The sequence below is a fragment of the Urocitellus parryii genome, chromosome 5, assembly GCF_045843805.1.
Source record: "Urocitellus parryii isolate mUroPar1 chromosome 5, mUroPar1.hap1, whole genome shotgun sequence".
Taxonomy (NCBI): Eukaryota; Metazoa; Chordata; class Mammalia; order Rodentia; family Sciuridae; genus Urocitellus; species Urocitellus parryii.
This window is the reverse complement of record NC_135535.1, coordinates 120,371,767-120,443,855: the sequence shown is the minus strand read 5'-3', so window position 1 is coordinate 120,443,855 and position 72,089 is coordinate 120,371,767. Positions and strand designations below refer to the sequence as shown.

Here is a 72,089-nt window from a genome sequence, read left to right as displayed (position 1 = left end):
CAATTGCTTAGTTCTGCAGGTTCCATTTGCTCTAGACATGGTCCAGGTCTTGCTGACCATGTGACTTCCCTTGGAAGCACCAGGGATGTTTCCCTTCTCCAATAGCCCTCCTCTTCATGGCAAGTGCATTGATTAGCTTTCTGTTCTCCAGGGGTCTCATTAATCTCCCTGATCAGGAGGTTATGTGGCCCAGAGTTGCAAAGCTATTTAGAGAAGTCTCCTGTTCTCTGGGTTTACAATGAATTGGAGGGCAAGAGCCAAATATTGGTTCTTGGTCTCTTATAACTTAGCATTTGTTTTTAATACTTGATTTTAAACATCAAGAAAGTCAGTCTCACCAATCTCAAATTAAGAATTCTGGGCTTTAACTTTAATGTCTGTAACTTCATATCAATTGGGATCTGTGCTATCCTATCTGTCCTTTAAGTGATGGCTTATTATCTTAAATTAACTCAGGTTGTGAGTTCTTGAAGCAATACCTCTGTAAAACAAGAACAGGCAATATTTATACAGTTTATAAGAAAAATACAAGATAAAATTGACCAGAGTAAAAACATATTTAGTTTTTGTAATATCTACCTCTAATTTTGCCTGAGTTATATTTTAACCCCTATTTGAGATCCTAGTAACCTTAGCAACAAAAATCAATCTTTTTAATACAACTTTAAATGAACTGAAGTCTGGCCTGCTATGGAGTCATTCAGACATGTATTAGGATGGGAGGCAAAGCCTTTTCTCGGGTAAGGCAGGGCTCTTTATAAATCTTTATAGATCTTGAGAAAACTGTTGTAGTTTTGAAGCTGATTTTTGTTTCTTAAATATCATTTTGTAAAGTTTATGTATGTTGTTGCTTGAGGTCACGTGAATACTAGCTAACAAAATATGATATTACATTTAAAACATGAATAACAGAAAGGCTGAGAATTTTTAACCTTTGTGGAAAAGCTGCAAAATATTTGTGTTCTACAATATTAACCTTTACATACATTAGGCTCTCATTTAAGATGTATGCCAGTGTAATAAGTAACATAAAACTTTATATATCTCATGGATAACAGGTCCAGTTATAGAACATTAAATTATATAAATTAATCCCCAATATTTTTCTTTTAAGCCTAAAATTACCACACAACTTTAGAAGATCAGTTTGATATAATGCTATTTTAAAGCTTTTACTTTAAAGACTTGTATACCTGGAATATATGAACACATTTAATATACAAGGAAGAATAATAGCACTACTATTACATTGATATTTTTGTGTTGACAAAGTTTAGGTTTTAGAGAAATGACAGTTCAATTCTGTAAAATAAGAGTTCTTGTTTAACTAATTGTTTAATCCTTTAAAGTTACTTGCTCTAGAAAAAAGAAACAAAACTTAAACAATGGGTAAACTAATGTTTTAAGAAATCTTTGTCCTTTTAACATATGACTGATTGTAAAAACAAATGTACACAGACCTCCTTTATTACTCACTTAAACTCTTATTTACTTCAACACATAAAGACTTTTTTATTCAGAAACACTTTTTCCTTTCTATTAAATGTTTTCCATATGTAGAATCTTCTCATTTCTCCTTCCATCTGTTAACCTCCTTTTCTGTTCACGTTTTAAAACAATCCTTGAAAATTTTCAAATTTAGGCAAATTATTTTATTTTTTTTACTTTTTTTATTGTTTGTTCAAAACAATACAAAGCTCATGACATACCATCGTTCATACATTTGATTCAAGTGGGTTATGAACTCCCATTTTTACCCCAAATACAAGTTGCAGAATCACATCGGTTACACATCCACATTTTTACATAATACCATATTAGTGTCTGTTGTATTCTGCTACCTTTCCTATCCCCTACTATCCCCCCTCCCCTTCCCTCTCATCTTCCCTCTCTACCCCATCTGCTGTTATTCAATTCTCTCCCTTGTTTTTTCCCCTTTCCCCTCCAAACTCTTATATGAAATTTTGTGTAACAATGAGGGTCTCCTTCCATTTCCATACAGTTTCCCTTCTCTCTCCCTTTCTCTCCCCCCACTCGTCTCTGTTTAATGTTAATCCTCATGCTCTTCCTCCCTGTTCTGTTCTTAGTTGCTCTCTTTATATCAAAGAAGACATTTGGCATTTGTTTTTTAAGGATTGGCTAGCTTCACTTAGCATAATCTGCTCTAATGCCATCCATTTCCCTGCAAACTCCCTGATTTTGTCATTTATTAGTGTTGCATAATACTCCATGGTGTATAAATGCCACATTTTTTTATCCATTCATCTATTGAAGGGCATCTAGGTTGATTCCAGAGTCTAGCTATTGTGAATTGTGCTGCTATGATCATTGATGTGGCAGTATCCCTATAGTATGCTCTTTTAAGGCCCTCAGGGAATAGTCCAAGAAGGGCGATAGCTGGGTCAAATGGTGGTTCCATTCACAGCTTTCCCAGGAATCTCCATACTGCTTTCTATATTGGCCGCACCAATTTGCAGTCCCACCAGCAATGTACAAGTGTACCCTTTTCCCCATATCCTCGCCAGCACTTATTGTTTTTTTACTTCATAATGGCTGCCAATCTTACTGGAGTGAGATGGTATCTTAGGGTAGTTTTGATTTGCATTTCTCTGACTGCTAGAGATGGTGAGCATTTTTTCATGTACTTATTGATTGATTGCATGTCCTCCTCTGAGAAGTGTCTGTTCAGGTCCTTGGCCCATTTGTTGATAGGGTTATTTGTTATCTTATTGTTTAACTTTTTGAGTTCTTTGTGTATTCTGGATATTAGGGCTCTATCTGAACTGTGAGGCGTAAAAATTTGTTCCCAGGATGTAGGTTCCCTATTTACCTCTCTTATTGTTTCTCTTGCTGAGAAAAAACTTTTCAGTTTAAGTAAGTCCCATTTGTTTATTCTTGTATTTAACTCTTGTGCTATGGGTGCCCTATTAAGGAATTTGGAGCCTGACCCCACAATATGTAGATCGGAGCCAACTTTTTCTTCTATCAGACACAGAGTCTCTGATTTGATATCAAGCTCTTTGATCCATTTTGAATTAACTTTTGTGCATGGCGAGAGAAAGGGGTTCAGCTTCATTTTGGTGCATATGGATTTCCAGTTTTCCCAGCACCATTTGTTGAAGCTGCTATCCTTTCTCTATTGCATGCTTTAAGCCCCTTTATCAAATATAAGAAAGTTGTAATTTTGTGGATTGCTCTCTGTGTCCTCTATTCTGTACAATTGGTCCACCTGCCTGTTTTGGTACCAGTACCATGCTGTTTTTGTTACTATTGCTCTGTAGTACAGTTTGAAATCTGGTATCGCTATACCTCCAGATTCACACTTCCTGCTTAGAATTGCTTTTGCTATTCTGGGTCTTTTGTTTTTCCATATGAATTTCATGATAGCTTTATCTATTTCTACAAGAAATACCTTGGGATTTTGATTGGCATTGCGTTGAACCTGTAGAGAACTTTGAGTAATATCGCCATTTTGATGATGTTGATTCTGCCTATCCATGAACAGGGTATATTTTTCCATCTTCTAAGATCTTCTTCTATCTCTCTCTTTAGGGTTCTGTAGTTTTCATTGTATAAATCTTTCACCTCTTTTGTTAGGTTGATTCCCAAGTATTTTTTTTTTTTGAGGATATTGTGAATGGGGTGGTTTTCCTCATTTCCATTTCAGAAGTTTTGTCGCTGATATACAGGAATGCCTTTGATTTATGCATGTTGATTTTATTTCCTGCCACTTTGCTGAATTCATTTATTAGTTCTAGTGGTTTCTTTGTAGACCCTTTTGGGTCTTCTAGGTATATGATCATGTCATCCGCAAATAGTAATAATTTAAGGGACACCCCATCGAGGGAGGAGAACCCTCCAACTGGGTTTTCGGGGGGAGCTCCCACCACATCCCCTTTCGAGGTGACTCCTCCCTCGAGGGTGGAGAGCCCTCCAACTGAGGTGTCATGGGGGCAAACACAGCAACCCAGGTCAAGGAGACTCCCCCTTCAGGGGCGAGACCCCTCTAAATTCGGTGTCAGGGGAGCTGGCAGTGCACCCCAGGTCAAAGGGACTCCCCCTTCGAGGATTGAGACCTCTCCAACCAGGGTGTCAGGGGAAATTCCCAATGCACCCAGGGTCAAGAAGACTCCCCCTTCAAGGGGCAAGACTCCTCCAATCCGGGTATCAGAGGGAACACTCACTGCACCACAGGTCGAAGGAACTCCCCCTCCCAAGAGGTGAGACCCCTCCAACCAGGGTGTTGGGGGGGAGCTCCCAATGCACCGGGTCAAGGGTACTCCCCACGGGAGTGGCGAGGATCCTCCAACCGGGGTGTCAGGGGGAGCTCCCACCACACCCCAGGTTAAGGGACTTCCCCCCCCATGGGGCAACACCCCTCCAACTGGGGTGTCGGGGGGAGCTCTTATCACACCTTGGTAGAGAGGACAACCCCCCTAGGGGCGAGAGCTCACCAAACGAGATGTTGGTGGGAGCTACCACGGCACCCCGGATCAAGGTGACTCCTCCCCCGAGGGGTGAGACCCTCCAACCAGGGTATCGGGAGAGCTCCCACTGAATTCAGGTCGAGTGGTCTTCGCCCTCGAGGGGTGGGACCCCTCCAACCGGGGTGTAGGGGGGAGCTGCCACTGCACACCGGGTTGAGGGCACTCCCCCCTTGAGGGGAGAGACCCCGCCAATAGGGGTGTCAGGGGGAGCTACCATTCTACCTGGTTTAGTGCCTGGCAAAAAGAATTCACATTTCTCAGTTTCAGCTGCTTCATTGATAACTAGTCATTTTTTTTCTTGTAGATAAATATTTTACTTAATTCTATTGAAATTTTCCAATTTGTGTGTGGATATCTGTGTATAGCCAATATGGAAAGCAGTATTGAGATTCCTTGGGAGACTGGGAATGGAACCACCATTTGACCCAGCTATCCCACTGCCTGGTCTATACCCAAAGGACTTAAAAGCAGCATACTGCAGGGACATAGCCACATCCATGTTTATAGCAGCACAATTCACAATAGCTGAACTGTGGAACGAACCTAGATGCCCTTCAGTAGATGAATGGATAAAGAAAATGTGAGATACAAACACACACACAATGGAATATTACTCAGCAATAAAAGAGAATAACATCATGGCATTTGCAGGTGAATGGATGGAGTTGGAGAATATAATGTTAAGTTAGCCAATCCCCCCAAAAAAAATGCCAAATGTTTTCTCTGATATAAGGAGGTTGATTCATAGTGGGGTTGGGAGGGGGAGCATGAGAGGATTAGATAAACTCTAGATAGGGCAAAGCAGTGGGAGGGGAAGAGAGGGGGCATGGGATAAAAAAGATGTTGGAATGAGATGGAAATTATTACCTTAAGTACATGTATAAAGACATAAATGGTGTGAATTTACATTGTATACAATAAGAGATATGAAAAATTGTGCTCTATATGTGTAGTAAGAATTGTAATGCATTCTGCTATAATATATAACATATTGGAATAAAAACTAAAATCTGAAAGACAATCAAATTTTTAAAAATCCTCAGTTGATCCCAAGTTCATTCAGAGCAAGGTCAAGGGCATTATGGCAAGCAATTTCATGGTGGCCTCTTTCTACTCCTTGTTTATGTTTCCACCTCTAGTTTTGCTTTTCCTCTAACTTTAACATAGGTTATTAAATAGTATTTCCATCAAGTAAGAGAACATCTAGCCTGCCAATGGCATTGTAAAAAAGCCTTGGCCCAACTGACACGTTTTGTCTTTTAAAATTCTTTTTTTAAAAAAAGAGAGAATTTTTAGTATTTATTTTTTAGTTTTCGGTGGAAACAACATCTTTGTTTGTATGTGGTGCTGAGGGTCGAACCCAGCTGCATGCATGCCAGGCGAGTGTGCTACCGCTTGAGCCACATCCCCAGGCCCTCAAAATTAATTCTTAATGGTACATGTCATCCAACTTTGTGATGTGAAACTAACTCATGCATCAGTGCTTGATAGAACAAAATTCAGAACAAGGTTGTGTGGAAACCCAGTCTGGCTCTAGAATGTTCAGTCACCTTCTTGGTCATGGTAATGGAGGCTGTCCCAAGGTTTGGATCAGAATGAAAACTCCAAACCCACCCTAAATTCCCTGAGCAGGGATGGCTTTATTTATTGGACAAGAAGGAAACAGCCGAGATGCAGAGATTGCCTGGCCTTACTAACAGCAGTCTAGTAGATGACTAGCACCACCACGAGAGTAAAATGCAGCCATGTTGTGTCCACGTGTTCCCATTCACAGACCCACACAGGGTGGCACATATATCTGGCTTGATTAGTTCTTGATCTCAGATGGAGAGAGATTCTCTTTCACAGCAGTCAGCCACGGCAGGACTAGGGTGGTCTCCATATGGAATAACTCTCCACCTTGAATCCTTTGTTACTTTGGGGAAGTTTGAGTTCCCTGATGGGTCAGTCCAGGTGGTGAGTTCATTCCTGTGGCAAAGGAGGTGGGGCCTGCAAATGAGAAGGAGTAGAAAAATCAGACTAAGAAAGACACTTCCAGGGAAAAGAACATTGGTTCATACTATTCTCTATTGGGTGCTTCCATCTTGCCCTCTGTCATAGCTAGCTGCTCAGGTATATTTATTCATAGTTCAAAGCTAGTTGAGAGCAAGTATCAACAAATACTCAATAAGCCTCAGCCTCATTAAAAATGGTTAGCTGAGTCAAGATCCTTTAAGGAAATGATGAGGGGAACAGAAACCAAGGTCAGCATCTTATTAAACTCTCGTTTTTTTCCAGACCTTTTAAAAAATTGAATTTGATATTTTTCAGTAATTTAGGAGGAATTGAAGTTCACTGAACTTCCTTTCAATGAAGGACAGGGTGAGTGCTGAAGATGAAATCAGAAATGGAAGGCACAGGGTTAGTGTTTAAGAGGAAATCAGATATTTTGAAATATCTGACGCCTAAAGGAGCTATGATTTGAATAACATTCACAATAATAAAGTTAAATTTATCCTCAGAAAAGTCATAGGATTTGGAAAGAAAGTGTTGATATAGTTTTTTGCTAAGCACAAATAGGACTCAAATATTGCATTTTGAATATTATTACAATTTGTTAGTTCCTTTTAAAATGTACTTTTCATACTGATTTTAAATAATCTGTGAAAATATCTCTTCTTTGCATTTTTTGCTCTATATTTATTCCATGATTAATTTCAACAAGTTATTTCATTGTCAGGGTCCTACAAGATAGTTGGCACACATGGTTACCGAATGAATGGTAGCATATTTTGAATGCCTAATTAGTGAAGTTTCCTATAACAAACTCTTCATAAAGCAGTTTGTAAGCCTCTTTTCAGCAAGTCCATCTTGTAAAGTTTGTTGAGTATACAGGTTGATCATTTTGGATTTGGAATCAGATTTGACGACACCACTGCTCTTTCTTACCACTGTGTGTCTTTGGAAGAAAAGTAACGAAGCTTCCCTCCGTAACACTCATTTTATGAACCTGTAAAATGGGACTCATAATATCTAGTTCAGAGAATTGTGAAATTTACATAAAATGATGTGATGTTTTGCACAGAGTGTATGACACTATAAAGGCTCAATGTAATAGAAAAACTCTAAGCAAAATAGTTATTTTTATGCTACAATTGGTACGCATTGCTCTTGAGAGAACAAAGAACTGGACATTACCATTGGAAGAATAATCAATCCTACTTAAGTACTCTGATTGAAAATGAAAACTGTTGGAGACTGGATGTAAAAGAGCAGCGTCCTTATTCCCTTGGTGCTGCAGTGCTCTGCTTTCAACCTGTGATGGGCTGAGTTCTCTGCTGCTTGCTACTGACCCTGAATACGATCCTCTCCAAGGACAACTACTATATTTGATAACAAACACCCCACCTGAGGATCAGAAGGCCAAACCCAATGTGACTACTCATGTCCCACATGTTAGAAAGGTCTTCCTCCAATTGAAATTACATGGAATGTTTTTGAGAAATAGAAAGCTGCTCTACTCCAGGTTCTTCAATATAGAGAATGTGAAGCAAAGCAAAGCACAGTGTACAGAGTCATGGAAACAGGCACCTCAGGGTTCTCATTAGGGCATGCATCATGGAACAGTTTCATGGTCAAAGTCATGGTGCTATCAAACTCTTGATAACTTACATAACTTCATTGCTGCCCTGTTTCTGGACTGGTCACATTTCCTCCTGTAAAGCCCAATTCTACTTTCTTCATTCTTACATTAGTTCGAATCCACAGTTATTTATTCTTTATACTAATTTTAGATATTTTTTATTCTGCAGGATTTTTAAACTTTAGAAATGTCATAAGACTGTTAAGGGAATCCCTAAATGGCCTTTCTAATTGATCTAACAAATCTTGTTGACCAATCTTGTTGAGCAAACAGCTTTTAAAGATTTTAACACGTCATTAATGAGGGAGAGAAATCTATAATAGTTGAAATATTCATATACACATGTGAAATACTGAAGTCAGTGTATTTGCAAATGAATTCGAAACTTTTCTTCCTGGTGGGGGAGGGAAGACGACTGAAACTGCCTGGACAAACTTTATTTCCTGCCTCTCCATGAGAGTTATTTGAAATTTCTAGGAGGAGTCACAGACTTTTCACATTTTGCCACATGTACTTTACCTTGCTTCTTTCCCTAATTCAACCTTTCTGAACAGTTTGAGAAGAGTATTTGTGTCTCACACCCCTGGACACTTAATGCCTTTACTCTGCTGTGAATTGTCCAGGACAGCACACTCTCTCCCATAACCCTGAAAAATTCCTACACTCAGGAAACTAACATTGACACAATACTTTCCTCCAGTCTATAGCCCAATTTGTTAGTTGTCCTGTTGTCATCCTCCATGCTTGATTTAAATCCAGGCTCCCACAGTTCATACACTTCTCACATCTCTTTAGTTTCCTTTATAGTTTTAGAAAATTTTCAAGTTAGCCTGCTTTGGAAATTTAGAGTCAAAGACTGTGGCATTTCGGGGGTGTGTGTGTGTGTGTGTGTGCGCGCGCGCGCACGCGTGCACATGCGCGCGTGCATATACACACATATGCTGCTTCATTGGTAATTATGTCTTCAGCTATTATGTCAAAAGCCAACATTTGCAAAGCAAATTTAACTCAAAAGTAACATTGGGAAGAAATAACAAGCAGAAATCAAACCCCAAATATGGAGCACCAGGCCTACAATATAGAAATAGCTGTCAACGTGTCTGCCATGCTTACCAAATTGAGTCAGTCTAAGAACTTGGGAGGCAGGAGGTGACTAGAACACAACAGCCTTCGAAGGTGGGGTCGTACCCATGGGCTCTTCACTGGCAGCCTGGGAGGTTGGTGGTGCAGAGGCCTTCTGTGCCAGGGTGGAGGCCGGTGAGTGGTCCTTCATGGGCAGCATGGTAACCATGGGGGCATTGGGAAGAGAGGCTCTTTGCTGTCCAGGAGGGTTCCCAGATGCAGGCTGAGGGGTGGGTGGTGGGACAATGGAATGGGACAGATTGGGGTTGGGTTGGGAGAACTGAAGGGTTGGGGGGCCAGGGAAGACTGGTCCCTTTGCTGGCTGCCTGTGCTGCCTATGGCCATGGACACTGCGGTGTGGGCCAGAGCTGTCACTGGACGCAGAAGATGGGAAAATGACTGCCATGGAAGGGGGGGTAGTGTCCATGGCCGTGTCCTCAGGCAGCACAGCGGGATGCTGGGAAAGGTGAGCCGATGACATGGCTATGAGGGTTGGAGGGACGGAGTACTGGCCCTGGGTATTGGGGTTGTGGGTGGAAGGGACAGGAGTGGGTCTTGGGAAAGAATGAGGAGGAGGAGGAGGAAGAGGAGCAGCAGGAGGAGCAGCCAAAGGAGAGGGAATATTCAGAGGAGGAAGAAGAGGAGGAGCAGGAAAAGGAGTTGAAGGAGGAGGAGGAAGAGGAGGAGGAGGAAGAGGAAATGGAGAAGGGGGAGGAGGAGGAAAAGAAGGAGGGGGAGAAGGAGGAAAAGGAGAAGGAGGAGGAGGAGGGGAAGGAGGTGGAGGGGAGGGGGAGGAGGAGGAGGAGGGGGAGGAGGAGGGGTGGAGGAGGAGAAGGGGGAGGAAAAAGTGAAGGAAGAGTAGAAGGAAGAGGAGGAGGAAAAGAAGGAAGGGGAGGAGGTGGTGGAGGAGGAGGAGGATCAATACACATGGGGGTTGGGGAATTCTGTTCTGGAACAGGTAGGATTGGAGGGGAAAGGGACCCGGGTATGAGGTGTGGGGAGGTGGGAACTGGGAGGTATCACAGGTCTTGACAGTTGTGTGGTTGGGTGAAACACATTAGGGGTAACTCCGACATGGGGACTGGGGCTGAAGGGAGAAGGAGGTTTAGTGGGAAGAGGAAGAGGAATGGAGGTTGGGATTTCCCCCTCATCTTTATTAGCTGAGGGGGAAGGTGGAGGGATGGATAGGTTCAGGGGCCCAGCAGGCTGGAATTCCAACTGCCTGCTGGCAAGGATGGTTGCTATGGGGGAGGGGTCAGTGGGTGGGGGGAGGGGGCCTGCATTCCAGGTAGGGCCTGCAGGTGGGGAGGATGAATGGACAGTGGTGGTGCAGTCCTCCAGAGCCTCTCTTCTGCCCTGTGAGACCTCTGCCTCAGGCTTCACGTTGTTACTTTGGGCACTCTGAACTCTCCTCAGGGTGCCTTTTGTACATAAAAGTGGCTGCTTAGTAGGTGGGGGCAGCCCATCCTGATGCCAGGAAATCAGTCTTGGCAGGACCACTGGCATGAGCTGCTTTCTTTTATTCGTCCACCTGGAAGCAGCAGTTAGTGAGGGCCTACTCTGGGATAGAACACAGGTCGGCTTTAGGCCCTGCTCTCACATGGGTGGATGCGTGGGAGGCTGGAGAGATGGGCAGATCCAGTTCACCTACAGGCTCCTGGGTCCACTTGTGGAGCATTGAGCGGCCCTCAGCTTTAAGCAGGAAGAGCACTCCCTGAGCAGGGCTCCCACATGACAAGTTCTTGGGAGACACCTGGGCCTTCTCGGGAATGCTGTTTCCCTCTGGAGGCCAAGAACTGGGCTCCAGGGCACTGAGGTCTCCCCGAGTCTCCAGGGCACCCCTCTGCAGATCCTCCTGCCTCTGTTTCTGTCGCTGACTGCCCTCCTTCTCCTTGGCCTTCTCCTCCTTCTCTTCCTCTTTCTTCCCCTCCTCCTCTTCTTCCTCTTCTTGCTCCTCCACCTCTTCCTTCTCCTCCTCCTCCTCCTCCTCCTCCTCCACCTCTTCTTCCTCCCCCTCCTCCTCCTCCTCCCCCTTCTCCTCCTCCTGCTCCTCCTCCTCCTCCTCCTCCTTCTCCTCCTCCTCCTCCTCCTGGTGGATCTTGCCTTCTTCACGCTGTTCCTGGGCCCTGAGCTCAGCTTCCTTAGAATCACCAACAGGGCAGCGAGCAGGTGTCATGGGCCCGTCAGCTTGGTGGATGAGCTGAGGAACTGTAGGCAGGAGGAGTGGCCTGCGCCCAGGAGTGGGGATCCTTACTGATGTCGAGGGTCCAAACATCCACGAGTTCTTCCGAGATAGCACTGGTTTGTTGCGGAAGGACCACCAGGACACGGGCAGCAGGATCCCGGGACAGAGGAGAGGGCCTCTGTCCCTGCCAGCAGCAGGAGGCCCCCGAGGTCGGGGATCCTGGAGGAAATGCCTGCTGGCAGGGCTGAGGGGAGAGGCAGGTGCAGCGGGGTGGTCCCTGTGAGGAGAGGGAGCCTCGTGGGCCAGGCGGAGGGGAGTCTGATGGCCCAAGAGGGCCCTCTGGCCCGGCCTGTGACCGCACTTTGTCAAAAGACTGCCCATGGAGGGCACCTGGGGCTTGTCACTAGGCAGAAGTCCACACTAGTCCAACGCTAGCCAGCACGGAGCAGCTTGGCTGAGAAGCCAGCTCCTCCTTCCACCAAAGGCTGAACTCGAGTTTAGCCCTTGTGACGTGTCGCTGGAACGCGTGATGGAGAAAGGACTTGGGCCAAGACAGTTGGTCAAAGGAAGGCTCCAGGGTGAAGAGACCCCCACCCCCACTTGGTCTGAGCTCAGGCTTCTCCCACACCCACTGCACAGTTATTCTCACCCTCCAGAGGCTCATTCTGAGGCTGCTTTCCTTTGGGTTACTTAGGCAGTCATTCCACTTGGCTCCAAAAGTATCTCCACGGTTCTACTGGACATGACTGTAGCCTTCCAGAGTCAAACCACCATCCGTTGCCCCCAGATAGCTCTAGTCGATTTTTCCTCCATAGTTCCCACCCTACTATCAATTTAGAAAACCATTACAGTGGTCCCTAGAACTGTCCCACAGAATCCTTGAGCTAGTAATGGTGCCTGACTGTGATGTTACTTCAGGTAAAATATGTACCTTTTCTTTGGGAAGAGTTTCCTTTCATCCTGACCAAAGCATATACACATCCTTCTCTCTACACCATATTGAAGGTGTGCAGTGTTCCTCCTATTTCCTAGCCTTGCATTTTCCAGAGATCTCAGGCCATGTTTGGCTGACTGCATTGCTCTGGGGCTAAGGTGATGCAGAACATTTCATGTCTCAGAGGTGTCAGTCCATGGGCATCCAGCTCCATTGCCCTGGGCCTGATATGAAGCAGAACATTAGGGCACAAGGACATTTTGAAGAGCAGCTGCTCGGCTCATGGCAGCCACAAAGCAGAGAGTAAGAAGGAGCAAATGGCAAAATGTTATCTCCAAGGGCATGCTACTAGTGGCCTCCATCTTCCAGCCATGCCCCACCTTTCCACAGTTACAACCCAGTACAGTGGTCCTTTCTAATTATTAATCCACCCAAAGGATTTATTTATTGATTAAGTCACCATTCTCATAATCACATTATTCACCTATGAACATTCCTCCATTAACTCAAATGAGCTTTTCAGGCACACCTAATCTCCAAACTATCACATGCCATGCCTGATCCAAAAAGGTTATGTCCATCTCACTGTGAATAATACACTTAGTGCACCTTAAAGAGTCCTCCTAATCTTAATAGTTCGGGCAACAGGTTGCAGTCAGCCAGGGTCAGCTTGCTGCTATGCAGAAATGGCACCTAGGAGATGCCTTGATCTTCAGAACTGGTCTTCTGGAAGGAGAGATGCCAAGTCATTGTCTAAAACTTTCAGAACTTTTAGGAACCCCTTCTTGAGAGATGATCACTGAAGTGCTGAGTTTTAATTCTGAAGGAAACTTGGCAAATATGACCAGCCCAGCTGTGTTAAACTCAGAGTTCCAAGCTGCCAGTTTGGAGTACTTGGAAGGGCACGGCACAGCCTCCAGAAATTGCTCAGTGTCTTAGGTATGCATGTGCTCTCCTGTGCTATATAGCCCAAATGGAAGCAGCCCTTCTAGGCACAGCTATTGCACTTGGTTGGTTGGTGTTAGCAGTGGTGATGTTGAAGGTGAGACTCCCTTTAGCCAGAGCATTATTGTCTGGAAAAGGGAGAGGCTTGGCCCCATGGATGCCAGTTTTAAAAATTCAACATGGTTATTCTGCAGGTGTGGTTGTGTTAGGGACCAAATATTCACAATTGCTGAAGGAGACAGAAGGGGCTGTGGTGAGGGCCAGGGGAATTCTGTCCTCCAAAGCCAGAGCTGTCTGCCCCTTAAGGACCTCACAAGCCCAATTAGACCATCTCCCTGAAGACTAGACCTCTCCGCCTGATCAGAGCACCCCACACTCAGCTTCTTCAGCACTGTCTAAACTCAGACATTTTCTGGAAAAGGAAGTTATATTTAGAAACTTGTTATCTTTCCCACATACATAATACATTTAAAATTGTGGCATGTACAGGAAAGTAAATTGTCTCATCAATGTATCGTACAGGACAACAGACAAAAAGCACTAAAGTACTTGCACTATTTATTTTTGTGTAATTTTAAAGCAAGGCTGGAGTTGTGGCTCAGTGGTGGAGCACTTGCCTAGCACATGTGAGGCCCTGGGTCCAATCCTCAGCACCACATAAAAATAAATGAATAAAATAAAGGTATTGTGTCCAACTACAACTAAAAAATAAAAAATAATTTTTAAAGCAATCAATTGTTCAATTTTCTTTAAAAGAAGTCCATGATTTTATATATCTTAATTTTTCAAAAATCTGTGGCTCAGTATCTTTGGATGTTCCAAGTGGCTAGTGACTTTCTGGAATTCTGCATGAACACCAAGTTCAAATAACAGTTTTAGATAAATTCAGATATTTGCACATCCAAATCTATGCCAACATGTACATTTAATGACGCTCAGGTTGTGGCTCAGTGGTAGAGTACTCACCTAGCAAGTGCAAGGTCTTGGGTTCGATCCTCAGTACCACATAAAAATAAATGAAATAAAGGTATTGTGTCCAACTACAACTAAAAAATAATATTTTTTAATAAAGAGTACATTTAATGAATGTTCAAAACACAAAAATTGATAAACTGATTACATATATTGAAACATCTCACTATATGTAATAAATATGTAGAATTATTTTGTGTCGATTTTTAAATGTTTCCAAAAAAGAAAATAAAGGAATAAAATTTTAAAAGTACTTTCAGTACTCTCAAAAAGACACTGTAAAGGAAAGGGGGGAAAATGAGTTCTGTAGCTGGGGATGCAGCTCAGTAGTACAGTGCTTGCCTAGCATGCAAAAGCCCCTGGATTTAACACCCAGTACTACAAGGGGGTTGGCATGGCAAGGGGGCTCATGGTCTCAAATTCTCTCCTCCTCAAATACAATGTTTATGACTTATTCTATTAAGTGAATAGATATTCTCTTTAATATCCCATATTAAGCCAAAGTTATGATTGTATCCAATTTTAATTTCAGACTCAAACATCACTTGATTAAATTTTTTAGAAGCTCTTTTGCTGTCTTGCAGGATAGAACTGAGATTTCCCAATGAATGACTCAGGTATAAATACAAGACCACAGTAAAGAGAACAGCCCAAACTTTTTAGCCTAGTGCAATTTGGCCATTGTTATATCAACATGACCTTAAGAGTACAGGCCTTGAAGTAATTTGATTTAGTGTTTAGCTTGAGAGCTACCTTGATCCTGTCTTTTAGCTTCTTGAATTTAATACACCTCTTCACACAAAAAGAAAGGGTCACTCTTCCTGGATAGCTCATTGCCAATTGGACAGTATAAACACAGACTTTAACTTTCCCTTCCCCACTGTTCCTGTTCTTATCTCAGTTTTATTTTGCCTTTATCACTTCACTATTTACACATAAATATGTTCTCCATGTCTTGTATTTATGTAATAGATTACTCCCTCAGTCAAACACCCACAGCCATTGCCAAAGATAGAAACCATTAAGAAATATGACCATTGCCTTTAAGAGGTTACTTCCTCATTTGAGTCGTAGTTTGGAGTTTGACTCTCTAAGCCCTGATTAAGGTTTTTGAAGGTGATCACATAGTCACTTTTGCATGGCTATAATGGAATACCTGAGGCAGTCTAACTTCTTTTTTAAAAAGAGTTTTATTTAGTTCATAGTTTTGGAAGTTCAAAGGCATGGCTTTTTCAGGGCCCTCTTGGCTCTGCCAGGCTCTGCCACATCCTGTGATTTGATGTGAGATGGTGAAGAAAAAATCACATCATCAGGGCTGGGGATGTGGCTCAAGCAGTATTGTGCTTGCCTGGCATGCGTGTGGCCCGGGTTCGATCCTCAGCACCACATACAAAGATGTTGTGTCCGCCGAAAACTAAAAAATAAATATTTAAAAAAAATCACATCATCAGACAGAAACCAGGGTTTTTCTGTGCTCAGAGTGTCCTTCTGAGGTCACTCTCCCAATCACCTTAGGCCTCCCACTTGGCCTCACCTCTTACAGGATCCTCTCCTTCTCAATACTGCCCCCCTGAGGATCCCAACACATGGACCTAGGAGGACAATCACATCCAAACCTCAGAAGGGACTCCTGTGGTGGGCCTCAAACATTCACATCACCCAAATCAGCACGACAGTCTGTTCTCCTTGTTTGAGTCAGTTTGAGATTGTGAGTGTGACCTAGTTCTGAGGGTTAAGATGAAAGGGAAAGTCTGCTGGGGAAATCTCTGGTAAAGATACAGTCACAGGAGATGGACTAAAAGTTAAATATGGCAGACTGGGAAAATCTCCACATCCAACCAAAACTCCTTTAACATGCTAGGAAAAGGAATTTTTTTCTTTCTCTCTTTAAAAATTTTTTAATTTGTTCTTTTTAGCTATACATGGCAGTAGAATCTATTTTGATATATTTATACAAACACGGAATATATCATATTTTAACCCCAGTCTTGTGGATGTACATGATGTCGCGTATCACTGTGATGTATTCACACATGTACACAGGAAAGTTATGTCAGATTCATTCTACTGTCTTTCCAATTCCTATCCCATCTCCCTGCCTTTCATTCTCATTTGTCTAGTCCACTGAACTTTTGCCAACCAGCTCCACCTACCCATTGTGTTAGCATCCACATATTAGAGAGAACATTCAACCTCTGGTTTTTTTTGGGGGGGATGGGCTTATTTCACTTAGTATGATAGTCTCCAGATCCACTCATTTACCAGCATATGTCATAAATTGATTCTTCTTTGTGGCTGAGTAATATTGCATTGCATATTCATACCACATCTGTTGATGGGTACCTAGGTTGGTTCCATAGCTTAGCTATTGTGAAATGAGCTTCTGTGAACATTGGTGTGGCTGTGTCACTGAAGTATACTGATTTTATCCTGTATATATATAGTAAGGAGTTGGATAACTGGGTCAAAATGTGTTTCCATTCCTAGTTTTTTAAGGAATCTTCAATTGGTCCAGTGTAGTTGCACCAATTTGCAGTCCTATCAGCAGTGTATGAGTGTACCCTTTCCCCCATTTCCTTACCAACAATTATCGTCACTTTATTCTTTTTTAAAGCAATTTTTCTTCTCATAGTCTTTTTTTAAAAAATACCTTTATTTTATTTATTTATTTTTCATGTGTTGCTGAGGACCGAAGCCAGGGCATCGAACATGCTAGGCAAACACTCTACCACTGAGCCACAACCACAGCCCCTATATTCTTGATAATTGCCATTGTGACTGGAGTGAGGTGAAATCTCAGTGCAGTTTTAATTTGCATTAGGAAAAGAAATTTGAAGAAATAGAAATTCATGGGGGCATTGATAATAGAAAAGAAGAACACAATTTCGGAGGCCAGGAGAGATAGTTGATAACTGACTTGATGAACCCTCAAAAAACTGAAACCTAAGCTGGCAGTGGAGAAAGCCCCAAAAGAAGTCAATTGACATTGCACAATATTTTTTTCCTTTGCACAATATTTCTTTTTTTATCTGTGATCTTCCTTATGTGATCACTATACTTCTTTCTGAGGGTTTTTTTTTTTTTAGAAATTATCATAGCGAGGGTCTCTTAGTTGACTCCTGAGTTGTTTTGTCGTTAAAATGTCTTTATTTCATCCTTTCTTGTTTGTTTATTTTTTTGGTACTGGGGATTGAAAGGTGCAGGAATTGATGGGATGCAAGGATGGTTCAATATACGTAAATCAATAAATATTATTCACCACATCAATAGACTTAAAGATAAGAACCATATGATCATCTCGATAGACGCAGAGAAAGCATTCGACAAAGTACAGCACCCCTTTATGTTCAAAACATTAGAAAAACTAGGGATAACAGGAACTTACCTTGACATTGTAAAAGCTATCTATGCTAAGCCTCAGGCTAGCATCATTCTGAATGGACAAAAGTTAAAGGCATTCCCTCTAAAATCTGGAACAAGACAGGGATGCCCTCTATCACCACTTCTATTCAATATAGTTCTCGAAACACTGGCCAGAGCAATTAGACAGACAAAGGAAATTAAAGGCATAACAATAGGAAAAGAAGAACTTAAATTATCACTATTTGCAGATGACATGATTCTATACCTAGAAGACCCAAAAGGATCTACAAAGAAACTACTAGAACTAATAAATGAATTCAGCAAAGTGGCAGGATATAAAATCAACACGCACAAATCAAAGGCATTTCTGTATATCAGCGACAAAACTTCTGAAACGGAAATGAGGAAAAACACTCCATTCACAATATCCTCAAAAAAAATAAAATACTTGGGAATCAACCTAACAAAAGAGGTGAAAGATTTATACAATGAAAACTACAGAACCCTAAAGAGAGAAGTAGAAGAAGACCTTAGAAGATGGAAAAATATACCCTGTTCATGGATAGGCCGAACTAACATTATCTTTTTTTTTTTTTTTTTAAGGATATATTTATTTATTTTTTTTTTTAAAGAGAGAGTGAGAAAGGAGAGAGAGAGAGAGAGAGAGAGAGGATTTTTAATATTTATTTTTTAGTTCTCGGCGGACACAACATCTTTGTTGGTATGTGGTGCTGAGGATCGAACCCGGGCCGCACGCATGCCAGACGAGCGCGCTACCGCTGAGCCACATCTCCAGCCCCGAACTAACATTATCAAAATGGCGATATTACCAAAAGTTCTCTATAGGTTTAATGCAATGCCAATCAAAATCCCAACGGCATTTCTTGAAGAAATAGATAAAGCAATCATGAAATTCATATGGAAAAATAAAAGACCCAGAATAGCAAAAGCAATTCTAAGCAGGAAGTGTGACTCAGGCGGTATAGCGATACCAGATTTCAAACTATATTACAGAGCAATAGTGACCAAAACAGCATGGTACTGGTACCAAAACAGGCGGGTGGACCAATGGTATAGAATAGAGGACACAGAGACTAATCCACAAAGTTACAACTATCTTATATTTGATAAAGGGGCTAAAAGCATGCAATGGAGGAAGGATAGCATCTTCAACAAATGGTGTTGGGAAAACTGGAAATCCATATGCAACAAAATGAAACTGAATCCCTTTCTCTCGCCATGCACAAAAGTTAACTCAAAATGGATCAAGGAGCTTGATATCAAATCAGAGACTCTTTGCCTAATAGAAGAAAAAGTTGGCTATGATTTACATATTGTGGGGTCGGGCTCCAAATTCCTTAATAGGACACCCATAGCACAAGAGTTAATAACAAGAATCAACAAATGGGACTTACTTAAACTAAAAAGTTTTTTCTCAGCAAGAGAAACAATAAGAGAGGTAAATAGGGAGCCTACATCCTGGGAACAAATTTTTACTCCTCACACTTCAGATAGAGCCCTAATATCCAGAGTATACAAAGAACTCAAAAAATTAGACAATAAGATAGCAAATAACCCAATCAACAAATGGGCCAAGGACCTGAACAGACACTTCTCAGAGGAGGATATACAATCAATCAACAAGTACATGAAAAAATGCTCACCATCTCTAGCAGTCAGAGAAATGCAAATCAAAACCACCCTAAGATACCATCTCACTCCAGTAAGATTGGCAGCCACTATGAAGTCAAACAACAACAAGTGCTGGCGAGGATGTGGAGAAAAGGGTACTCTTGTACATTGCTGGTGGGACTGCAAATTGGTGCGGCCAATTTGGAAAGCAGTTTGGAGATTCCTGGGAAAGCTGGGAATGGAACCACCATTTGACCCTGCTATTGCCCTTCTCGGACTATTCCCTGAAGACCTTAAAAGAGCATGCTACAGGGATGCTGCCACATCGATGTTCATAGCAGCACAATTCACAATAGCTAGACTGTGGAACCAACCCAGATGCCCTTCAATAGATGAATGGATAAAAAAAATGTGGCATCTATACACAATGGAGTACTATGCAGCAATAAAAAATGACAAAATCATAGAATTTGCAGGGAAATGGATGGCACTAGAGCAGATTATGCTTAGTGAAGCTAGTCAATCCCTAAAAAACAAATACCAAATGTCTTCGTTGATATAATGAGAGCAACTATGAACAGAGCAGGGAGGAAGAGCAGGAAGAAAAGATTAACATTAAACAGAGACATGAGATGGGAGGGAAAGGGAGAGAAAAGGGAAATTGCATGGAAATGAAGGGAGACCCTCATTGCTATACAATATTACATATAAGAGGTTGTGAGGGGAATGGGAAAATTAACAAGGAGAGAAATGAATTACAATAGATGGGGTAGAGAGAGAAGATGGGAGGGGAGGGGAGGGGGGATAGTAGGGGATAGGAAATGTAGCAGAATACAACAATTACTAATTGGGCATTATGTAAAATTGTGGATGTGTAACCGACGTGATTCTGCAATCTGCATTTGGGGTAAAATTGGGAGTTCATAACCCACTTCAATCTAATGTATGAAATATGATATGTCATGAGCTTTGTAATGTTGTGAACAACCAATAAAGAAAATAATAAAAAAAAAGAAAGGTGCAGGAATTGAAAATACTTGAGTATTTATAAAATGCATCCCATGTAAGGACAAAAGCAGGAAATTTTCTGGGTGTCTGCATAACAACAATTGCTAGACTCAGATCTCCTTTCTTCCTCCAAGAAAAAGTCTAGAAGATAATTATCTCAAAATATTGACCCAAACTCTGGACAGCTAAGGATGGAGATAGGAGGTGAGGGGACCATATTGAATATAGGGTAATGTGAAATTATTCACATTGAATGGTGAGATACTTCCTCAAGTTATGGTAAAGTGAATGTGCCTTGGGCACAAAATTTAAGAAAGCACTAAAAAACCCCCTCAGTAATCAAGATAAATAATGTTTGTTTTCATCAGTCCATGTTTATGTCCTTTTTCCTTTGCACAATATTTCTTCTTTAATCTGTGATCTTATGTGATCACTATTCTTTCTGAGGTATATTTTTTATATAAGTTATCATAGTGAGAGTCACTTAGTTAACTCCTGGGCTCTGTTTTGTCTTTAAAATTTCTTTATTTCATATATTTGTTGTTGTTGTTGTTGTTATTGTTTTTTGGTACTGGGGATTGAACCCAGGGGCACTTAACTACTGAGCTATAACCCCACCCCTTTTTACTTTTGCTTTTGAGATGGTCTCACTAAGTTGTTTAGGGCCTCAATAAGTTGCTGAGGCTTGCTTTGAACTTGTGATCCTCCTGCCTCAGTCTCCAAAGTCTCTGGGTATGTATACCACCGTGCCTGGATTATAAAATTTATAACTTATAAAAACTGCCAAAAATGCAATTTTGGACTTGGTGTTAATATTGGCTCTTTTGGCTGAGGTTCTTTTCTGGGATGGGCTCTCCAGGGAGCTGCTCACTGCATGGAGGTCTATTGCTCCACTATGGCACTGCTACCTCCACCCAGCAACAAACACTGCAATACCCTGCTTTGTGGCCACCACCATCAATGAAAGGCCTCCCCTAGGAACCACTGCAAGATGACATCACTGTCTTCAAGGGTAAACATATTTCTCAGTTCCAGGGTGCCCTTGGCCATGCATTTATGAATATATGAATGGCAGTGGACATTTCTGCAAGAAAAAATCATATGACTTAAGAAATTTTTTGATGTCTTCATTATCTTCTATTTTATTGGAGTATAAGGTTTCAAAATAATTTCTCATTATCTTTTGTATTTCTGTAGTGTCTGTTTTGATACTGCCTTTTTCATCGAGTATGCTAGTAATTTGAGTTCTCTCTCTTCTTCTCTTCTTTAGCATGGCTAAGGGTCTGTCGTTCTTATTTATTTTTTCAAAGAACCAACTTTTAGTTTTGACAATTTTTTCAATTGTTTCTTTTGTTTCAATTTCATTGATTTCCACTCTGATTTTAATTATTTCTTGCCTTCTACTACATTTGCTGTTGTTTTGCTCTTTTTTAGGGTTTTGAGATGAAGTGTGAGATCATTTATTTGTTTGTTGTTTTTTTTTTTTTTTGAGGAATGAACTCCAAGCAATGAATTTTCCTCTTAGAACTGCTTTCATTGTGTCCCATAGATTCCGATATGTTGTGTCTGTATTTTCATTTATCTCTAAGAATTTTTTTATTTCCTCCTTTATGTCTTCTGTAACCCATTGATCATTCAGTAGCATGTTGTTCATTCTCCAAGTGATGCAGGATTTTTCCTTCCTTCTTTTATCGTTGATTTCCAGTTTTGTTCCATTATGATCAGATAAGATGCATGCTATTATCTCCACACCTTTATAATTTCTAAGAGTTGCCCTATGGCATAATATATGGTCTATTTTTGAGAAAGATCCATGTGCTGCTGAGAAAAAAAGTATATCCACTTGATGATGGTTGATATATTCTATATATGTCCGTTAAGTCTAGGGTATTAATTGTGTTATTGAGTTCTATAGTTTTTTTATTCAACTTTTGTTTGGAAGATCTGTCCAATGGTGAGAGAGGTGTGTTAAAGTCACCCATAATTATTGTGTTGTGGTCTATTTGACTCTTGAACTTGAGGAAAGTTTGTTTTATGAATGTAGCAGCACCATTGTTTGGTGCATAAATATTGATAATTGTTATGTCTTGTTGGTGAATGGTTCCCTTTAACAGTATATAAGGTCCTTCTTTATCCCTTTTGATTAACTTAGGCTTGAAGTCAATTTTATTCGATATGAGGATGGCCACCCCTGCTTGCTTCCGAGGACCATGTGAGTGGTATGATTTTTCCCAACCTTTCACCTTCAGCCTGTAAGATGAGTCTCCTGAAGGCAGCATATTGTTGGATCTGTTTTTTGAATCCAGGTTACCAGCCTATGTTGCTTTATTGGTGAGTTTAAACCATTAACGTTTAGGGTTATTACTGATATATGGTTTGTACTTCCAGTCATCGTTTCTTGTTTGTTTGTTTGTTTTTAATTTGGTTTGTTTTTCCCTCTTTGATTAGTTTCCACCCACACTTTATTGAGGTACTTCCCACTGTTGGTTTTGGTTGTTGTTTTTCATTTTCTCTTCGTGTATTGTTTTGCCCAAAATGCTTTGCAGTGCTGGTTTTCTGACTGCAAATTCTTTTAACTTTTGTTTATCATGAAAGATTTTTATTTTGTTGTGAAATCTGAAGTTTAATTTTGCTAGATACAATATTCTTGGTTGGCACCCATTATCTTTCAGCATTTGAAATACATTGTTCCAGGATCTTCTCGCTTTCAGCATCTGTGATGAGAAATCAGCTGTTAACCTAATTGGTTTACCCCTGAATGTAATCTGCCTCCTTTCTCTTGTAGCTTTTAATATTCTCTCCTTGTTCTGTATGTTGGATATCTTCATAATAATGTATCTTGGAGTTGGTCTATTGTGGTTTTATATGTTCGGTGTCTGGTAGGCTTCTAGGATTTGGATATCCATTTCATTTTTCATGTCTGGAAAGTTTTCTAAAATTATTTCATTCAACACATTGCTAATTCCTTTGCTTTGGACCTCTATACCTTCCTCTATCCCAATGACTCTTAAGTTTGGTTTTTTTATGATATCCCATATCTCTTGGATGTTTTGCCCATGGTTTCTTACCAGCCTTTCTGAGTTGACTAGACTCTTTTCGAGATGATATATTTTGTCTTCATTGTCTGATGTTCTGAATTCTACTTGATCTACTCTACTAGTAATACTCTCATTTGAGTTTTTAATTTGGTTTATAGTTTCCTTCATTTCTAGGATTATTGCTTGATTTTTTTTATAACCTCTATCTCCCGGTAGACTTATTGATTTCCTTCTTGAATTTGTTCATGTAATTCGTTGTTGAAGTCTTCTTTCATTGTTTGCATTTGCTTTCTAATGACCTCTTTAAGATTCCATTCCATCTGAGTCAGGTATGCCTTGAGATCTTTATCTGATCCTTTTTCTGATGCCACTAGGTTCTCCTGTAGATTTAGGCTGTCCTGCATTGTTTTTAATCCTTTTTTTCCTTGTTTTTTCATAATGCTTGCGTTACTTTCTGGCTCTGTTTGACTGCTGTGTTACTATTTACTCCTATAAATTTGTGTTGGTTTTGTATATCTCCAGGATCTCTCCTTTGTGATGGGAGACTATGTCTAGAGATGTTGTGTTTTATTGTACTTTAAAGCAAATTCATTCATTTCATAAAAGGCATACAGATTCTGAAGGCATACAGCGATCTGCGGTTGGTCTTAGGACTTTATGTTTGGGTCAGTTAATGTGATGGTATGGGGGTTGGTATATCTTAGCAACCTTGGAAGATTGCTCTACTGAAGGGGGATATTAACAGGAGAATGGACCGGAGTATTTGGGGGTAGCACTGTACACCTCCTTGGAACATTCACCTGTGTGCGTTTAGTAAATTACATGTTGTGAAAGTCGTAATGCTTGGGATGAAAGGTAGGGGAAGGGGAAAGAAGAAGTCCTTAAAGAGAAGGAGGGAGAGAAAAATAGGTAGAATTAAAAAAAAGGGAAAAATAAAAATTGAATAGAGAAAAGAAAAAAAAAGATAAATGCAGTCTTAGAGTTCTATTATCTTCTCTTCCAGTAGGTGGAGCTGTGCCCTCTGAGCCGAGTTTCTGCCCTCAATATGCAGGAAACAATCCCTGTGAGGCGGCTCCTCCTCCTCAGCTGGGCAGCTCTCCAATCCTGGTCACCCAGGGCTATATCTGGTCTCCAGCCCCTCCCCCACTTCTCCTGCCAGCCAGGCCCCACTCACCAGTGTTGTTCTCCACAGATCTAGTTACACTTGCAGCCCCCTGGGTGCCCTATTCTCCTGAACGACTAGGCACTCTCTCTGTTTGCCATTCACCCAGACCCCAAGGTTGTGGAGTGGGTGAGCTTGGGGCCGTTACCTTATTTTGCCTGGTCCCCTCCTGTAGCCACACCCCTGGGACCTGGCGAAAAAGGCCTCGGCTGTCCCCACTGATGGTAGGGAGAGTTGGAAGTCAGGTGTCCCTCCCGACGCCCTCAGCTCCTATAATCATGCCCACGGGGAGCTGGGGAGAAATTTTTGAGATTTCCCCGCTGTACATATCTGGTGGGGTGAGAGTCACACACCTGTTGTAGCCGATTTCGCTGGGAAGGGATCCCATCCGCCCAACACTGGTGACATCAGTTCTCTGCTATGGTGGACTCCCTTGCTGGGCTGACTGATGGGAAGGGTGGGTCTGGTCTGTCTCTCCTAGGTCCTGGCCTCAGTTCTCGGTCCAATGTCTCATGGAGGTTTGGTTAGCAACCTCTTCAAAGGGTCCAACTCTTTTGTTTCTCTATACCGCTCGCGGGTCTCCGGTAGTGCTGAGACACCTCCGTTTGCGGCTGGCCACCACACAACTGGCCAGCACCTCCACGCTCGGGGTGGCCCAGATTCACCTGCACCTGAGCAAGCTGCCGCCTCTGAGAGGCCCAAGCTCCCCGCTTAGGTCTCACTTCAGCCGAATTTTGCTAGGAGATTTTTAGCAGGCAGCATCCAGTTGTTCTGAGGTCTCTCTCTGTCTGCATAGTTGAGGAGGTGATGGGAGTGCTGCCTCCCCACCCACCACCATGTTCAAAATCCCCTGTGACGACCAATTTCTGAAGCTCAAACCTGCCACTGGGCACTGTCTGATTTTGGGCTCTAGTGGGGACACCCCTTTTGCCAATAAATCAGCTCCTTCCCCCTCTCTTATACATTTGCAACATGTAATGCGTCCTATCTGCCAGTAAACTCTCCCTTACAATGCCTTTTAGACAACCTCAAAACCCTCTCCTTGACACCAGACATCAACATACAAGTGTTCCCTCAAATTCACATAACCATCCAGGAGCAAGAGAAGGAACTCCAACACCAACTGGATGCAGTTGCCCATCCTAAAGCTGACACCAGACATCAACATACAAGTGTTCCCTCAAATTCACATAACCATCCAGGAGCAAGAGAAGGAACTCCAACACCAACTGGATGCAGTTGCCCATCCTAAAGCTGACTCTTTCTCATGTATGGCCCTAATACATCAGGGCCTTCAGCTTCTCAATTTATCCAAAGTTAAGAGCATTTCAAATGGAAGGGAAACTGATGTGATACAGCAATTTGTATACGGGGTAAAAGCGGGAGTTCATAATCCACTTGAATCAAACCGTGTAATATGATGTATTAAGAACTATGTAATGTTATGAACGACCAATAAAAAAAATAAAAAAATAAAAAAATAAAAAAAAAGAGCATTTCAGACTGTTTTCCTCTGTGCAGGTTTGTACTGTACTCTGTTAACTATGATTCCCATTGAGGAAGTACTTCTTTTTTATAACTCATCAGGGAATTTCCCTTGCTGCTACACTGCCTCTGTTCAGTACCCTGTGACCAGATCATTCGAATTTCTTCCCCAACCTTTGCTCCACCAGGGTTCTTTTTCTGGTGCAATGGTACCCTAACAAAAATCTAAGCCTCAACATGCCCTTTGCTTTTTGTGTTCTTCCCACTTTGCTTCCTCAATTAACTCTGTACAGTGAGGCTGAATTAACATGGCTTGTTACTACCTCTCTTTCCAGGGCAAGAAGGGCCATCTTTCTATCCTTTAAAGCTCCACATCTCACGCCTGAGCTTTCCTTTCCCCCTTCCCAGGGAGGACCTTCCTCAACCCAAGAAACCCTCACAACAACATGCCTCACTCTAGTTCCACCCTTCTCTTTGCCACCCTCCTGGCATCCACTTCTCTCACACCTACTTTGTTTGCTTTGTCAGACATCCCAGATTGTCCTCTAACTGAGATTTTCTTGTTTTGTGCCTTTCTACCATGTATCATAAATTCCTACAGAATCAAATAAGCAAAATATCTAATCAGACCTTTAACCAGCTGCTCCTCAGGTATTTCCAGCTACTTGCTACCTTGGAGGACAACTGTCCCTTATGTGAAGGCCTCACCAATGGCTGACGGAACTTCACCATCATGGATATGGAGCTACAAAATGGAAACACGACTGCAAGAACTTCACTAGCCTGTCACCCAGGGTTTCTAGGCCCATTTGCTTTTGTGTGCCTCCTCCTGACTTCTGGTCTTTTCTCAGCCAGTTCCTGTCACTGGACCTCCCACCAGAAGCTAATGTGGTGTCTCCTCTCCCCTCTTCTTCTCCTTGCCTTTGGGTATCTTTGGTGTTCTTAGGTTCACCATGTGGCACACCTGGTTCATGGAGTTCATGGAGGCCCTCTGACAGAACAGCTGGCTGACTCCCCCCATTTGCAGGGACAAGGATTGGATTGATACTATCCATGACCTATGGCTTGGAGGAACTTTCATCAATTTCAGCCCTAAGGAAATTCACATCTTTAGCGCCCTAGTATTTACAGCTATGCTTCTCTTGTCCCCACACCCTGACCATTCCTCCTTTCCTTCACTCTTCATCCCTCTCCAGCAGGAAGAAGCCATAGAGTTTTTTTGCCCTACGCTCAACACAAAAACAAAAAGGGAGGAATGTTGGGTGTGTGGGAGACTCCCCCTTCTGAGAGAACATCATGGAATCCCTTACCCCTCCCCCTCCTCTCCAAAGGGCACCAAGCTGAAGAAGAGAGCCAAATTCAAAGGTTTTCTCAACCAATCCCCACAGGACACGCAGGACACAGTGTCTGCTCACTGGTCCTGAGTCACCCTGCCAACCAGCACCAGCCATGGCCCCTATGCAACCCTTCTAAAGCCAAAACTTGTAAGCACATGCTCTCTCTCTCTCTGCCCTCCTCTTCTTCTCTTCTCTCCTCTCTCTGCTCTCTTCCTCTCTTTTTCTCTGCCCTCTTCTCTCTGCTCTCTGCCTCTCCTTCAGGCAGTCCCCCAATCAAATCTCTTGGTTGAATCTCTGTCTCAGGTGAATCACTCACCTTTCACCCTGGACAGTAGAGCAACAACAGCAGCAGCAGATATTTGCTGAAACACTTGAAAAGAAGCTATTTTAAATCAGACCTATGTGACTGGGATCCATGTCTCTTCAATGAATAAAAAATTCCTAATGGATATTTTGATTTGACTAAAGCCTTAATGAATACCTTCTAGACACTGAGTACCTTACCCAAGATTGGGCAGAGGACTGGCTTCCTTAAACCTATAGCTCTAAACAAACCCCTAGACAATAGCCACTCTTCAGTATCATTCTCTTGGAACCCCCCCCTCTGCTTTCTTTCTATTACTATAATAAATCTGTTACTTTGCTCTCATCTGGTCCATTCAACCCCATGCTTCATGCTACAATTTCATAGGCCAGGTGTTATCTCTTTTTGACTTTGTAAGGGAACATTTATAAGGTTATCAGTCAGCCAATAATAATTAAATAAATAAACCCCCAAATTATGACCAGGCAAAAATGTCTGTTATACCTCCATTTGTGGCTAGTAAATCTTTATTCCATTAGGCCAACATTAGAACTGTTCTGGATTTTGAGAGAGATATCCCACCACCCCTATTCTTTTTTCACTCTTTAGAGATCTTGCTCAAAGTCTTATTATTATTTGTTCTTATGTGTACATGTGTGGTTTTGAGTCACTTGCCCTTGATTTAAAATCTTGGTTTATTTTACCTCATGATAGCAGTATGCCCACCCCCCCATGCCATTTTCTTTGCTTTTTCTCCATAACTGAAATGGAACTAAAAAATAAAGGAGAGAGCTTATTAAGGTATTTCAAAGACAAACTGTTACAGGGCTGGGGAATTCCAGAAAATTGAGGCAGTGCAAAGGACCTCTTTCAACCTCTGATTCTTGGAATCAAGTCAGAAAGATTTCAGATATGTTGCTCAGAGTAATATCAATGAGTTTATTCAAGGAGTAGGGTAAGGGAAAGGGGACACTCTTAGGTGAGAGCGTGGGTCCTCTCGGAGAGAAGAGAGGATAGTGGGCCTCTCCTGAATCCCAGTTTTATTGGGAATCTCAGAGAAATTTCCAGAGAGTCCACTTTTTCACTTTTGACTGACAGCAGAATGACATCAGACTCAATTTTCCACTGCCATGACAACTCTAGGTCCCTTTGGCCCATGTTGACTAGTTCTAATTAAGTTCTTAACCATAAATTCTTACAGATTTTATGGTTAGGAGGAATAATCCTTATCTGTGTGTATCTGGAGGAGGTAAGGGTCTCTGTGTGCATGTCTTAAGGATTTGTATCTTGTCTTTGGTGAGCAGAGCTTACTCTGTTTCCCTTTTGCCATGTCCTGAGCTGCTTTCCTCCACCATACTCTTCCACCAAGATGTTCTACCTCACCTTGGGCCAAAGCAAAGGAGTCAGCCAACTGTGGACTTGTCACAGGAAAGCAGGGAACTGAAACTTCAAACCTCAGTCTTGTGTTCCAGTGAAAGAAAATGTAAGGTCAGACACCAAAAGTCATACAAGAGAACTTTATTTTACATTATAGTAGAGTGAAAGTGAGGTGAAAATAAAGTAAAAGCAAAGTGAGGCTCAAGCAGAGAACACTCCCAATTGTTTCTACAGGCTCTACCAATGTTTTTCTGGACTTTATTTATTACAAATTATTTACTTATCCACCTTGGCAGTGACTTAAAGAAGACTTTAAGTATAAGGTCAGGCAGCGGTGACCAAAAGGAGGCAGATTTTAAAAGGCCACTGAATGAGGCTTTATTGAGATTTCACTCCCAGGCAGAACCCTCAGACTGACAGAGCAAGTAAGAAGAGGGTCTAAGGAGAAGCACAGGGGGGCTCGACTTGACTGGAATTTTTACTGGGCTTAGAGCAGGAAGGGAGGACTTGAGACAGGAAAAGGGGTTTTTAGAGTCCCTTGTCCTACTGGGGTTTCGGGGGAGCTGGCTAAGATCCAGGATTGGCCAGGAGACCCCATTGATTGACAGGCAGTTCCATCAGTGCCTGATTCGTGGTTCTTTTGCACGTGAGGGTTGCTTGGTACTTTGTTCTAGCCACCTCCACTTAACAGTAAGAGTAGCTTAAAGTAAACCCATCTTGCCATGCATTTCACTGCTCTTTGCTAACTACAACCTAACAGACTAAGACCTTTGAAACCATTAGCCTCAGACTAAAATCTTTTCTTCTCTACATTGTTCTTGTCAGATCTTTTGATAACTAAAATAGTACCCCAAATTCAAGAGTCCTACAAAAAATAATTTTTTAACCAAGTTTTAAAAATATTTCTCTCTTGAGCCAAAAGGAATTTATGGCAAAAGGGTACATGATGAACTTTAAAAGTACATTTTAAAGACAGAGCAAAAACAAAAACAAAACAAACTGAAGTGCTCTGTCCCTTTTTTAAATGCAGAAAACAGGGAGAGGAAAGATGCACACACTGTGGTATCATACTGACCAGAATTTATTTAGAAAATGTAATTAGCTTTTAAAATTTTTTGTTGTGTGACAGTTACAGTAAGTAAATGCAAAGAAAAAAATTGCAAGTCAGGCTGTAGCAAAATCAAAAACAAAATGGAAAAAGAGAATTGAGCAGAGGCCAACTGTCACAAACCTGGTATGTCAACATGAATCGACATGAGAATGGGCACTGAATGACAGAAGCAAAAGGCTGATTTCTCTTAGATGCAAATATTGTGATACCAATGATCCAATGTTCACTCTCAGACTAAGAAAGCCAAACACCTTTGTTTTGGAGGGCAGTTAAGGATGATGTTTGTGTAAAAGATGCCTCCCATCGCCCTCAAAAATGTGAGAGGCCTGCACTCACATCTACTAAACTATAACACCAGGCAGATGACCTTGGGACAGTTGTGTTCCTAGCACTAACCACTCAACAAAGCCCTTTATGGACTGAAGCCTGTTGTTAAGACAAACTCTCCTGTGAACTTGGCATGATTGGACACAAATAGTCATGTTTAATATCCTGCCTGCTTTAATATCCTATCCTTGAGTTCCCAGCATTTGGCAGGCTACCTAACACAAACCAATAACTGAGCCTCCTGGATGGCAAAGGTCAGAGAGGATATCCTCCTTGATCAGAAGATCAAATCCTCAGGCCATAAAAGAACACTAGAGGGATGATTTTTTTTTTTGTACTAGGGATTGAACTCAGGGGCACTCGGCCACTGAGTCACATCTCCAGCCCTACTTTGTATTTTATTTAGAGACAGGTTGCTTAGTGCCTTACTTTTGCTGATGATGGCTTTGAACTTGTTATCCTCCTGCCTCAGCCTCTCAAGCTGCTGGGATTACAGATGTGCACCACAGCACCTGGTGATCAGAGACAATATTTATCTGGTGTTTGTTTGTTTGTTTTTCAAGACACATGGCAAAGTTTTGTGTAAAACTTAGTCTGGTGGGAACACACCAAGTCTTCAAGGCTGACTCAAACAACAGGCTTATAAGAACCTGTGCCATTTGTTCTTTCCCTATATTTCCACTCCTTATGAAACAACAGAAAGAAAAGACAAAGAAAATCAGACTAGCTTTAGATGCAAAACACCAAATACAAATCTAGAGCACTCACAAAACACCAACAGTTACTTCTACCAAAAAAAAAAAAAAACTAGTTCACAAAATATCTTCTCGTGTCAATCTAAGTTTTTTTGAGAAAGAAAGAAACAAAAAGTCCTACCACTCTCACCATGACTAGTGTCCACAGCAGAGATTCCAGAAGCTGACTGGAAATAGATATTGCCCTTGTTGGTCTTTTGCCATAGGTCTAGCAGTGGCAGCAGCACCAGAACAAGATCTACTCTAGCCAGGCAAGGGAGGGCTCTGTGCTGGGTGCCAACTTCTGTAGGGGAGGAATAAATTCCACTAGCTACACTTTGTTCTTATGTGGGCTCTTTGGCTAAATCTAGGAACTAAATTTAACACTGCAATGCCAGACTTATGGGACCCCAATAGACCTCCAGGAGCCAAATCCAATGCAAGCACACAAGAGTCTTTATTGAAGCTCAAGACTGGACTCACAACCATTTCTGATGCAGCAATCCCAGGGTGTGAGTCCCGGTCCTTTGTTCAGTAAGATTTTATAGGTTTTTTGAGGATACTCTATATGTCACAACGACACAAGCAAATCATTTCACACCACAGGAAAATCAAACAACAACTCTTAACAATGATTAGCACTTTCACTGGCGGGAGCAAGTTGGGTAAGGGTGATTGGTTAGTACAAAAGGGGGATTCCTTTGAACTGATTGGTTTAAGCCACGAGGGGTGTACCTGCTAAACTACATGGTTTCCCAACATGTTATCTACCACCATAAACTACTGGGGGGGGGGTCATCTGGCATCCCAGGTATTTTCCCTGTCTCATGCTGATTGGTGGTTGCTAGGGTTTGCTATGGGTCCTCACTTAGCCTAACTGAGTCAGTGACACATGGCACCAGAGATTTCTCCTGTTATTTGCAGATAAACAACTCAGCAGAATGGGTATGTGCCTAGAAAGGCTCTGTGGGTTTTTCCAAGGACAAGGGTCACACCCCCTTCCTTGGACAGGCTTTACTCTGAGGTAGAGGCTGGTTTCTCAAAAATGGAGTCACATCAGTTTCTCAACACAAGGATGATTAACAAGAGAAAAGCATAGGAGTTTGTTTAATTTTACATGTACATGAGGATATTTACAAGAAATGACCAAAGCAAGATGATTTTGTACTTTTTAGAAAAAAAGTACAACAAATTTGTGTGAAATAATGACAGCACAATGGATCTCTGGCTTGGGAAGTGTGAGGATGGCCTTAGGCCTGAGCCTAAGCAACTCCATTTTAAAAACTACAGTTTGAAACCTGCAGTCTCACCAGGCATGCCTAACAGAAGCCCTCCAGTATGTCCCTCAGGCACAAACAATTCACTTCTCCCCACCATGATAAATTTAGAATGAAGTCTCTGGCAGGTTCTGGTGGTGGGGACCACCAGACCAGGTGTTTTAACCCCAGGGTAAATGACATCACTGAGAGACCTGTTGGCAACTGATAAGGATTAAAAAGAGGTGGGGGCAAAAGCCCCAAAACTTGGTATAAATAATGGAGCAAATGAACAGACATTCAGCCAGCCAACAATGATACTCTTATGCTGACAGCCTGATGAGGACCTGGACTGACATCCCAATACTTTCCATCATTTGCCTAATCCTCTGCATTTTCCTCATTGCTCTCAGACTCTACAGCCACATCTTAACCCTGGTGAGAGCTACAACTTCTCCCAATGACCCTCTCCTCAACTGGCTGGCTGTCAGCTCCACCCCAGAAGAAGCCTGTCTTTGTTCCTGACCTGATCACCACAGTCTAAGTGTGGATCTGCTGGACTTAAAGCCTAAGGCTTGAGACTTTTGATCTGACACTTGAATTTAGCATGCAAAGGGAATGTCTTTCATGAACCTATCATGATTAAGTGTGTTTGCAGTGCTTAGAATTAATCTAGAATTGTTTGCTGTGAATTGATTATGTCTATTGCAGTGCCTAACATTAAGGATTGTTGTTTTCTTGATTAAGAACCTACAAAGTTAAATTGTATTGAGTGATTTAAGTGAATAAAGCATTGACAGAGGCAAAAGTGCATGGACATTCTCACCTCAACTGCATAAGTCGCACCTTTTGCCCATCACAACAGGCAGTAAATTCTAATGATGTCACTAAGAGATTAGTGGGGGACTGTAAAGGATAGTGGAAGATAAAGTTTACTCCAATGAGTTTACTTGTCCAGGTTCAGTACGTTTCTAATTACATTTCTCTGTTGATTCAGGATAATATCTTGCCTTGAGAGGATACCACTGCAAAAAGCATCTTTAGGGCTTGCGACACATGGGAATAAAGAGGTCAAATGGCCCTTTCTGCAATTACAATTTCTCAGGTGATTTCATCATAAAATAATCAATATACCAATTCCTCATATTCTGAGATGGCACATCTAAACTTCTTCACCAGTCTGGAATCACCATCTAAACTAGTTGCTGACTTATGCTGGGTTCAAAAATCTGATTATTGCAATAACTTAAGAAAACAGCAAAGAAAGCACGCAAACACAGAAAAGTACCTTTCAAAAGCCGGGGATGGTTCTGTGACCTTAGAGGTCCATGGAAAAGAGAGAGCCACTGGAATTCTTTATTCTTATATAGGGGACAAACAAGGGGAGATTCCACAGAACATTCTATCCCAAAAATGGCAAAGGGGTAGGATTACAATGGAACAGGTGAGTGTAACTCAACCCCACTGGGTGACACCTACTCCTGGAGCCATGCCTCATTATCCAAGCAGAGGTAAAGTCCAAATTACTGGGGGGTGCAATAATTTTTTAGTATCTCTTGCTCTGGACTTAAGGGCATGAAATCCAGAGCAGCTCCCAACAGTTTGGGTTGCTTCACCATACAGTGTAAAAGAAACACACAAGGGGATGGGACTATGGCTCAGAGGTAGAGCTTTCCTCTAGCACGGGCGGGACCTGGGTTTGATTCTCAGCACCACATAAAAAAATAAATAAAGGCATTGTGTTGTGTCCATCTACAAAAAAGATTTTCTCTTTCTCTCTCTCTCTCTCTCTCAAAAAAAAAAAAAAAAACAAAAATACTTACATATCTTATTATATTTGTATATATGTATGTTTATACACAAACATATATACATATATACACACACATATATATACACACACAAACACAAATAAAAATGTATTTATAATTAAATATAAATGGCATATAAATATATATATAAATAAGCATAAAAATTCATAAATGTATAATACATATAAACATAACTAAGGGAACCACAATCTCACACATACTTGAACTTATATTTGTACCAGTTGCCAATGAGTCCTATCATCTACAAATGACAACAATGGAAACAGAAATCTCCAAGATGATTTTTGGCTAATATCAAGCATCAGGACTGTGGGGGGCAGGGGTCTTGTTTTTTGTTTTGTTTGTTTGTTTTTGGTATCAGGGATTGAACTCAGGAGCACTCACCCACTGAGCCACATCCCCAGCCCTATTTTATATTTTAGAGATACCATCTCACTGAGTTGCTAAGTGCCTTGTTTTTGCTGAAGTTGGCTTTGAACTCTGGATCCTCCTGCCTCAGCCTCCCAAGCAGCTGGGACTATAGGGATGCACCACTGCACCCAGCTAAGGGCTGTACTTTTTAACCAGGCCAAAACCAAGTGCCATACTATCAAGGGGGGGCTTGGTCTCTTTTACCAAAATTGCCCATCAGGCCAAAAGCTCTTCTTTTTTTATGTTTTGTTTTGTTTTTAATTTCTTGTAGTGCTGGGGATCAAACCCAGAGCCTCAGTAGGACTCTAATCAATGGAGAAATGCAAATTAAAACCATAAAATATCACCTCGACTAAGTTAGAATAGCTTTTATTTAAAAATATGAACAAAATCAAGTGTTGGCAAGGAGGTAGACAATGGAACTCTTGTATGTTGTTAATGAGGATGTAAAGTACTATAGTTATGGTAGAAAATGGTATGGAGGATCCTCATATCATCCATCAATCCCACTACTCAGTATATAAAAGAAACTAAAACCATATGTCAAAGAGATATCTGCATCACTATGTTCCCCACAGTGTTCCCCACAGTGTTATTCACAGTAGCCAAGATAAAGAATCAACCTAGGTATCCATCAGAGGATAAATGGTTAAAGAAAATGGAGTGTATATACACATGGAAAACTATACAGCATTAAAATGGGGAGGAGGAAGACCTGTAATTTTTGACAACATGGATGATTCTGGAGAACATTATACTAAGGGAAATAAGCCAGGCACAAAAAGACAAATACCACCTTATCTCACATGCTGAATATAAAGTTGAACTTAAAGAAGTAAAGTATATGGTGGTCACCAGGGACTGGGGAAGGGAATAGAGAAAGAGAAAATGGAGAGTTGTTTATTGCAGGGTACAAAGCTTCCAATACATAAGAAGAATTGATTTTCAGGTCTATTCTGGGTAACTATAGTAAATATATTGTATATTTCAAAATAAAGGAGAAAATTTCAACTGTCTCACCATTAAAAATGAAAGGTAGGGGTTGTGGCTCAGTGGTAGAGTGCTTGCCTAGCATGTGTGAGGCCTTGGGTTCAACTCTCAGCCACACATGTAAATAAATAAAGGTCAATCAACAACTAGAACATATTTTTTAAAAAACTTTAAAAAACTGAAAGGTAATCAATGGGATAGTTAATTATGTTGATTTAATCATTCCACATTGTATGCATACACACACACACCATTATACCCCACAGATATACACAATTATGATTTGTCAATCAAAAACAGTAATAAAACCCAATACTATACATAACCACAAGGCTCTAATAAAAAATTTTTAAAAATAAAACAGTATTAACAATAAAAAGATTATAAAAGTTATTGGTGTTGATTGGGATTAGTTTAGTAGTAATAATTATAATTTATAGATATCCATGCCTTTTGGCCTAGTAATTTCACTTTTAGCACCTTCAGAAGGGTTACAAGTGAAGGTCTGGGAACATAGCTGTGACAGAGCACTTTCCTAGCACAAATAAGGCCCTGGGTTTGTAAAAAAATAAAAAGTATTATTATTATTTATTAATGAATTAAAAAGGAATATTTATAAACTTGCACAAAAATGTATCTACATTTTTAAGTATTAGAAAAAATGAAAACGCCCTACTTACCAATATGAAAATGGAAAAACAAATTACAGGATATCATTCTATGGACTCAAATGCAACATTTTAAGAGGATACTCTCAATCTATATAAGGACTTAGAAAATTTTCTCCAAGACATTGTTAGGTGAAAAAAGCAATGAGTAGAATTACACAATATAATTTCTATCTTTATTTTGTAATTTTTTGTTTTCGAGGATTGAATGCAGGGCTTCACACAAGCACTCTACCACTGAGCTACATCTCCTTTTTTGTTTGTTTGTTTCTTGAGACAAGCTCTCACTGAGTTGCTGAGGCTGATCTTGAACTTGTGATCCTCCTGCCTCTGAAGTAACTGGGATTACAGCATGTGCTACCACACTCCACTTGCAAAAAAAATTTATATCTGCTGAGCATGGTAGTAGCACCTGTAATTCCAGATACTCAAGGCTAAAGCAGGAGGATCACATGTTCAAGGCCAACCTGGGCAATTTAGTAAGATCCTGTCTCAAAATAACAAATAAAAGATGTGGCTAGGGAAGTAACTCAGTAGTAAAGCACATCTGGGGTCAATTCCCAGTACCAAATATATACATATCATATATATATTCCATATGTATGTATACATATGTGTGCACACACATATATGCAAATGCATAGAGAAGGACCTAGATTACACACCTTATACTAGAATAGTGTCCCCAAGAAATCCAGGTCCACTTGTAACCTCAGAACGTGAACTTGTTTGGAAAGAGGGTCTATGCAGATGTAATTAAGTCAAAATGAGGCCCTAGTAGATTAGGTGGGTCCTCATTTCAATGACTGGCATCTTTATAAAAAAAAGCCATGTCAAGATGAAGGCAGCAACTGAAGTAAAACAGCTACAAACCAATAAATGGCAAGAATTACTGGCAACCACCAGAAACTATGGAGGAGGCATAGAACAGGTTCTCCTTCTAAGCCTCAAGGGGTCAATCTTGTGGACACCTTGATTTGAGATTCTAACCTCCTGAACTATGAGACAATAAATTTCCATTGTTTCAAGCAATTCAGTTTATGCTAATTTGCTAGGGCCACCATAAGAAACTAATATACACCTGATTAATAATGGTTAGTTCTGAAGAGGGGATTCATTGAAGATTTTACAATGAATACTTATGCTTGCATGGCTAATCTTTTTTAGGAAAAAAAAATAAAAATGATTTTAAAAGTTACCCATGTTTGGGCTGGGATTGTGGCTCAGTGATAGAGCCTAGCATGTATAAGGCACTGCGTTTGATTCTCAACTCTACATATAAATTAATAAATATATAAAATAAAGGTCCATCAACAACTAAAATATATATATATTTTTATAAATCACCCAGGGGGTGGGGATGTGGCTCAAGCAGTAAGCTCGCCTGGCATGCGTGCGGCACGAGTTCGATCCTCAGCACCACATACAAACAAAGATGTTGTGTCTGCGGAAAACTAAAAAATAAACATTAAAAAATTCTCTCTCTCTAAAAAAAAATAAGTCTGTACTTTCTCAAATATTGTGATAAATACACATTAAGTATAGAAAACATTACTGAATATTTCTAGAGGGAATGTAAGAAAGAAACACCATGTTTTTAAAAAAATTAAAAAAATAAAAATCACCCATATTTTATGTTTAAGTTTCAAATCTGCCACTTATCATGTATGAAATCTTAAACAAGTCATTAGGCATGTGAACATCTCAATTGATTCATCATTAAAATCAGTATGTTAACACTCACCCTGTTCACCTTACTGGTTGGTATTGGACTCTCTGGATTTCTCCTATAACCCACATCCATTTTCCTCCAAAATGGCTCCAGGGACTCTGAATGTCTTTCCATTTCCACTATCATACCTTTATCTAATCCACATCACCAGCCACTCTAAAGATTAATTAACAGAACACAACTAATGATTATTCTTTTTTAGCCACTTCAATTCATTTCCTTTCAAATTTGAAACAAATTTCTTAGCTAGTTTGAGCCTCCCACATTCTGAGCTTCACCTCCCTTCCCATAACCACTTTTTCCTTTGTGTAGGGAATCCAGGTTTGTGGATTTTTTTCAAACCTTTCAAGCCACTGAGTATGTTTTCCCTACAAATGGATTGTTCTTCAACCCAACCTCTTTCCAGTCTGAAGTCTTCTCCGAAGGCCTCACAATAGAAGTGATTAACTATCCTTTGAATTCCTATAGCACAAACTTTCAGTATCCTATGGGTTTTAATTATCCCTGATTAAGCTGCAAACTCCTTTTGATGGAAAGAATGTTATTGTGCCTGGTACATTATCTGATGGAGAACAGGTGATCAATACATATTTTCCAATTAAATGAGTAACAAATTATAAATGGAACTGATATTCAGCCAGTACAAACAAGTATGGTCCCAATAGTTGTAAAATATTGAAATATTGACTCCCCTACCACTGTCCCTTGCTATCCAAATACCTTCCACTACCAGTGTTTTCTTCCATGGGAATTACTTGGACTCCTTCTACTAAATACAATCCTCCAACTGGAGGGTTAATGTCTTTCAAAGTAAGTAACACTGATAACCCTTATCTAGCCATGTGGCCAGGATCTACATATAAAAGTACACATTTTGATTCTGACCTGTGTAGTATCATTGTTAACTAGTATGATAATTTGGCTAGTATGTTTTCTGTTGCTATAACAAAATACATGAGGCTGAGTTCTTTGTAAAGACATTTATTTGGCTCACATTCTGGTGACTGGAAGGTCTTATCAGCATGATGCCAACAAGCTGGCAATCAGAATATGGTTGAGAAGTGAAAGGAAACCATCATCATGAAGAAGGGGAAAAACAATGAACGTACTTACCTCCCACCAGGCCCCACCCCCTTAAAAAGTTTCCACCACCTCAACACTGCCATGTTTGGCCAAGTTTCCAGCACAAGAACCTTTGAAAGACAAACCAGATCCAAAACATAATCCCCACCTGATTATAAATAACATGTAACTATACAGTTTTTTTCATTGTAAAATCTCATACAAGAGTCAATAGATCCAAGAATAGGAAAGGAAAATGATAGTCTGTCAATCTCTGAAGATATAGAATAAATATCCATTAGGACTCAGTCTTCATGTAAACCAGAAGATATGCTGTCTCCTGCCTAGAAAGATGAGAAAATTCATCAGCATAGCAAAATGAACCACTGATAGTGAAATGATATTATTATTTCATGATAGGACAAGCATTATCAAACTTCCAGGCTGTTGAATCAAACCTTCATCTACCCATCATCTACTCAGCCTCATGTATTTTGTTATAGCAACAGAAAACAACTCTTCAGAGAGAAACAAAATAGTGACTTGGTGGGAAATAACCACTAATATGCTACTAGTTAATATCTAAATCATATTAGAAATAGAAGAAATAGAAGAGAAATATGAAAAAGTAGAAGTCTGAGAAAGGCTTCAAACACAAATTACACCTAATTTGTTACTTTCAAATAATAGAACCTATCTCTGCAACTGAAAATCATCTTTAATATCATCTTTGGCATACACTGTCACTCCTAATCCAGAAACTCAGCCAGAAAAACTTACAAAGTCTCTCTGTTTTAACTTGATACAGTTAAAGCTTTCTTCCCTGCCATAGTTACCAATTTAAAAAGTATTATTTGATATTTATTAAATGCAAGCCACTATACCAAAGAAATATGAAAAAAAAATGATCTTTCTCCCCCCAAAGAGTACAAAGGACTAATGTGAAAGAAAGGATGTATCAAAACAACTTAAAAACAGCGTGATTCCTGCTATGATGGAGTTATGCTCAAGATGCAATGAAAGCACTCAAGAAGCCCCTACAAATATGATCAGGTCAATCAATAAGACTTTGAAGATCAGAGAAAGACATGAGTATTGAAATGTGAGGGGGAGTTTGCACAAAAGTTAAATCAGGAGAGGGCAATGCAGAAACTCCTTATGTGTAGTTAGAAGGGGAAGATGACAGACATGGTCACTTATACTTGAGGATTACTGGAGTCTAAATTGTTAGAACACCATGGTGTAGAGGGATGGGTGCTGACAAATGAGGCTGAATGGTTAGTCCCCGGAAAGCCATCAGAATATAAGCAGTGGCTAAGTCCATGAGAGTTCCATACAGCTCCAAGAATCAGCTTAAATTCATCAGGTTTCCATCACCCAAATACTTCTCTTACCAGCGATAATTACGATTTCCATAGGTACACTGGATGTCTTCCCAGGACACCTAGAAGTACATAAACAGAAGTCAGCACCTGGCTGACCATTTACTAAATATCCACAGAATATAGGATGCTGCAATTTGCCCTCTTTCACTCCTCTAGACAAACCCACCCTAGTAACTCCCAAGAGCTGGAGCATCTAATTATAGTATGTCACGCATAATAGTCTTTTTTAATAGCCTCATTCCTCCGCTTGAACTTGGTCATGCTTTCCCCAGAGTTACATACATATGTATGTATATATCTTACATATCTGTAACCCTTTTTGCTTTACAGAAGTTTCCCACAGAGCAAGGAGCCACAGAGCAAGGAGTCCACAGCACCAGAAACCTGGACATTGAGGTAATGGCCTCTTACAGAGATTTACAAAGCTATAAACCAGATAGGGATTTCATGCAGAATAGGGATTTGAAGTCATAACCCACCTCACACACAAAGAACAATACCATACTGTGTCTTGGCCTTGAGGATCCAGGTAGATCCTCAGAACTTATTACAGGTGGCTAATTCAGGGTAAGAGGCAATTTGGGGTGTTGTTTCTCACCCAAGAAACATGGGAGTCGTTGAAGCAAAACCATCTTCCATCCACAGAATTCCGGATATAGGCACAGTAATGACCCAAGTCAGCAATCCCCACATGGGCAATCACAGCAAAGAGTTCAAACTGTCCTTCAGACTGAAAGAAGACAAAGCATAAAATTATTCACCCCCTCTTTTTCTAAACTCAGACTTGAAAAAGAAAATATTAAGTCATCACACATTTATTCACTACCTGCTCTTTGTCAGGCACTGGTACTTCAAAGATAATAGGAAAAAGTCCTTGACCTCAAAAATCTCATGGCTAATGGAAGAACAAGTATATAAACCAGAACTATAATGGCATGTTTTATTTTTTAAAAAAGTATATTTACAGGTATTTTTGGAAGAATCAATTTTTGCCCCAAAAAAAGAAGAAGGAATGAACACCTAAGGAAGGGCTAAGGGGCTAGGGAAAGCTTACCAGTGCAGAACTGTTTTAACTGACCTTAAAGGATGGATAAGATCAGCAGGCAAGTTATAGGAAGGCAGTATTTTTAATGCAAACCCAGAAACTGCAAAGATTCAGCAGCTTAACAGAGCAAAGAATATTAAGAAAATGGATAATCTTCACAGACCAAGTTGGGAATTAGAACTTTAGCCTCTCATCCCAGGTACTCAATCTCAAATTCAAGGCCACCCTGGAAAATTAGTGAGACCCTGTCTCAAAATTTAAAAAAGAAAAGAATTAGAACTTTATCCCATGAATGAGGGAAAACATTCAAACAATTTTAAGGAAAGAAACAACATCATCAGATTTATTTTTGAGAAAAACCACTGAAACAATGTACTTTTAAAAAATAAATGGAAAGTTCAAGTGTGATAGGAAGTCAATGAGATAAATTAAAATACTACAATACAGTGAGGAAGAAATGGTATAACCTGAATGATTACTATCAGTGTTAGTCATTAAAGTGATAATAATCATTATTATTAGCTAACTTTTGGCATTTAATATGCAGTTGGTTTTTATATAAATTATTTCATTTAATAAACAACACTCTGAGGTTGGTATTAGTAATGCTCTATCTAACAGAGGTACAATCTGAGCTCTGGAAAAAAAGATAATTTAACCAAGGCCAAAACAAATGAAAGAGGTAGGCTGAAACCCAGTTCATACTCTGAAGAACGTAAGAGTAAAGGTAGAAATGAAGGGACAGATTTGTACAAAATTAGGCAGAAATATTTAAAGGTGCTTTGTAACTGATTGAATTAGGTAGGGGCTTGGGGGGCATCACATGGATGAATCCCAGATTTCTGGCTTGGTAATTCGGTAGATGTTGATACTATAAAGTCAACATGAAACAGTACTGTTTGAAATTAAGGACAATGAATTTGGATGTGAGAATATTAAATTGGAAGGTAAAAACTCTGGTGTGGAGACCAAGAAAAAAACTCAACAGAAGATATGGACTCAGAAACCTTCAGTTTGAGACAATTATTGAATCCATTAGAATTTCTGAAAATTTCAAAAAATTGAGAGAAGAAGGAATAGAACTAAACCTAAGTTTCAGCTAAACTGATATGCAGAAAATGATCTAGCAATGGAAAAAGAAACACTATGTGAGAAACTTAGGGTAAGTTGATGTTTTTAAGTATCAATAACATGGAATATCACAGAAATATTTAGGGGAAAAGCCCAAAAGCATTCATTAGACATTGCAGTAAATCATTCTACTCCCTCAAAATCTTAGAAAATCAAAAAAGAGATAATTCTCTTTGAAAAAGGAATACTGATAAGAGAGAGTTTTGATTGATTATAAGCAAGATCTCCACGTTAGTCAATGTGTCAACAATTCTTCTCTCTAAAAAAGTCAAACTCAACAGAAGCAGAGAGCAGAATAGTAGTTACCAGGGGCTAGAGTAGAGGGGAATGGTAAGAGGTTGGCCAAGAAGTACTAAGTTTCCATTATGGGGCAGAAGTTCTGGAAATCTCTGTACAGTACAGTAACTATAATAAGTATAATTAACAGTAACATATTAGAAACTGCAATTTTACTTTAAAAAATAGATTTTAGGCTGGGTATGGTAGCACACACCTATAATCCCAGCTACTTGAGAGGCTAAGACAGGAAGATCACATGTTCAAGGCCAGCCTGGGCAACTTATCAAGACCCTGACTGAAAAATAACATAAAAAGGCCTGGGGATGCAGCTCAGAAGTAGAATGCTTCTGGGTTAAATCCCCAGTACCACACAAAAATTAAAAAATAGATAATAAATGTTTTTACCACAAAAAATATATATACATATGGTAATGAAGATGCTAATTAGTTTAACCCAATCATTCATTCCACAATGTATACGTATATCAAAGCATCATGTTGTACACCATAAGCATACATTTTTGTTATTTTAGATCAATTAACCAATTCAAATATTTCTAAAATTTTATCAACAATGAGTGTAGTTGATGCACTTGTTCTATGTAATATGAATTTATTTTATTAAAATTAAAATAGCATGTAAAAAGGAAAAATCAATTACTAATTTAGATTTTTTAAAAATAAATAAAATTGCGTTTTCTGTAAAGTACTTTTTAAAACAGGAACACTTCATTCTAGTTTCTCCACATTCATACAAACACCCCTAACCTGAGACTTTGGAAATGGAATGGAAGAAGGGGATAGGGTGTGAGGCAGAGCAAGTGAAGTTAATTCACTCAAAATGGAAGGCCCCACTTACTCTATACTTCTTTTATTTAAGGGCTCTATATTGAACTTTTTTTGAAATGCAGAACAATACCTGGATTTGATGATCAGTTTACAAGAAATAGTAGAGTTTAGAGGAATATGTTAAATGACACCAACCAGCCAATTATGGAATATAAAAAATTCAACAAAATAAATTACAAGAAAAAAAATTGGCAAGCAAAACCTAAAATAAATTTAGCAGGAAGGAAGGGAAGGAGGAGGGAAAGGGAAGCCAAATGCAAACATGGACCTCATTTGGCTCTAGATTCAAACAAACCACACAAATTAAAGAAGAAATCTGAACACTGGCTAGATATTTGAAAATGTTAAGGAATTATAAGTTACAGTTAGCTATATTTAGAAAAAGAGTGTTTATTCTTTAGAGAGACATAATGAAATATTCATAAAATTCAGCATATGATGTCTGGGATTTGCTTTAAAATATTGTTTAAAAAATAAGTGTATCTTGAATCTAGTTAAGGGTGGGATAAAAGAAGAGGATGAAGGTGGAGATAGATCAAGATTGACCACTAGTTTCGGAAACTGTTAAGCTCTTTGATGGATACATGTGAATTCATTGTGCTTTGGTATGTATCTGAAATTTTTAATAACAAAGTCTTTTTTAAGCAGAAGAAATTTTAAATATAATTCATCAGGCAAGACTAGGTAGGGAGAAATAAGAAAAACTGGAAAGAGAGAAAAGAATAATCCTATGAGGTCCTGATAAACTGAATATTGTTGTAACATATTATCAGTCCTTAATTTATTTTTCATTACTGGGAATTGAACCCAAGGGCCCTTTTGAGACAATATCTCAGTAAGTCGCCCAGTCTGGCCTCAAACTTGGAATGCTCCTGCCTCAACCTTCTGAGTAGCTGAATTATGGGTATGGGCCACAGCACCTGACTTAAGGTTTTACTTAACTTTTTAAATAGCATGGTTCTGAGCATAAATAGACAAACAGAAAATGTAAAAGAAACAATGTTCTAAAAACTGACCCATATATATGGAAATGCAAAATTTGTTAAATGTAGTATTTCAAACCTATGAACAAAGGATATTTATGTCATTTTTTCCTCAGCATCTCCCAATAAATTAATATAATGTCCATAAATGAATATAATGTCATATCATGACAACTAAATGAAACTTTCCTTTGATTAAATCTGGCCCAATCAACTTACTACTTTCTTATTACCTTCAAAGTAGGCCTTGGCTATTTTAATAATAAAGTTGCACTTATGCATTTATACCTATTCCATGTGTTATTTTTTTTTCAAAATAACATTATTTTTGCCAAATAATGCAAATTTTATAAGAGAATATGACAAATGAAAACTAGAAATCAAGCACCATTCAAGCATATACAAATGTCTACAGAGCCATAAATGAAATCAAGTTTTTTTAAAAGTATGAAATCTGACCATTTGTGATGCAGGGGTCAGGATAGAACTGTGTGGCTCATCAATGCACGATTTTTAAAATTAAAAGCAAAGAACTGAATTATGAGTTCCTTCCCTCAATCCTTCAAGGCCTTTAAGTACAGACCCAATGTTTAGAAATAAGAAAGCTTTTTGAATCTTAAGAGAAAATTAAAGTCATAATCAACAGCAAAGTCTGGTAGTAAGAGTGAGGTGATAAAATCTGCCATTGTTCCATAAGACCACATTTAAATATTGTTTAAAAAATAAGTGTGTCTGGTTGAGGGGTGGAAGGTGTCTGCTAGGCTCGTGCTGCAGGTTTTCTCCAACGCATGTGCCTGGCGACCCGGACGTCATGGAATCAGACTTGACCAAAGACCTTGATGAGGAGGAGCAGCTGATGAGAAGGCATCGCAAAGAGAAGAAGGAGTTGCAAGCCAAAATTCAGGGCATGAAGAATGCTGTTCCCAAGAATGACAAAAAAAAGGAGGAAGCAACTCACTGAAGATGTTGCTAAGTTGGAAAAAGAAATGGAACAGAAACATAAAGAGGAACTGGAGCAATTGAGACTGACTTGCAAGGAGAATAAGATAGATTCTGTTGCTGTTAATATTTCAAACTTGGCACTTGAAAATCGGCCTCCTCGGATATCAAAAGCACAGAAGAGACAGGAAAAGAAAGCTGCATTGGAAAAGGAGCGGGAGGAAAGGATAGCTGAAGCTGAAATTGAGAACTTATCTGGAGCTAGACACGTAGAAAGTGAAAAACTTGCTCAGATATTGGCAGCCAGAGAGTTGGAAATTAAACAGATTCCATCTGATGGCCACTGTATGTATAGAGCCATTGAGGATCAACTGAAAGAACAGGACTGTGCTGTGACTGTGGCTGCCTTAAGAAGTCAAACTGCCGAATATATGCAAAGCCATGTGGAAGACTTTTTGCCATTTTTAACGAATCCTAATTCAGGAAATATGTATACTCCAGAAGAGTTTGAAAAGTACTGTGATGATATTGTAAACACAGCTGCATGGGGAGGCCAACTTGAGCTAAGAGCTCTGTCTCACATTTTACAAACACCAATAGAGATAATATAAGCAGATTCTCCTGCTATTGTAGTTGGCGAAGAATATTCCAAACAACCATTAATACTTGTATATATGAGACATGCATATGGATTAGGAGAACATTATAATTCTGTTGCACGGTTGGTGAACACAGCTACTGAAAATTGCAGCTAGTTTACAAAACGTTACACAGTTATGTTTTAGTACAGTGTGCCGATCTGAGTATTGCTACCAAGTGCTAAATTGTTCTAAATGCTACTAAAAACACAACTACCTTAAATCAATTTTTAAAATAAGCTTACTACCAGGCTTTTAGGAAATATGTCAGAGAGAAACTTTAACCAGTATCCTCTTAGTGGTATTTTGAAACTTAAAAATTGATGTGGAGAATATCACTTATAGACCAAGGTCGTACCCTGTTTACTGATACATTTTTATCATTTTTATTTATATAGCATCCTGGATATTTTGTTCTGTTTAAAGATACATTTTTAAATGTTTAAAAATTTCATCCCACTACTAAAATTTTCCAAAGAAAATTTCAGTGTAATTTTTCTAGAAGTGAAATGACTCATTCTCTGTCATTATAATAAAGTAGTATTGTGATAGCAAATTTAATCAATGCTTATAAAATGAACTTGACTTCAGTAACCTTACTGTTGATGGGATTAGTGGAGTGAAGTTTTTATGTAGCCTGTCAGTGCAGCTAGGAAGCTTGCTTTAATAATTAAGAATTTCTAAATATTTATTCAGTTATTAAGTTTAAAGAAATGAGACAAAGTCAAAGGTAAATAGATATTCACTGTCAAATTTAAACCTCTAAAGATTAGAGATTTGCCTTTTATTTGTGTATAACTTTAACAAGACATGACAGAGCATTGTCTAATTCATTTATTACTCATTGCTGTTCTTGAACTTCAGACTGGAGTTAGTGTCATCTCTTGATTCTCTTCTTAACTGCCTATTTTTATATTTTCTAGTGTGGTTTCTGTTCACTACTCAGCTGTTTTGCTTTCCCTGCATCCTTTTCCACTAACTGACATTTTGTGGCCTCTCATTCTTTTCCTTCTGTAAGTTGAGGATTTTGCAGTGCAAAAGGTGCCAAGGCCACATTTACTTCACGTTCTTTCTCTTTTCCAGTTTGTCTTACAAGATCTGTCCCCTTCTGCTCATTCTCTAGGATTAGATAAAAGCCCTTGACACTATTTTGTTATTAATGCCACTTTCTTCAACTCAATTATTTTGAGAATTCTTATGTTGTATCAAGGGTTGAGTTGAAAGCCACTGTTTGGGCACCAAGAATTTCATAGTAAAATAAGTTTGCAGTAGTTTTCTCTGTGAATTATTAATTTTAAATTTCAGATCAGTCACAATAGTGTTCTTTCTAAGAGATAATACCCACATATACAAATGTATCTGATAATTATTATGTAAGGAAATATTATGAAATGAGATCTATTTGGTTTGATCCGTTTTTCCCAAGTTAGAAATATAAGATATAGGGGGTAAGATTTAGCATCAAGTTTATAACATTTGAATTTTTTTTCATTCACAAAGTATTTATTGATTGTTTATCATGTGCCAGGTAAACGACAGTGTATGAGAAAATCAAACAAGTATCTGGGAACTTATAATGTTATTATAACATTGGAATTTTTGCTTCATTATAATTTTATGAGGAAATATTGTGTTTATAATATTAAAAATGGCTTCAGACTGGGCTTTGTGGCACATGCCTGTAATCCCAGCAGCTTGGGAGGCAGAGGCAGGGGGATTGCATGTTCAAGGCCAGCCACAGCAACTTAGTGAGACCCTGTCTCAAAATTAAAAAAAAAAAAAAAAGAGGACTGGGGATGTGGCTCAGTGGTTAAGTGCCCCTGGGTTCAATCTACAATATCAAAGAAAAAAAGGCTTCAGTCACACCTGGCCAGCAGCTAACACTGTAGGAAGCTGGTCAGGACTATGATCAATTAGAGCAAGTAAGTACATTTTGCCTCCAAGCAATATATTCTGAAGGCTACCTGTTTTGTTACCTTTAATCTGAATTTTTTGGGGCATCTGAAATTTATAAAAGAAGGAAACCAAGAATATTAAATGCTTTGGGTGTATTTTGAAGTAAATCTGTTACTTTAAAATATCAGCATTAATAAATAATAAAATTTTATGAAACCTAGTTATTATAAATTCCACCATCATCAAAAGTATTCTAAAAATAACTCATTGGTGTTTTTCTTTTTTAAACAAGAAGAGTTAAAATATTCTTAATTATATGGTTTTCTTTCTTTCTTTCTTTCTTTCTTTTTTTTAAGGTACTAGGGCCTAGAGTTGCTAAAGCAAGTGTTCTACTATTGAGCTGCATCCCCAGTTTATCTTATTTTCTGCTAACCTTTTTAATTTTTTAAAAATATTTAAAGGGTCAGTACAGTTATGAACAAGATTTGTATGGTTAGCTGTTTTTTATAAAACTACAGATAAATATTTGTATAACTAAAAAAAAAGCTCTTCCCCACCCCCACCCCCAAATGGCAGATATTAGTTTAAAAACAGCATATGATACTGGGATATGGCTCAGTGGTGGAGGGCTTGCTCAGCATGTGCAGGGCTCTGGGTTCAATCCTTAGCACTACAGAGGGGGGAAAAAAGCAGCATATATTAATTTGGTTTGCTGTATGATGATGGTCTAATGGAAATTACATAAGCCTTCTTTTGTCCTAATTTGGAAAATTATATGTCACTTCTGGAATATGTCTTTAGCCAAGAATTTTATCCACTTAAATATGTTTACAGCTTGTATAAAGCAAAAAAAAGTATGTATGTAACTATTGTGAGCAATGTAGTTTTGCTCATATTATCTGATGTTTGCCAAAAGAATAAAAAATGAATGAATTAAATAAAAATAAATAAATAAGTGTGTCTTGAATCTATGAATGCTTCCATGAATCACACCAAGCTATGATTGGGTTTTCCTCCCTTTGAACATCCCAACATGGCAGCAGAGGACAAGATTTCTCAGATAGGGGATGGGGATGTGGCTCAAGTGGTAACGCGCTCGCCTGGCAAACACGGGGCACTGGATTCGATCCTCAGCACCAGATAAAATAAAGATGTATGTCCACCGAAAACTGAAAAATAAATATTTTTTAAAATATCTCTCTCTCTCTCTCTCTCTCTCTCTCTCTCTCTCTCTTTAAAAAAAAAAAGATTTCTCAGATAAAAGAATGACACAGAAGAAGCAGACCTCACTAACTGAGCTACTCCCATTCACCTTGCCAGTGTTTGCCCAGCATGATGCTGCTTGACTCCACCATCACAGTCTGGAACCTGACATCACTCTACCACACAGACTGCATCACTGATGTGGACTACAGAACTTCTGAGCAGGCGACTTCTAGCAGCTGAGGGGTCTAGGAAGGCAGAATCTTAAGACTGTGGTGCCTGATAAGATTGATGTATAATGGGAAAGAACATCTCACCTGTTCCTTGGCATCACCGAGGACTTGCTCATTTGAAAGAACCTGATTGAAATCTAAGCTCTGGGGGAAATACAGTGAGTGGCAGATCTTTTCTGTCCGTGAATTCTTGATGGAGAATCGCATGAGGTGGATGGTCAAGGTCTGGGGCAAATGGGTCAGCTTCAAGTCCTGAAAAAGCAAAATCACTGTGGAGTGAAGTCCTAAAGCACTTGAAATGGAAAGACAGAAAAATATCAGAGCTAGTAGAATGTTCTTCTCCAAAAGAGGAATTCAGCATGATCTAACATAGAGTTAAGGGCTCCATTTCCCTGAATCTGTTGGGTTCCTCCAAGAGTCATGTGACACTTGACGACCACACCATTGCACATCTTCCACAGAAGGCACCAGCAGCCCCAGGGTTCTGCAGAGGCTTCTGAAACTAGAGTAATGATGGAGTCTGCTCTAGAAAGCTAGTCTATCTCATAGGGGAAAACCTAACCACTTCTTTCGAATCTTCTCTATTCTTTAAAAGGCTCTGTTTCTCTCAGTGAGCGAGAAGCCACATCCACAGCTATGAAAATCAGAAGCCCTAAAACACCAGATACTAGCCTAATCCAAATTGCCTCCTCAACCAGCTTGAGGTACCCTTAGGGGTCTGGAAAGACGATATCAGGAAGTCCACTAGGGGCAAACCCAGACTAGTGAAGGAGCTGAATTAATAAGTACCTGTTTGCTATGTGTCCTCTTCCCACAGTCCTCACAGAAGCACTTGCTGGATAACACCCTGGGCTGGAAGAAACAGCGTAGGGCATCCTCCTGTCTCATCCAGAACAAGAAAAATGCAGTGTTGGTATTTACCATCTAGAGAACAATCCCCTATACCCCTATCGTAGGGATGCAAGGTTTATGTCCAGTTTTCTCCAAGCTCCCCTAAATGTCTGGCCCAGTGCAGTACATTAAGTAGAATCTCAAAAAGAATAAAGATTCCACTATTTGGAGAAATAAAATGGGAGGAGCACATTTAAGGAAACATTTTGAGTAAAGTGAAAGTAGAAGAGAAGTTTTTTATTAATTAATTTTAATTAATTGATTGATTGATTTTGTCAGTCAAAGGAGAACTTGAACAAAGCCACAGAAATGAAATACAAAGCCAAAGGTGGATAAAAGAAGCAACAAGGGATTGGCAACATTGGGGTTTTCAAATCCACCAAGAAAAGTTTCTCACCAGTGTTTGCAGGGGCTTTGAGTCCATATCAAAAAGACAAAGAGGGAGAGTGAGCATGCTACTGTTTCTGCTACTCTCCTTGGCACAGTCTAGACAAATCAAGGACTCCTTCATCCGTATCATGTACAAGGCCTGCAACCTATCTACCTGCAAGAGGAAGGAGGAAAGAGGTAAGTCAGGGAAAAAGCCCTAAACCATCTCAGGCCTATTACCAGAAGTTGGATCAAGAAGACAAAAGCTATGAACTCCCAATTTTATCCCGTATACAGATTGCTGCATCACATCAGTTACCCTTCCATTGATTGACATATTGCCTTTCTAGTGTCTGATGTATTCTGCTGTCTATATTATTCATAACTCATTTGAATCAAACTGTGAAATATGATGTATGAGGAACTATGTAATGTTTTGAATGACCAACAATAAAAAATAAATAAATAAATAAAAATTAAAAAAAAAAAAAAAAAAAAAGAAGACAAAAGCTCCAGAAATGGTAGCCACTAAAGTTCATTGTCTTACATATAAAGGTGCAAAAGAGTAATTATATTATGGAACTATAATAAGCATTGTATATGAATTAATTCTTTTTTTCCATCTTACATAAACATTTTTGAATGAGTTATATGAGTAGCATCCTAAACCTCTGAGTTCTCTTGTTCCAGGATCTTACCAAGTCCATATCAGTGATTTGGTCCTTAATTAGGTTCCAGACTGTGAGGTAAAGCTGAGCAGCATCATGCTGGACAAACACTGGCCAAAAAGAAGTAACATCACAATTAGCGAGATCCCTGGAGACTACTCATGCCCTTGAGCCCTAGCTACCAAGATGCCCATGAACATTCACCACTTCATCTTTTCCTAGCCTTCTCCCACTCCCAAAACAGCTAAGTTTGCACTACATTTTAGATGCTCAAAAAATGAGAAGTAATTTATATATTGATTTTTGACAGATCCTCTAAAGACTTAAGCCATAGTCCAACCATTACATGACCCAAATTTCACTGTCCATCTCTACTGTCACCAGGGGACCCATCTAGATAGATCCAGTAATTCTCTCCTGTGTCTACCCAAAGCCAATGCTCTCACTGTACTCCTAAGGTCTTTCATTTCTCTGTCCCTTGATGTGTTTTCTTATTCAGTGCCCTAAAAACTGAGCACTATCCCCAATTCCTGTATCTGACCTAGGTTTTCCCATAGGTTCCTGGGAGGACAAGGAGGGAAAGGACCATCTTACAGTCAGATGATGATAGATAAGAGGAAGCAGGAATTAAGCAGTGAAGTCTATATCTGTTTTATAAGTAAAAGTAAGGCAGATATAACCAAATTTAATAGTATTGTTAGAAAGAAAACTAGAAAGTTAAAGACGATGAAAAACACACTGAGGGCTTTTTTTGAAAAGGACAGAAAGTGCAAAAATGCAAAGATATTGCAAGAAAAGGTAGTTATTGTAAATTAGCTAAAATCTTACACCCAAACAACATTTTCTTTCCTTCATAATACTTATTACAACTTGTACTTAACATTTTTTAGTTTGTATTGGTTTTGGTTTGGGTTTGGGTCTATCTTGACTCTAAACTGTGAGTTTCATGGAGGCAAAGACTCTTTCAGCCTTATTTCCTTATGCATAGAAACCTGGCACTATAGTATCTGGCACTCAATCAGTGAACATTACATATAAGTTGAATAGACTGATTCCAATGCAGTGAATTCCAAACTCAAAAGAGAAACAATCTATTAGTAGGGTTAAATTGGTGCTTTCCAGGGAATAGTGTACAGAAGAATTATGTCCTACCACAGAGCTGACACTGGATGTAAAGGAAATTGGATCATGTTACCATTTAAAGACAATTTGCCATCATCTGGCCATCCCAGAACAAAGAATTCCCATTCATCTAAGAAATAGTCATTTGCCTGTCCCACAACATACTTAATTAACATTGGCTAGGACAAGACAGATGCCATAAAAATTGCCATGAAAAAAACATACCAAAGAAAATTTCTGTTACCAAGAAACCTCTATTCTAATGGAGAACAGGTATCCAAATAATCATAATTCAAAGAAAAATTCCCTAAAAATTCTTTCCTTCCTGTAGCCATGAAAGGCTAAAAGAAGGAAAAAATACATCTGAAATGATAAAGTGAGGGCCTCCATAAATCTGTTCCACTGTAAAAGCAATGAAAATTCTGGCAAAAAAGAGAAAGCAAACTCAGGGCTGGGGTTGTAGTACAGTGGTAGAGCGCTTGCCTAGCATGTGTGAGGCACTGGGTTCCATTCTCAGCACCACATATAAATAAATTAATAAATAAAATAGAAGTCTATCAACAACTCAAAGATATTATACTTAAGGGGAGAAGTTGAGTTTTTCCTCTAAATCTGAAACACAAATACTCACTTTTTTTAATAGAGAAAACTGACCCACTAGATGCATAAATTCCAACATATGAAAAAGAAAAGGTGAAAAAACAAGGTAATATAATATCTCCAAAGGAACCTAATAACTCTCTAGCAACAAACCCTGAAGAAAAGAAAGTCATCAAATTACCTGACAAAGAATTCAAAAGAATGACTTTTAAGGAAACTTATTGAGATTCAAGAGAATACAGACAGACAAGTCAATGAAAATACAAAGAGAATTCATGACATAAATAAGAAATTTAGCAAAGACATAATAAAAAAGAAACATTAATAAATTGTGGTGCTAAAAACTGAACAATATATATTTGAGATCCTTAACAGAAGAACTAGTCAGGTAGAAGAAACAATGTCCAAGCTTGAACACAGGTCTTTGGGGGAAAAAAAGAAATGAAATGAAAAAGAGCTAATTTTAAAGAACTAAAAAAGCCATTAAGGTCCACATGACACAATTAAATAAGCAAATATTCATACAGTGGGTGCTACAAGAGATGAGAAGAAGGGCTTGGGCTATGGCTTATTGTCAGAGTGCTTACCTGGCACATGTGAGACACTGGGTTCAATCCTCAGTACCACGTACAAAAAAAAAGCAAATAAAATAAAGTCATGCTGTCCATCTATAACTACAAAAATTTTTTTAATTGAGAGATGAGAAGGAGCCAGGCATGGTGGAGCACACCTGTAATCCCAGTGACTTGGGAGGCTGAGGCAGGAGGATCACAAGTTCGAGGCTAACATCAGCAACTTAGTGAGACCCTAAGCTAAATCCTGTCTCAAAATAAACAAATACAAAGGGCTAGCCTAGCATGCATGAGGCACTGGATTTGATCCTCAGCACCACATAAAAATAAAAATAATGATATTATGTCCATTTAAAACTAAAAAATATTTTTAAAGGGCTGGGGATGTGACTCAGTGGTTAAGCACCCTGGGTTCAATCCCTAGTAACCCCTCAAAAGAAAAGATGAGAAGGAAAAAGGCATAATAAATCTATTCAATGAAATAATCAATGAAAACATTCTAAATCTTGGGGACAGCTACAGATATTCAGGTCGAGGAAGCTTAAAAGAGTCCCAATAGATTTGATCTAAAAGATCCTCCATTGAGCAGGAAAGAAATCTTGAACTCACAAAAAAATTGCCAATCTACATACTATCCCCAGCAGATATATCCTTCAGAAATGAAGAAGAAATAAAGAGTCTCCAGGACAAAAACTAAGGGAATTCATCACCAGGCTGACAAGAAACGCTTAAGGGAGTCTGGCAGAAGAGAAAGAATGATGACCACCATCACAAAACTGCACAAAAGTACAAAACTCAATGGTCAAGCAGGAACCAAAAGAAAAAGAGAAGAGAATCACACCCTACCAATATAGAAAAACCACCCATCAATAAGAATGGACAAGAAAGGAGCAAGAAATACACAAAACAATAAAAAAAAACAAAGTCACAGAAATAGGTCTCAACTTATCAATAATAACCTTGAATGTAAATGGGTTAAATCTCTTAATTAAGATACGGACTGGATGAATGAATTTTTAAAAGTAAGGCTCAAAAATATACCTTTACGAGAAAATCACTTAACCAGTAAAGATACACACAGATTAAAAATTAAGGGACAGGAAAATATATAACATACAAACAGAAACTAAAACCAAGCAGAAGTAGCTAGCTTACATCAGAAAAAAAAATAGACTATAAGGAAAACATTATAAAAAAGACAAGAAAATAACTACAGAATGATAAAGAGATAACAAGAAGCTATAACAACTATGAATATATATTTACCCAGCACAGTAGCACACAGTTGTATAAAACAAACATTCTTAGACTGAAAGGAGAGATGTACTCTAATAAAATAATACTTAGGAACTTCAATACTCCACTTTCATCAGTGAACAAATCATCCAGACACAAAACCAACAAAGAAACAACAGAGTTAAATTATAGTATAGAGCAAATGGACTTAACACTATAATGAATATTATGAACCACTGATGAAAGAAATTGAAGAGGACACAAAGTATCTACAGATTCCATGAAATTCATATCAAAATACCAATGACATTCTTCACAGAACTAGAAAAAAATCTATAGGGGACCACAAAAGACCTTGAAGAGCTGAAGCAAACCTGAGCCAAAAGAACAAAAAGGGAAACATTACAACACCTGACTTCAAAAACATACTATAAAGCAATAACCAAAAGAGCATGGTACTGGCATAAATACACACAGTTGGGTAAAGAGACATCTGACTCTCACATTTATTGCAGCACTCTTCACAATATCCAAGAAATAATAACAAACTAAATGTTCACCAATGGATCGATGAATGAGTGAAAAAATGTGGGTATCTATCCACAGTGGAATATCAATCAGCCATTAAAAAGAATGAAATCCTGTCATTTGCAAAAATATGGATGGAATTGGAGGACATTATGTTAAGTGAAATAAATCAAACACATAAAGACACATTCCACACATTCTCATTTATATGTGGAAAACAAACAGTTGATTTCAAAGAAGGAGAAAGTCACAGGATAGCCATTAGAAATTAGGAAGGGTAGAGAGAAGGGTGGATGGGAAGATGTTGAATAGCAGGTACCAAATTAGAGTTAGATAATAGCAGTAAATTCTAATGTTCTAGAGCACAGTAGAGTGACTACTGACAACTATTTATTATGTACTTTATAAGCAATTAGGAGAGAGGAGTTCAAAGCTTCGAAACACAAAGAAATGGAAAGTGCTTAAGGAAAGGGAAATGCTACCTTGATTTGACTGTTACACACGTATAAAAAATGTATCAGATTACCACAATATATCCCATAAACGTATGGTTATGCCAATGTAAAAAGAAAACCATTGGAAAAAAATAGTAAACTGGTAATAATCACAAAAAATATATATTAAAATAAACAAAAGTTTTAAAAATTTTTCAGATATACACCAATACCTTAAAAATAAGGGGTTGGGGCTGGGGTTGGGGCTCAGAGGTAGAATGCTCACCTAGCATGCGTGAAGCACTGGGTTCGATCCTCAGCATCACATAAAAATAAAATAAAGATATTGTGTCTACCTATAACTAGAAAATAAATTTTAAAAAATAAGGGGCCTAGGGTCACCTCACTTCCTTCTTGATGATTGTGTGGTGTGTATGTGTGTGTGTGTGTGTGTGTGTGTGTGTATGTGTGTGTGTTTCTAGGGATTGAACCCCAGGGGTGTTGTACCACTGAGTTATATCCCCAATTTTTCATTTTGAAACAGGGTTTCACTAAGTTGCCAGGCCAGCTGGAACTTGGGATCCTCCTATCTCAGGTTCACAAACTGCCACAACCACAGATGTGCACCAAATACGGAGCCCTGATTCGTTCACTGCCCTTTTCCTCACTCTCTGGGAGCCTCCCAGGCTCCCAGCCTCTTTAGATCAGTAGGCAGCAGCCAGAACTGAAAGGACTGTCTTACGTGGCACATTGTACTTCTGGAGGCAGTAGGCAAACTCCATGGGTCGCACTGCTTTCTGCCTACTGTCTTGCATCTTCTCCAGCAGCAAAAGAAGCTGGAAGGGAACACTTCTTCTCTGTTCTCCTGCTTCCCTTGGCACTTTTATCCTGTTGAATAAGAACAGCCAGGAACCTCCTTTCACCCACAGTCGTCCATGTGAGGTACCTACTGGAATTACTTAGGAAACTTTTAAAAAATCTCCATGTCCATTCAGTCCACTCCCCATATAAACTAAATCAGAATTCTGGGGGTGGGACCTAGATGATTTAAATGGGTAACCAAGGTAAAGAACCACCATGTTAGTGAATTGGCTAAACAGAATACCCTTGAGAAGGGGACCAACACAACTGCTGCCTCAGCAACTCCACCCCGACCAATAATCATGCTAGAATAAAGGGCAGATGCACCAGATTCTGGGTTCACATAAGAGGCAAGCAGTGAAATGTCCAGTCTGAAGCACTTCAAACAGAAAAGGCAAATGCTAAGTTAAGTCCTGGGTAGAAAGTGCAACATGAAGGGATGGCATGTATTTAGGCATTGATTCCTTAAATTATAGGCATCTCTCAATTTTCCTGTCAATGAAGAAAAAAAAAGAAGAGTGCACGGGGCAAAAAGAATGAGTATGCTAACTATGCACACACTTGGCTCCACTGACAGTTTCTCTGACATTGGTCTAATTCAATGACTACCAATCCTGGCCGAATTTAAAAATCACGTACAGAAGGAGTCATTTAAAAAGTACCAATGTCTAGGCCCCAACCCAGACCAACTGAAATCAAGTAAATGGAGGTGGGATACGGTATTTATGTATTTTTAAAACTTCTTAAGCAATTCTAATGCAGAAAAGCAAAAAAAAAATATCTTTTCTTTGACAACTTTTGAAAGAAGACTTCTAAAGTCCAAGTCACTATAACCGAATAAAAAATATAAAATACTATACATATCAATTAACCTGAATAATAGTCTTACCTTTTCAATATCTTGGTGAAGTCCGCATTCATTATGAATACCTGAATTAGGGAGTTAAGACAACAGGTCTGTCCGATGTTGTGTAAACCAACCAGGCCTATAAAAGGAAAAGAAAAAAAAAATACTGAGAGTAAAGCATAGTTAAAGGATTTAACAAAAATCAAATGTTTTTCTAGCATCTATTGAGGACATGAAACCCTGTGAAATATCTCAAATGTACAAAGAATTCACTAGGGAACTTGTAAACAAATTTGAGAGGAGATATGCATGAACCTTTGAGAAATTAAATAACAAGTCAAGTTTCAACAGTCCACCAGAAAGGAGATGTCACCCAAAAAGTGTATCATGCATTGACAAATGAATGATACAAGCAGTTCTGCACAAACAATTGCTGGAAGAGCAAAGGGAAAAAAATTTCTGAAAGCATAACTGGGGTGCCATGGGTTCCTCCCAAACTGGTCTCTACAGCTGTGTCAGAATGGCTGTCGAACTTTGGGGAAGATCCCCTACCCTAAATTTACCCCAGGAGACTAAAATCCAGAAAAAACTTTCAAACCATGAAAAAACCCAAGGATAAAACAATTCTCTGTTCCACTAGCAACCCACCTTTCTTTTCCCACCACAGACTCACCAGACCCCACAGGTGAGCAATTTAAAAGGGAAGCAGTACCACTAAATCTCAGAATTCCTGGGGAATGGGCATTGGTGCATAAGAGACAGGGCAGTAAAAATATCAAAACATGTCATCGCAGATTTCTGCTCCCAAATCAGTAAGAGCATTTGGATTCTACACAGACTTGTAAAGGGTAACAGAGAAGACAGAAACTAATGCTGCATGCTCCGTGGCAAGCATTGGTTTAAAGCCGTTTCCCCAGATTATCTCATTTAATCCCTGGAACAACTCTCTGTGCTCAGTACTATTATTATCTCCATTCCACAGACAGAGAAACTGAGACACAAGTGATGTGGACCCATTAACCAAAAAGCTCTAGTGCAACCGAGTGTAGTAAGTAAATGAAGCATTTCTATGAAGTCAAAAAGAGAAAAATGGGAGGTTCTAATGACCATGAGGGTTGTCCCAGGCATTGAAATGTTCTCTCTCCCTCTTCATGCTGTTGTTCTCTTCCTTCTTCGAGGTGGATTTTCACGGGTACTGCTGAGACTCAGCCAGCATTAACTAGCAAGTTTCTCTCAGGAACCCGAACACTTTGTCCATTAATGATGACTCCAAAATCCCCAGGCCAAGGCTGCCTGGCAGGTGTTCAGGACTCCACCACTTAACTTCCAGGAGGAGCTCACATGGGCCAGGTGCAGCAGAGCCTCTGTGAAAACACACAATCTAATAAGGATAAGACAGGAGGAAAGCACATTAATTCAATAAGTTCTGATTTCAAAGAGCCAAGTCTTAAGAAGAGATCACTGATTGGGGATATTGACTAATAAAGCTCAAGGGCTGTAAATAACAACTAAGCTAGATACACCTGACCCTCGTTTCCATTTGTTCTTCTCCAGAGTAGACTGTCGTACCCTAACCCTGAACTCTTCTCCCCACCTCCAGATTCTCTTTTTGATAAATGATGTAACTAACATTCACCAAGGGGACCAGATGAGAAGCCCAGTGTCTCTTTGCACCTCACTCCCATCCCCGAGTGTCACTTCCACAGCTTAAAGGCTTCTCACAGCAAATTCCTTGCTATCCACACCTCTAACTTACTGGGATACTCCTACAGACATCCAAGTTCCAACAAAATGTTCTGTCTTCTGGGAAGCTTGTGCTGGGTCCTTAGGAAGGCCTGGATGTTGTCTATGCTCCTGTGCACTTTATGCACAGAGCTATTCAAATAATTAATTAGTTGTATCCTAATGTGAGGAATAGCTGTCTCTCCACCTGTGGATGTGGTGGTTCACAGACACACATTCCCCAGCGGAGCATCGGTTCTTGACAGAATACAACTGAGCACTTCTCCATGCAAACCAAAGGTCCAGGTACACGACAAAATCATAGCTATGGATGAGGACATAAAAACTACAGTACTTAAATTATTCTACTTCTTGACTTCCTCTTGACAACACAGACCTGACACCTGTAAATTCTCCCCAGCATGCAATTCCAGGAGGGATCTCTCATGTGTTTTACAACAAATTCATAACCATGGATACCAAGACACTACGCACTTCCCTCAGATCTCCACTAGGTAGCAGCCACGTCACTGCCACACAGCAGTCAACATACCCTCACATCTCCACATGGGGGCTTGATGTGAAAGTGGGAAACACACCCAGCTCTTCTCACTGTCTAGTGCCTTTTGATTTAATCATATTCCTTCTGAAAGGGCTTTAACATGTGTATTCAGCTTCTCTCTCCTCCAGTATTCTTAGTCCTAACCACAGGTCTAAGCTGGAGAGTACAACCATATTGTCTTCTCTAGGCCCCTGGCTCTCCACCCAAGGGCACATATACAAGATTTCCTCAATGATTCTCCTTTCCCTATGTAAATAAATCTGCAGCCCTATAGCCCACCTGGCCATTAGGCACTAAATCGTTTTTTATTTATCTAGAACTTTTTTGCTACCTTTGGGAGGGATTCTTAGAAATAAATACCAGGTTAAAATGTACAAGGTTCTACCAGGCATGGTGGTACACACCTGTTAATCCCAGCAACTCAGAATGCTGAAGCAGGAGGACTGAAGAAAGTTCAAGGCCAGCCTCAGTAATTTAGCAAGACCCTATCTCAAGATAAAAAAATAAAAAGGGCTGGGGATCTGACTCAGTGGTTAAGAGGTTCAATACCAAAAAAAAAAAAAAAAAAAAAAACGAAGGCCTAAATTCTTTTTTTTTAATCTCTCTTTAATATCTGACTTTAAGATTCTTAATACATGTGGCAGCATGTACTAGCTTATAGTCATTGCCCATGGAGAGTGAGAGGCTGGTCAGGACTCAGAGGCTAAATGACATAGAATGTAAGTTTATTGACATTTTCAAGGGCAAGTTCATGAAAGAGGTGAGTCTGGAACTGAGTTTATTAAAGATGAGAGGGAACAGTTTGAAACAAGGGATATCTTGAAGCACAGCAGGTTGTACACAAAAGATCAGAGTTTGGGAAAAAAAATCAAGAGTTTGGGGAAAGAGGATGTGAGTGTGTGCAAAGGACTATAAGCAGCTTTGCATAAACAAATCCAAACTTAACATGGAAGAATTATAAAAGTGTTCCAGAATTTTAATTTTATAAAAAAAATAACTGCTTAACTAATAGACATGCAAACTCAAATCAGGACCATAATGAGATAGCAATTTACACTATTCAACTGGTAACAATTAGGAATTCTAATAGAATTTGATCATTATGCATTATAAACATGTACTGAAATGTAATATTGTAATCTATAAATATGTATAATCTTATGTGTCAATTAAAAATATGCACAGAAAAAAATTCTGATCCCGGGGACCTGGATAAATAGGATTTTTATCTACTACAAGGATAAGGGCATAAAATGGTATAATCACTTTGGAAAAAAAAATTGGCATTATCTTTTAAAGTTAAACATCCACTCAACCTCAACCCCAAAATTCCAAGTGTTCTGGGGTTTTGGTTGTTTGTTTTGTTTTAGTTTATTCTACTGGTGGGGATCAAACCAAGGGCCCTGACATAATAAGCAATACTCTGCCACTGAACAACACACCCAGACTGCAAGGGAAATTCTTACATGTGTCCCCAGAGACATCTATACCAATACTCATAGCAGCACTGCTTGTATAGCAGAATACAAGGATATTACTCACTTATTCATCAACGAATAACCATAATGTACATCACAAGATACTGAATCTTAGAAACATAATGTTAACTGGAAAAAAACGATTCCCAGAAGATAACATATATAATGTGAATTCTTTAGATTTAAACTCAAGCTCAATGGAACATTACATTGCTTATGCATCAATATAAGCATGTACGATAAAACTTTTTATTTTTTTTATTCATTTATTTATTAAACTTTTTAAATAGATAATGAAAACCACATGTCAATTACTCTGAGGGGAATGCAGGAGAACAAGACAGTGGAGAGCCATTGCTTATAATATTTTAGCTGAGTGTTGACGGAGTTTCGTAAGTATTTATTATTAAGTAATTAATTGGAATGTGGAGTTGAGGCTAATAGTCTAAGGAAAACACATGGTCTGACACAGGCCTAAGGGAATCAAATCATCTTTCTCGTATACAGAGCACACAGCACAGCGCCAACAGGCAATGCAGAACTGACACAGTGGATGACAAATCTCAGTTACAAATTCCTTCCTGCATTTGCCCCAACAACCCTTAGTTTTGACTGGCTGAGATGGGAGTTTTCAGTAAAAGGCAGAAGGGACTTCACAAAGTCCTGTCTTCTAACACAGAAAAGCAGAAGTCAAACCAAGTTTGAGGATGGAGAAACTGCTTCCTAGTGAGATATATGAGGAATATCCAGGTAGAAATGAATTGAAAGATGCCAAGCAATGCACCAAATAAATTAAGACTAGCACACGTTAAAGGACAAATAATAAAAGATATAATCTGAAAATCATAAGTTGTATGGATAGATTGGTCATTACTACCCATTACCAGGGCACATATTGAAAGTGGCAGTGGGTACATTTTAAAAAAATGACTTTATAACTTTTGCCAGATAGAACTGGAGACTACTGTGCTAAGTAAAATAAACCAATCCCCCCAAACCGAAGGCTAAATGTTCTGATATTCGGATGCTAACACACAATAATGGGGGGAGGGAGGAATAGAAGTTCAGAAGTGAAAGGAAAAGAAGGAAGGATGGGAATAGAAAAAAGACAGTAGAATGAATCAGACTTAACTGGTCCACAATCCCCTTCAAGGGCACACTCCCCAGAAAAGAGTTCTTAATAGGCCCCACCTTTAAAGGGTCCACCATTTCCTAACAGCACTACCCTAAAGATCAAGCCTTTTAAGCCTTTAAGGTGGGCCTTCGGGAAACATTCAAGATCCAAACTAAAGAAGGAGGATCATCAAAACTAAAAATAGATCTACTAGATGATCCAGTCATTCTACTATTGTGCATATTTCCAAAGGAAATTAGAATATGGAAGAGACATCTGTATGTCACTGTTGAGGGCAGCATTATTCACAACAGCAAAGATTTACAGCCTAAGTGTCCATCAACAAATGAATGGATAAAGAAAATATGGTACACACACACAACAAAACATTATTCAATGATAAAATGAATTCCTACTATTTGTGACAAATGGATGAACCTAGAGAATATTCTGTCAGGTGACTTATTGTCAGGCACAGAAAGACAAATACTGCATGTCTTTCACTTGAAGTGAAAACTAAAACAGTTGATCTCATAGAAGTTCAAAGCAGAATAGTGGTTACAAGAAGCCGGGAAGAGAATAGGAGGAAGGAGAATGGAGAGGAGATAGTTAAGCATTCAGTTAAACAGAAGGAATAGCACAGTAGGGTAACTATGGCGGAAATAAATTGATTGTACATTTCAAAATAGCTAGCTTGAATGTTACCAGTATAATGAAATAATGTTTGAGGTGGTAGATATTCCAATTACCCTGATCTGATCATTACACATTACATACAAGTATTGAAATGCCACACTGTATTCCATAAGTATGTACAAAGAATATGTCAAATTTTTTTTTTTTTTTTTTTTTTGCAGTACTGGGAATTGAACCAGTAGAACTCTACCACTAAGCTACATCCCCAATCCCCAGCCCCTCCCACCCTTCCTCCCTTTCTTTCTTTCCTTCTTTTTTTTTTTTTTTTTTTTAATAATTTGTACTGGAGATTGAATCCAAGAACTCTTAATCACTGAGAACCACATCCTTAGTTCTTTTTATTTTTAATTTTGAAACAGGGTCTTACTAAGTTGCTTAGGGCCTTGCTAAATTGCTCAAATTTAGGATCCTCCTGGCTCAGCCTCCCAAGTTGCTGGGATTACAGGAGTTTGCCACCATGTCTGGTTTATAAGACCTTATCTTAAAATTAAAAAAAAAATGAAAAGGATCCAGAAGAGGTGGTGCATATCTGTAATCCCTATGACTTGGGACACTGAGGCAGGAGGAGGATCACAAGTTCAAGGCCAGCCTCAGCAACATAGCAAGACCCTATCTAAAAATTATTTTTTAAAAAAATGATTGGGGATGTGGCTCAGTGGTAAAGCACCCCTAGGTTAAATCCCCAGTACCAAAAAAGAAAAAAAGATCGGGTTTTACTAAGAATCAGAGGCTGGACTCAAATTTGTTATCCTATTGCCTCAGCCTTGAGAATCACTTAAGAGTACAGGCATGCACCACCACACCTTGCTAACTATTTTATTTTATTTTATTTTTTTAAAGAGAGAGTGAGAGAGGAGAGAAAGAGAGAGAAAGAATTTTTAATATTTATTTTTTAGTTCTCGGCAGACACAACATCTTTGTTGGTATGTGGTGCTGAGGATCGAACCCGGGTCGCACGCATACCAGGCGAGCGCGCTACCGCTTGAGCCACATCCCCAGCCCCTTGCTAACTATTTTAAAAGATAGTTATAAAGAGTTGTCCCTTATGAAGCTTGTAGACCAAGTAGCTTGTAGCGGAGTCAAGCTGAAAAAGAAATGGTGACAGCAGACAATTTCATCAACTAAAAATAAATACTTGAGATCATCATTGACAGACATCTAATAAAACTGACTAGAAAAGGTCCTGCAATGGAATATAGCATTTGGACAGGCAGACAGGTCAGGTCCCAAAGGGGAAACACAAAACTGCAGCAACATTTTAAGATTGATCACAGGGGGGCTGGGGATGTGGCTGGAGCGGCAGCGCGCTGGCCTGGCATGCGTGCGGCCCAGGTTCGATCCTCAGCACCACATACCAACAAAGATGTTGTGTCTGCCGAGAACTAAAAAATAAATATTAAAAATTCTCTCTCTCTCTCTCTCTCTCTCTCTCTCTCTCTCTCTCTCTCTCTCTCTCTCTCTCTCCTCTCTCACTCTCCCTTTAAAAAAAAAAAAAAGATTGATCACAGGGTAGGTAGGGCAACAAAAGGTAAGAAAGTGAAACTTAAAGATCTGAGGAAAATGGGGAAAGGCAAAGTTGGCAGAGAAAAGAGAATGAATATATTTCAAGGAAGATGAATCTCCAAACTTAACCCCTTACAAAAAAAAAAAAAAAAGGTGGGGGGAGCTCCAAAGTACTAAACCAATTTAGCTCTACCCTTCCTGAATAAGAGTGATGGAAATAACTCTTATTATATAGAATATACACTGTATGTATACATATATAATATATATTATATATGTATAGACCCACCACCATAGTAGCCAGAGAACAGAGATATAGCAAAAGCGCCAAAGACATGGTAGGAAGAACCTGGTTTTGCCTGGATCTCTAATTTCATGCACTATTAAACCAATGAGAAGTTGTGGGAAACTGTTTTTTTTTTTAAGTATTTATTTTTTAGGTGTAGATGGATACAACACAACGCCTTTATTTTATTTTATTTTTTTTTAAGAGAGAGTGAGAGAGGAGAGAGAGAGAGAGAGAGAGAGAGAGAATTTTTAATATTTATTTTTTAGTTCTCGGCGGACACAACATCTTTGTTGGTATGTGGTGCTGAGGATCGAACCCGGGCCGCACGCATGCCAGGCCAGCCCGCTCCAGCCACATCCCCAGCCCGGTTGTGGGAAATTGTACAAAACTGCCTCCAACTTTAAATGCTATAAGAGGAACAAAATTAATATGTTGGCGACAATATATAAGCAACTTCCCTGTCTTTCAAATCCAATGACAACATATTGAGACTTTTTTTTTTTTTTTTTTAAACAGATTCTCACTATGTGCTGCCCAGGCTGGTCCCAAACTCCTAGACGCAAGCAATTTCCCTGCCTTAGCCTCCAAAACTGGGACAATAGGCAGATGCCACCCCAACCAGTTTAGAACCCATTCTTTTTTTTTTTTTTTTTAATTTATTTATTTATTTCAGTTTTCGGCGGACACAACATCTTTGTATGTGGTGCTGAGGATCGAACCCGGGCCGAACGCATTCCAGGCGAGCGCGCTACCACTTGAGCCACATCCCCAGCCCTAGAACCCATTCTTAATGATTTGTTCACCTGTTTTCATTTCATGGGTAATGGCAATATGCTGGACACAAATTAGAGCATTCCAGATAAAATCCAAAGTAATTGGGAACACTGGAGCTATTCTCCCCCAAAGAATGAGTCCACATGAAATGATTAGGACTTACCTTCTTTTTGGTTCTCTTCATGTTAAACATTTTCCCCTTTGTGAGCCAACACTGCATAAAAGTGTCAAATTCACAGCACAATTTCAATGATTTAAAAAGGAAAAACAAAAGAAGCCCCCTCTTTTTTTTTTTTTTTGTTCTTTGCTAAATGCATCATAAATCAAGATGGAGCTGTATAACTGTGTTCTTTCTTCTCTATTTTGTTCCTGTGAACTCATAGGATAACCTGGATGTCTACATTAAACTCTCCACTTCGCTTTGCACGGTATAACACCCAAAAGAAAACATCACATGAAATATTTTAAAATATTTGCTTTGTTTTTTGGAAAGATTTCAAAGTATAACTAGGTTGTTAAGTATGAAAATAAAGCCTGTGCTTTAATTTCCCAACACTTTGGATTCAGATTTTCAGGGATATTTGGAATGGAGTTTTATGTTTAAAGGTCTAAATTTAGCTTTCCTCCAGGAAAATGGGAGGAGATGGGCTAGCGATGTGGCTCAAGCGGTAGCGCGCTTGCCTGGCATGCATGCGGCCCAGGTTCGATCCTCAGCACCACACACCAACAAAGATGTTGTGTCCGCCAAAAATTAAAAAATAAATATTAAAAAATTCTCTCTCTCACCTCTCTCTTTAAAAAAAAAAGAAAATGAAAATGGGAGGAGAGTGATTAAGACTAAAAGACTCTGATTTGTACAGTTTGACAAAATTAATCATATATATCCACTGACCCAGCAATTCTACTTCTAGGAATTTCTCACAAATATATTCATATATTTGCAAGAATGTGCACATAAAATTATATTCAGTGCTGGCTCATCTAAACCAGTAAAAACTGGAAACAACCTAAATGTCCATGCGTTGTTTAAATAACGTACTTCCCATACAGTACCTATAAAAAATGTATGCCATTGACATATCTATATGTCTTGACATGAAAAGATGTCCATGATATACTGTTTAACTTAGAAAAGAATTTTAAAGACTGATAAACACAAAATGTTCAATATTAGTGAACCTGGTTTCTACTTTACACATTTGTCTGCGTTACTTGCATATTTTTTTTGCAAAACTTTTGTCATTTCTTTTTTTAATTAAACACAAAGACATGCTAAAAGTTCAAATAAATATATTAGTTTGGGGGGGAAATTATTGACCCCATATATTCACTCAATGAAAACATGCATTATTATCACTTGCAGAGCCCAAATAAATTTCTTAATTATTTGGAGACTATAAGCAGAGTTCCGTTGGATATCTTTCCTAGAAAGAAAACTTCCAATATTAGCCTCAAACTTGCCTCAAGTGCCTAGCAGCGTCGAGCTTCCACTGCTGAATTCCCGCCCGGTCTCGATGACCTCCTCACCAACTCAGCAGGGTAAGCAGAGCTCCCCGTGGCAACCCGCGCTGCGCGCTGCCTCTGCCTGCCATCTGGCCCGCGCTTGGCTGAGCGCCCCCTTTCCTTGCAGCCGCCCCTCCTCCCCGCTCCGCCCCGCTCCGCCCAGCCCCTAGGCTTTCGTTTCCCACTAAACTGAAAGTGAAACTCAGCGAGTTGCTGGGTGCGGACGGGGGCGGATCCGGGCTATAGGGAAATTTAGCAACGTGGTCCAGAGATTCCAGGAGTACTGTTACAAGCGACGCGGCAGTGTAGCGTATTTCTCCATCTCTGCCATTTGTCCTTGAGTCCACGAATACACGCTGCTTTTTGACATTTCAAAATCTCTGCAGTAGAGAACAAATCACAACCATTTGGCATCTTACAGTATATGTATAATATCAGGGTTTTTCCCCCTTTCTGGTATGCTATAATTTATTAAATTGAGTGTTTTGACATTGATGGCTTGTAGATTCGATGAAAATCGATACCCTATTGTTGTATAGCTCTTCGGAGCCAGCAGCATGGGTGTCAGAACCATGGGTGTCAGTCCCCACATGGAACAGGTGCAGCAGGTGCAGCCTGGGCATCAGAGCCCAGGTAATTTGAGAGTAGTTTCTATGTGGTGGGTGGCAAGATCAAAAGTATAGTCCGTGTAGGGAGGATACTGGTAGAGATGAGAGATTGGTTATATACAGGGGGGTGATCTAATAAGTAAACATGTATTAAGTATAACAAGCTCCAGATTTGAAATTGTCAGAAAAGAATGTGGCAAATAAAGAATGTAAAAGTGAAAACTTTAGCATTAACCTGGAACTGAGTTGTCAGTTTGGATCCATGATTTTATACACAAATGATAAGGAAATAAAGAGCTAAAAGTGTGTATGCATGCATATATTACTTAAGTTGGTCCACTGATGTTTAATGAACTAATTAGCAATGGAGAAAATTGAATAAAAATCAGGAAAAATAAAATTAAAAAAAAAAAAAAAAGTTGGTCCACTGAGAGTGCCCAGGATTACTGACACCCCAGAAGTACATCTAGCACCCAGAATTTGACTCCTAATTACCATTCTCTAATAAAGGAACCAGAGTTGCTTAGACAAATGGCTGTTTCCAAGGTTAGGACAGAGAAAGCACAAAATAAGCCTATGACATCTTTTTCTGACAGAAGGTAAGGAAATGTGCAAAGGATGTTGGGGATGTGTCAAAAAGCACAGAAACCATCCTGAAGATATTCCCACTGGTCAACTCTAAAATAACTTGAGCATCAAATTAAAATGATGGTGATAATATTGTGACCCATTAAATAATATAGGAAACCATAATCCATATCAAAGTTAATGATTGAATAAACTGAAAGTTTGATAAGGAATAGGATACTCTCATGGTTTGATACTTCCCACAAAATGCATATTATGAATTACTAATAATATTGCATATGTAATATTACATCACAATTACAAATGCTATAATTGATGTAAATACTAATTATACCGGGGAAAGAAGTACCTTCCCAGCAGCAGTGGCCAGCAGTGGCCAGCAACAGTGATGGGACAATTGCAATTGTATGCCATCTAATAGGATGAAATTAAAGGAACACAGCATCTCTTCTGTGATGTTACTGTCACAGATGCTAACCTGAACCCATTCATAAGGAAACTCTTGAGTGTTCAAAATTGATAGATATTCTGCAAAACAGCCAGCCCATTAGGTTCAAAAGTGTCAAGGAAATAAAAATCAAAGAAAAGTTTGAAGAACTGTTCTAGACTAGCAGATCAAATAAATCATTATAAGTAACAGGAGATTCTGAACTGGATCCTTTTGCTATAAAGGACAATATTGGGACAACTAGTGAAAACTGAATGGGGTCTGAGAATTAGGAAGTAGTAATTTCCCACTAAGGTACAGCGGGGAATGAAACATCACATGAAAATCTTACCCTCAAGTGATTTAAGAAAAAAAGTTATTTGTACTATATTTGCATCTTTTCTGTAAGCTTAATACTATTTCAAATATTTTTGCCAGGCATGGTGGTACATGCCTGTGATCCCAGCAGCTCGGGAGGCTGAGACAGAATCATTGTGAGTTCAAAGCCAGCCTCAGCAACCTAGCGAGGCCCTAAGCAACTCAGCAAGACCCTATCTCTAAATCAAATACAAAAAGGGCTGGGGTGTGGCTCAGTAATTAAGTGCCCCTAGTTCAATCACCCGTACCCTCCCCCCAAAAAAAGTTGTTTAATATGAAAAATATTATGGGGTGTTAGGGGGTTTTGTGTGTGTCTTGTTTTGAATTTTTTCTGAAAACCACATGATTGTATTTTTTGGAAGCACTGGTTAAAAAAATTTCTCAATACCAGGCAGGAAAGAGATTAAATGGAAACTGATATAATACTTGTCTCAAAAGAAAGCTTGGACCCTGAGATGCATTTACTGGAGTTTGCATTGTATTTCTGCCTATTTGGGATATTTCCAGGGACATTGAAATTACTATCAGCTAAATTTCTTACTTCCTATTTTTTTAAATTTGAATTCAGAGATTAAAGACCACACATAACCAGTTCAACTTGAAAATTCTGCCTAAAGTCTTGGTCAGAAAAGAAGATACTGGCTGACATCATGGAATAATCTAGTTCTCCCTCACAGTGAAAAGCTACTTTAGAAAAAAACTATTTGCCTGAGGGGAAGAATACTAGTGAAAATGGCCAGGTTTGTTGCATGGGGCAAGAGCAATTGACTTTTTTTAATAAAAAAGAATCAGTAACTAATAAAGTTTTGATACTTTTCTATAAAACTCATTTCTCTACAAATACAAATGGCTTCGTGTGACTTATGTGCTCATTCTCTCTATAAACCTCTTTTTCCTATTTTCCTCTCTGCATTTTGTCAAGTTTTGGGAGGCTTTTTTGTTGATGTTGTTTTTGGTTTTGTTTTATTTTTTTATTATAGATGGACACAATAGATTTATTTTATTTATTATGTGGTGCTGAGTGTTAAACCCAGTGCCTCACATGTGCTAGGCAAGTGCACTACCACTGAGCCGCATACCCAGCTCATTTTTGTTTTGTTTTGTTTGTTTTTATATTTTACCATATTTTGCATGCTTCCAAGAATAAATAACAGGTTTGTTTTTTAAGGGATGTAAATTGATTCTCCTTCACAGTATTCACTTCAGTAAATACATTCCTAAAAGAAATAGAGGATTGTGCTAAGTTAAAGCAGTCAAACTAAACTCTAAGTTTCACTTTCCTGGCATAGATTTCAGGGGCCAACTAAAACAGACTATGACAGCATTGTCACCTTCTCTAGTAATTCTTTCTTCTGTTACTTTGTTGCCTTAATGGAGGACATTTTAAATTTATTTTACAGTTCTTTATTTTGAAAAGTCAACTTTGCACATAGGGAAAACTATGAAAAATATTACAATGACTTCATAAACCTTTCACTCATTATTAACATTTTGACACAATTGGTTTTTGTTTTTCTCTCTTCTTCACACACATATACCTACACATCTGTATAGTACTTTTTTCTTTTTTTGCAAGAGTACTTGAGAGTAAATTACAGAAATCAAGATTCTTTAACCCTAAATAAATCAATGTATATCTCCTAGAATCAAAGTTTCTTTTGTTTGGGGTTTTGTTTTATTCATTAACCCTGATGCAATTATCATCAAATTCAGGAAATCTGATGCTGGTACAATACAATTTTCAAAAATATTCAGTTAATATTTAAATTTTGCAAATTTTCCCAGTACTATTCTTTACAGCAACTTCTTTTTTCCAATACAAGATCCAATCCATAATCTCATTCATTTAGATTTTTTATTTTTATTTTGAGATCATTGTAGATTTTTATGTAGCTATAAAAATTAATTCTTTGCCTTGTTTTCCCAATAATAACATCTTATAAAAATCAAAGTACATATCAAAATCAGGATATTGACATTATCACAGTCAAAATATAAAACATTCCTTTCAAGAAGAAAATCCTTCATGGTGCCCTTCACAGCCATACCTATGTCCTTCCTTCTTCTCTCTTTAACCCCCAACAACCACTCTTCTGATCTCCATTTCTTAATTTTGTCATTTCAAACATATTATCTAAATGAAGTCTCGAAGTATGTAATCTTTGAGAATTAGCTTTTTTTCACTTAGCATAAATCCTCTGGAAATTTATCAAGATTTATCAACAGTTTATTCCTTTTTATTATTGAGTAGTATTCAATAGGATGAATGTACCATTGTTTATTAACATTCTTCTGTTGAAGAAGGTTTGAATTATTTCTGAGTTTTGTCCATTATAAATAAAACCACTCTTAAAATTTTTGTCATTTTTCTACTGAAAATTTTTTCTTTCATTCTGGGATAGATGACTACCTGCAGTTGCTGGGGGTTATATAGTTGTATATTTAATTTTTTAAGTGCCAAATTATTTTCCAGTATGACTATACCACTTTTCATTCCCCAGCAAAGTATACGTGACCCAGTTGCCCACTTCCTTCCCAGCATTTGGTGATATGGTTATTACTTATTTTAGTCATTCTGGAAGATGATATATGATATCATTGTGGTTATTCATTTCATTTTTTTTAGTTGTATATAGACACAA

The 72,089-nt window shown here is 39.1% G+C and overlaps 1 protein-coding gene and 1 pseudogene across 1 annotated transcript; one reads left to right on the top strand and one right to left on the bottom strand.

Moving 5' to 3' along the window:
- Positions 1–39,029: 39,029 nt before the first annotated feature.
- On the bottom strand, positions 39,030–67,522 carry Usp18 (ubiquitin specific peptidase 18). The gene is made up of 11 exons (XM_026380149.2): positions 67,405–67,522; positions 58,913–59,169; positions 57,848–57,944; positions 56,840–56,985; positions 51,636–51,715; positions 50,966–51,112; positions 50,467–50,556; positions 49,762–49,929; positions 41,080–41,211; positions 40,491–40,540; positions 39,030–39,440 (listed from the first exon to the last, which is right to left on the bottom strand). The coding sequence occupies exons 2-11, from the start codon at positions 58,956–58,958 to the stop codon at positions 39,395–39,397; spliced, it is 1,002 nt and encodes a 333-aa protein (XP_026235934.1). The 5' UTR covers positions 58,959–59,169; positions 67,405–67,522; the 3' UTR covers positions 39,030–39,394.
- Positions 45,610–46,553, top strand: LOC144254949 (deubiquitinase OTUD6B pseudogene; annotated as a pseudogene).
- Positions 67,523–72,089: the final 4,567 nt, after the last annotated feature.

What these genes read in the sequence shown, in the direction of transcription:
- Usp18 (XM_026380149.2), bottom strand. Translation starts at nt 58,958, where the DNA reads ATGAAGAGGGAGAGAGAACATTTCAATGCCTGGGACAACCCTCATG. An exon ending in AAATCACTGATATGGACTTG is followed by an intron (nt 51,113 to 51,635) that starts GTAAGATCCTGG and finishes TTCCTCTTGCAG; the next exon opens with GTAGATAGGTTGCAGGCCTT. An exon ending in AGAGGACACATAGCAAACAG is followed by an intron (nt 49,930 to 50,466) that starts GTACTTATTAAT and finishes TTGCTTTTTCAG; the next exon opens with GACTTGAAGCTGACCCATTT.